Below are 72,089 nucleotides of genomic sequence, written 5' to 3' on the forward strand. Positions count from 1 at the left end.
CAGCAAGCGGGATCCATCCCGCTCACTGCTTTGGCTTCCCCTTTAGCCCCGTGCAGCCTCTCCTTGCCGGAGGGGTTGCGCGCAGCTATGGAAGCAGGCAAGGCAGCGAGCGGGATCCATCCCGCTCGCTGTTTTGGCTTCCCCTTTAGCCCCGTGCAGCCTCTCCTTGCCGGGAGACGCTGCGCAGGGCTAAAGAAGCCATAGCCCCGTGCAGCCTCTCCCTGCCGGAGGGGTTGCGCGCGGCTATGGCACAAGCCTGCATTCGCTCTATAGGACGCACACACATTTCCTCTCAATTTTTGGAGAGGAAAAACTGCGTCCAATAGAGCGAAAAATACGGTAGTATATTTTCAAGTTGTATTATGGTAAATTGCATTTTATTACATTCATTTTATAATCGATGGCATTCTTGCATTGCTAATTTCTGCTGTGCTTGTGTAACATGAAAAAGAGGTGTTGATGCACCATATAGAACAGAATCAGCCGATGTGGTGGCTTCCAGATGTTGTGGATTACAACTTCCATCATTCCTGACCATTGTCCATGATGGCTAGTGCCAATGGGAGTTGTAGTTCAAAGCATATGGGAGAAAGCACAGGCTGGCTATCTATGAAACAAAGTAAGAATGTGCAGCTAAAAACCACTTAATTTCTATCCAACATCATTCTAACATTCATTAATTTTACAATATTTCTGTAAATAGTCTTTAAATTTCTTCCAATCTTCTTCCACCGACTCTTCTCCCTGGTCCCGGATTCTGCCAGTCATTTCCACCAGTTCCATATAGTCAATCACCTTCATCTGCCATTCTTCCAGAGTGAGTGTTGGAAATGTTAGTAAAATGTTAGAATTTAGATAATAGTTGGGAAAATAAAGCCTGCAGCAGTTCTTCTGAACTGTGCCAAACACAGAAATTCCTGAGCTTAGCAAACTAGTGACCTGGAAGCCCAGATGCCAGTCACCCAAGAGGAAGGGGTGGCTGGAGAGATCCAGAATATGGACAGCTAAGCAGCTTGGACTGCAAAGAAATGCAGTCAGTAACTGAAAGCCTTCATGGACAGGAAAAAGTGACTGCATGCAATGTGAGAGCCCTGCTGGATGAGATGCTACAAGGGGCTAGGAGTGACCCAGGGGCCAGGGGTGCCAACTTGAATAAAATATTGGGGGGCAGGTAAGCCCCACCCTGCATAATTGATCACATGACTTGGTGCATGCACACCATTTGAATGGCACTGCCCAACAACTCGGTGGCGGGGGCGGCCTCAATTATTTTATTGGGGAAACCAAAAACCAAAGGGAACTCAGTCCCTAGGAGTTGGCTCTTATGCCAGGGGCCCAAGCTGTTCCCTGTGCACAATGTAAATTATTTCTGCTCTGGAGCCCTAAATGCCAAGTTTTCTATAAATATTAAACAAAAAGTGGAAACAAATTCTGAAATCAGCATCTTCTATATTGTGTGGTCCGTTTTCGCTTAAAGGCAGGCCGGCAGGCCTCAGCATTTGTTAGATAAAGCACAGCTCTGGATCCTAGTGGCAAACCTGCTTTTATATTCCACAATCATGCTAGATATTGACGTGATTTTTATGTCAGCACAAACTGCATTGGTGTGCTTGTTACCTTTATTGTGTGGTTAAAGAACTGGCTACAATTAAAGCAACTGGCTAGAATTAAAGCACTGGCGAGAGCCAGTGTGGTGTAGTGGTTAAGAATGGTAGATTCGTAATCTGGGGAACCGGGTTCGCGTCTCCGCTCCTCCACATGCAGCTGCTGGGTGACCTTGGGCCAGTCACGCTTCTCTGAAGTCTCTCAGCCCCACTCACCTCACAGAGTGTTTGTTGTGGGGGAGAAAGGAAAAGGAGAATGTTAGCCACTTTGAGACTCCTTAGGGTAGTGATAAAGCAGGATATCAAATCCAAACTCTTCTTCTTTTTCCAGCTGAAAGCTTCAAATTTAAATATCTCTCCATAACTTGGAAAATGCATCGCTTTATATTGCAACGTATAAATATGGAGCCTGGCCAGCATACCATGACAAGCAATTTGAATTGGCAGTTGCTGGGAGAGCTAACACGGTGCTCTGCCCACCCGCCCCCCCCCCGACATTGTGGATTACAACTCCCATCACCCCTGACGATTGGCTATGCTGATCAGGGCTGATGGGAGTTGTAATTCAAAACACCAAGAGGGCTATCTCTGAGCTAATGCATTGGAAACCTTACTGCCTTGCTTGTGGGTGTCCCCTCATTGAGTCTTCACATGTTGATGTTCACAATTAATTGCAAACAGAAGCAGAACTATTAGTAGCCAATGCTATTTTTCTAGAAAAAGAGGTGCTGGAACTCACTGTGAACGCCTCCCTTGTTCTCTCATAATGGCAATGGCACCTACCAGAGTGGTGCCGGAATGGAGTTCCAGCTGAAAAAAAGGCCTGTTATTAGCTTTCATGTTTCCAATGCTTTGTAATACGGACTAATATTGACCGCAATGTACTCTTCTGTGTCAAGGGTAGTGGCTGTTCTTCCTAAGGCACTCCATTCATTCTGGTATTCTCCTTATCCTTCTCCCTTGAAAAAGGAACAGTGGACCTGTAAGCATTACAGTACTAAAGTTACTTAACATCTCACAAAAATGAAAAGGGCCTTACCTTTGTTAAAGTAGGGGGGGCGGTTTATGCTGTCACATATGCCGGGGAAATGTTGTGTGGCCTTCTAGACATAAAAAATATGTATTAATGCAAGCCTGCTTTGGGTATTCCTATGGTAATTTATCATTTTCATTCTGAATTAATCCCTAGGGTATTCTTTAAGGCATTTTTAAAATAATCGCAACCATTGTTTTAATTTTATTTTGTTTTTTTGCCTTTATGAAACCACCACAATTGAAAAAGGTAAAAAGAATGTGAAGCTATAACTAAGGCATGCCAAGAGATGGGGGGGACACACTCCTAGTTGTATCGTTAAATTCCATACTTCAAGGACTGTAGCCAGAGATGGTAATCAGATCGCAAGTGAAATCTAGTTTTACTTCAGCTATACGATAGATGGAATCTGCCATACGTAATCAGTACTGCAAGATCAGATGTTGTATCAAAACATCTATTTGTAAAGTAAAATACTTCTGATGATCTAATGGTCTGCTTTTTTTGGCATTTAAAGTTAACAAATGTGTCTTTGGCAGGGATTCTGAGCTCTCGCAGAGGATTCCATGACCAAAATTTAATCTGAAATGATCTCAGCCACTAACTCAAATGGGTTAACACTTTTGGTTTAGAGATTTATTTATTTTAAAAATGTTGTCTATAGAATATTAAATGATAGAATTATGGCTTTGCAACATCAAGCAAAAATGAAGAAATGATATAAAAATGATCCCCCCATCACCTAAAATCGTGCCATTTATTTTTTCTAGTAGTACCCATCATTTTTTGCAGTAAAACATCCCAGCACTGGTTAATAATGATTAACTGCAATGTTGGTGCAAACTGTGGTTCACTTTGAAGAAACCCTGAAAGGGATACATACCTTTCTACATACTCTGCAATATGTTTTTATTGGGGTCAGCAATAGCATTTTTATGGGTATTCATTTTAATTAGTAGGAGAATTTATATTCCTGTAATTAATCTGCTCTACTAATTGAGACGCATATATTTCTAATCACAAGGGGCACAATTCAGTGAGATCTAATAATTTTTAAAGCCATTGCATGGTCACGTGGTCACTCCAGGAAGTCCTGCCGGATGGGAAACCTTCGTGTGAAGGGCCCTGCGGCAGTGTGAGCACAAATATAGCTTTTCTAAAGTTTTGTTCTTTCCAAAGCATAGTCAGGAGTGCTTCCAGGTTGGAAGTCTCAGTATAGAGAGCTTCACATCGTAGTGTGCATGTGTGGAGCTTCAAGGCGGCCATTTTGTAGAGCTGCCATATGTCTGAGTTTTCCGGACACATCCAGAAATCGGGCTGTCAAAATGGCATCTGGGCGGATTTTTGCTGAATTGGCAAAATGTCTGGAAAAACCCAGATGTATGGCAAGAAGGACTTTTTAAAAAATTAAAAAAGCTTTAAAAACCCCAAAAACATAATTGGGGAGGGGGATGTTCCCAAAAAAGCTCAACCCCCCCCCAAAAAACCCTGTTCAGAATATAGCAACCCTACATTCTGGCCATTTTCTTCAGTTCAACAAAGTTATCACAACTAGTGATGTCAGAGAATTCAATTGAAAAGAGAAAGGGGAGCAGAAATTGCCAATGTTTACTTATCCGTCCCATGTCTGGAACTGAATGTAGGGTTCTGAAACACTAACTTTAGGCATTGCAAAAAATAAAATGAAATGACAGAATCCTGAAGACTTTCAAAGAATACAGTACTAGTATTTGGCGCACCTTTTAGTGCCACCTGGCCCTGGCACATGGCACCCATCAGCAGGCTGAGATGGGGATTTAATATCAAGGGAGGACGCCAGTAGTCCAGCAGTCCTGCCTTAATATCTTACACCGGTATACTTTTTGAAAACAGTGCTATGATTGGATGCTAAGTAAGATATCTGTGCATGTAAATAAAGCCTTTCTTCTTCCAATGGAACACTGGCTTTCAGATTTCTGACGTCCTTTTGGAGTTTTAGCTGAACAAGATTTCAAAACCAGCGAGGGGACACATTAGAACTCTTAGCAAGGTCAAAGGTTTGATGGAATAAAACACTGGCGTGCTCATCCGGACTCTTTGAAAGAAGCATTTCAGCCCGCAACATTGCTACTGGTAGGGAAGAAGATACGTAATTGCTGTGGAGACTTTGTTGCTAGTAGCATGTGTGAGAAAAGGTTATACTTCAGGATAAGTGCCCCTGAGGGCAGGATAGAATAATCTGAAGAAATAGCTTTATTGCTACTAAGAGCAAAAGTCACTGGAATTACAGTTGACAGTGTCAGCACTCCCATGATAGATAGAACTAACGCCAAAGACTCTTGTTTTATTGTTCTCTCTCTAATAGAATTAACGTACAGTTATTTCAAAATATATTTGGAGCATGCCAAGGGCGATCAATCACACTTGTACACATGCATGCACACACACACACACACACACACAAGCGCATGACCAGTGCAGAAAGACAGTAAATTAAAGGTTTGCCTTCTGATTTGGCAATGCCTTCTGCAAAGCAAGGAAGCCTGGGGGGTATGAATTATTTAATGTAAAATTTGCATAGATGTTGCCATTTATACTGAAACGCTAACTTTAGGCATTGCAAAAAAATAAAATATATAAATAGGCAAGAGGATTCTGAGGAAGATGCCAGGGACTTTCAAACAACATTAATGCTCGTTGCAGTATAAACTTTCAGATCATAACTTATTTATTGCTAGATTGATGGTCAGTGGATTTTTCTGTTCATCTCCTTCAGCAGAAAGTAATTATGTAATCCAATGAAGCCTGTGGGTGTTGCCCTGATATTACATTTTAATCAGGGCTAACCCAAGGTGCTTTGTTGCCTGTAGTGAAGGACAAAAGGGGCGCCTCTTCCATCTCCACTGCTATAAGCCAACTAGACTGACAACCGAGTCTTACTTTAACATTGGTGATGGAATAACACCATCCACCACATCTGGGCCCTATATAAGAAGGCCCAGAGACCCTGTGGCAGCAGAGGTGAATGTCTGGAGGATCAGGAAGATCCTGAGCATCTGCCACCTGAGGCACTTGCCACACTCTACCTAATGGTAGGGCTTCCCCTGATTTATGTCCTCCATACCCTAAGTGTATAAAGAAAGCATTCATGCATTGTCAAGTTCTAAGTATCTTTACTTGGATGTAAACCCTATTATGTTCACTTACGGGACTTACTCCCAAGGAAGTGCAGGTGGGATAGTTGCCTTAAAACAGTGCAGCAAACGCCATTTTCCTATTGAGCGGCTTCTCCGCAAGGAAGTCCATGTGCTTTCTTGTTCATGCACATAAAAGCTTCTCTAGGTGTTAAGCCATATTGATGCAAATACATTGCCAAACTGTACCAAAGGCTTATAGAGAGGTGTGGTGAGATAACTGGTGCATTCTCAGAGATCGACTCTGCATTGTGAACATATGGAGTCTATGCAGTGCCCATTGAAATGGGCAGGGCCTATGCAAGAGCAGATACATTATTTTGTTTTTGTTTTTTGTTTATAAGATATTTATTGAAATTTTCAAGGTGTTACCAAATAAAATAAAAGCAGTAGAAAATACAAAATAAAAATAATTAACAAAGTAGAAAAAGAAAAAAAAAAAACCCCTTCCAACCGTATGAATACAAATTCAAAGATAAGAAAAAGTGACAAACAAAAAAAAGAAAATACAGAACTACATCACACACAATTAAAAAAACATTTAAAAACAAATTCATTATTCTCAAATCCTCAACTGTCATTACCTTCTTTCTTTGACCTCCTCCTCCTCCCTTTCTTTGTATCCTAGTTATTAATTATCCCAGCAAATCCTTTCCATATTTCATAATATTCTGTCATTACATTACCCTAAACTGTTTTAATCTTATCTTTCTAAAATAAAATAAACCTTAAAGCTTGAAACTTAAATCTTATCCTTACCAACTTCTCATAACCATTAATATTCTTTCATAATTCTTTAAACATCTTTACTAAAGCCAAGTAATTTCATTCCAACATTTTTCTAACATTCATCAATTTTATAAAACAGTTCTAATGGTAGAAAAAAGAAATGCAAACAAATCCAATTTTCATCCAATGTCCCTTCCTCCTGGTTCCGGGTTTTGTCAGTCCTTATTATCCTGTCGATCTAGCCCATTAACCAGGCAGCCTTATATCCGAGGCCCTCAAGTCTCTTCCATGTCCCTTCCGCAGCTCTTCTTCATATTTGTAACTGTATTTTCCCTTATCTCCTGCTCGTGGTAACTCCAGCTTGGCAATATTTTTAACCCTTCTCGACAGGTCAGCCCCTTTTCCATATTCAACACTGAATTCCATATGGTATTTAAAAGCATGTTTCAAAGACCCTCCAAAATTAAGAGCCCCCACAATCCCAAACATCTCACGGCCCATTGCCAGATTTGAAAAGTCCAAACATCCCAGCATAGGGGGGGGTCAATCCAGCCCCCCATTTCCAAGCCAAACCAAACTTTTTCTTTCCAAATCTGGCTTTTTCCAAGTTCATTTGTCAAATCCGAAAACTCATATTCCTGTTGGGCCTGTTCTGTCAAGACACACTCCTGATTTAATTCCTGAGTGGGCTCCACATATTTTCCCACTGTCTGTTCAAAATTTCCCACTGCCTGTTCAAAATTTCTAGTCGAAGTCGCCATCCAATTCACCTTTTCATGTAATTGTTCCAGTAGGGCATTTGTTTTATAGAAAGCACACAACAAAGCTTCTGAATACATTGTCCTGCAAGGTCAAATGCCTGTTCCCAGGATTGTTATCTGTAACAGCTGCCGGCTCCCTGGAGTTGGTTACAGTTACACAGTCTCCCTCTAGGGGGAAAACTTCTATTTGTTCTTGCAACAAAGTTTCCCTTTTTGAGATACTTTGTCAATGTTTGTTGCTTAAAGATGCGAAGGGAAGCAGTGGAATCGCTATGTTTCTCTTCTTTTAGCTATCTGTCAAAAACACTTGTCTCTGGTCAATGAACTTCAAACGTCAGTCCTGACACCCCACTCCAGGATCAGGACGGAGGAAAGTTACTTTACTTTAAACTCACTTTAAACAGTCCGGAAAAGATCCCCCTCCTTCTCCTGCTGTCGAAGGGGGGTCCACAATTTTAAATGATGAAATCCAATCCTTTAAAGGCGATTTTCTAAGCTCTAGTTTACGTTGTCTTTGCTTTATTCTGTCTACAAAAGAACGGAAGGCTGACTTCCTGTTTAAACCTTCCCGTTCCGTACCAAATTTAAATAGGTTTTAAAAATCCAATTCCTTTCTGCTCGCAAGTCCTTATCTAATGTCCAGTTGTTCAAAGTCTAAGTACTCACGGGTGCTTATTTTAGAGTCCGAATTGTCCCAGGAAAAAGGCAGCGCTCTCCGGCAACGGCTGTGCGGCTTCGCTCCACGGAGATAGCAGTTGACTCACAGCACCGCGCCACTTCCCCCTCTTCACTTCGGAGCCCGTTAGTGGGTTCCTTAGTGAGTTGGGGGGGCGCTAAAGGTGCCCGTTGAGTCCCATGTTCACAGGGTTCATCCGCCTGTGATTTTTAAAGGGGTCCCCGCTTCGCCGTAGCGGAAAAGACCCGTTTCGCGCGGAGCTAGTCCCTCCAGTTCAGAGGGAGTCTGCCATTGCCGATGGTGCCACCCCGGAAGTTCCCAGCAGATACATTATTTTGGTTGCTCTATCATCGAGTTCACATGTATGCTTCACACTAATGACCTCTGTACAACTTGCTTTGAACTATCTCCTTGTTTTCTTCATTCTTTCAAAAGTTTCTGCACTTTTGGTTCTCCATATTTCACAAGAGTTCATTACACTTCAAAAGAAACTATGAGCTGACTCACACTAAACCTTAACTATGGCTTGGTGTGATGTCTGAACTGATAAACAATTTTTATTTTATTTTATTTTATCTATTATTATTCATTTCCTTTCTATACCACTTTATATTTTTAAGGGGGTAAACCTCAAAGTGGTTTACATTGAATAACACAATCCAGAATAAACCATTACTGAAGAAGTTTGATATAAAGTATACATTCAAAGCAACATAATTAACAGGAAACTAAAATATTATCTTAAAGATTTCAAAATAAAACATTGCAAAGGAGGTCAACTACAGAATGCACATTTAACGTAGCAAAGTTAACCGAATATATTTTTATCTAAAACATTCAAAAAGAATTACTAAATGAAGTCAAATATCAAATGCACATTTAAAACAGCATAATCAGCAAGAGAATAAAATATTATCATAAGCATAGAACATATCTTAGAATCATAGAATCATAGAATCATAGAGTTGGAAGAGACCACAAGGGCCATCGAGTCCAACCCCCTGCCAAGCAGGAAACACCATCAGAGCACTCCTGACATATGGCTGTCAAGCCTCTGCTTAAAGACCTCCAAAGAAGGAGACTCCACCACACTCCTTGGCAGCAAATTCCACTGTTGAACAGCTCTTACTGTCAGGAAGTTCTTCCTAATGTTTAGGTGGAATCTTCTTTCTTGTAGTTTGGATCCATTGCTCCGTGTCCGCTTCTCTGGAGCAGCAGAAAACAACCTTTCTCCCTCCTCTATGTGACATCCTTTTATATATTTGAACATGGCTATCATATCACCCCTTAACCTCCTCTTCTCCAGGCTAAACATGCCCAGCTCCCTTAGCCGTTCCTCATAAGGCATCGTTTCCAGGCCTTTGACCATTTTGGTTGCCCTCCTCTGGACCCGTTCCAGTTTGTCAGTGTCCTTCTTGAACTGTGGTGCCCAGAACTGGACACAGTACTCCAGGTGAGGTCTGACCAGAGCAGAATACAGGCCAATCCTGCCCATGGTGGTTCATGACAGGTAGCAGCTCTGAAAGCTTAGGCTTGATGACTTGGGTCTGCACTTAGTCCCAAGATGGTCTCTGGCTTCTTCAGCAGTCTCAGGTTTTGTAGCTGGAGTCAGTCAGGACCCCACCTTCCCAGGCCAAGTAGAAAAAAATGGCATACAAGGCAGGGAGAAGCTCTTCTAGGACTAACAGCCAAATCATGGTTTGTGTGCAGGCAGAAAACCAGAATCAGAAACCATGGTTTTGAAGAGGGTTTACAAACCATTATTTGTTTTTGCTAATTATGGTTTGGCATGATATATGAATTGCTCGATTATAGATATGGCCATTGCTGGCCCTCCATCCTGTGCTTCTGCACTATGGAGAAGGAATGAATTTTTGAAGCTGATTACTGAGAGGAAAGAAATGGAATGAAAGCAAATAGTTTTAAAGCATGATATGATTGGTATGCATTTGGAACTTCAAAAATGGTTTGGGATGCAAAATATACGAATCACAAGCCATGATTTGGCATGATTTCTGAACTGAGCCTATGACTTCCTTATATAGAGGTACGGGGTTTGGGTTTTTTCTTGAAAATTTAGTAGAAAACACAGATCCTTTGCATATTGAACAGCTCCCAGATGCCCTATTTCCAAGTGCCCATGAATCAGGCCTCAAACCTGGTGAAGTATAGTTATTAAAAGCATCACCTATGAGCCTAGGATCCATTATTCAAATGTCAGTTCAACCATAATCTCATTTGGTGACCTTATTCAAACCATTATTTCTCAGTCTCACTCCCCACCTATAATATGCGGATCATAAATACTGGACTACCCTATTATTGTGTTCCTGTAATGAACACTGGAGAACTTACCTAAGGAACTTCGAGCACTTAGAAAAAGTGCAAGCATTAACTTTTATGACTGTACAACCTCTGTCATCAGGGGAGATGAAGGGACTGACTGGAGATAGGATATGCTAGGCCCGTGCTGAAGTTTCCTTCACTGCATGTTGTACATATATTGCAGCTTAGCCAGTTGTGATCCTAAGGTCAAACTCTCCTTCAGGAGATGAGCCCAGAGATTCAGGGAATGATCTTGAGGGCCAGTCCCAGAAGTACCCAAGAAAAAGGAAGCACTTCCACAAGAAGAGTTCATGGTGCCAGTATCCTTCTGGCCTGAGGACGCGGTATTGCCCTCCTTAGAGAACACCAGCTCAAAAGCCTGGCACAACCAGATCTTCCACTTCATTAGAATAAATAACTGCTAAAGCTGACTTAGTGGGGTAGGAGAGCTGACAATAATGCCAATGTATTTCACATCTGGCAACCAATGTGCCCCTTGGGTTTCAGATAATACACGAGTAGATGATCCTAAAAAGTCTGGAACACAAATTTTCATGGCCCTCTAGCGGTTGGTGGGTCATTTACCAGAAGTAAAGTATTTAGTGTTAGCTCTGGAAATGTATACTTGATTCTGCCCAAACAAAGCCTCTGGTTGTATATTGTGCTCTAGGAGGCTTAGTTTGGTCAGAATCAAGTATACACTTTCAGAGTTAATGTTAAATACAACTGGCAAATGAGCCACCATAGCCGCTAGAGGACAGAGAAAATGTCTGCTCCAAGCTTTTTAGACTCATCTACCCATGTACTATCTGAAACCAAAGGGGCTCATTGGTTGCCAGATGTGAATTTTTTTCAGCTCTCCTACTCCACTAACTGGGTCCCTTTAAATGAAGAGACTGCTCTCAGTGAAGGTGGAGATACAGTAGCTATTGAGACAGAGCTTTAGCTGACTGTTGCTGAAACAACAACTGAGAGGGTTTACAAACCATGCTCTCATGAAGTAGCCAATCTGAGTTGGGCAGGGAGCTGTCCATGGTACCCTTGTCTTGCCTCAGTACTTGGAACAGAACAGAGTCTCCGTAACCAGCACCACCATTTAACTCACTCTTAGAAACTTTGCTGCCCAGTTCTGCACAAGGAGACCGTCTCCTATGTTTGCTGGATACACATTTTCACAATGCAAAAATGGCTATTTACATGAGACCTTATATGAAATTATACCCAGGGTTGTGTTTTTTTAAAAAAATCTATGCACATTAATATCCGTGGGACCAGAGATATACTCAATAGCAAAGTATTATTGAGTTGTATTGTTCAGCAGTGCATTAACTTGCATGCAGTGTGTATAAGCTCATAGGTGAAATTTCATTATGGAATTACATACCTTCTCCCCCACCCCCTGCTCTGTTAACAGTATATATCTTTCAGTCAATGGCACCCGTGACTGGACGGCAGCTTGTTCTGATTTCCAAAGCCTGGAGACTGGCCTTTGTGGTGGGGGTGATGTCATTGGTTAACCAGCTTCCGCGGCACCCCATGCTGTACAAGGCAGTTCCTCTCTGTATTAGTTCTACCCTAACCTGCCAAGAAAAGAAAACACATAGCTTCCTTTATTCTGCAGTGAAACAAAGTGGTTTGGACACAATTTGGAGAAGCATTGCCAGAAACAACAAAATAGGCTTTAACTTAATAACATTTCCATATATTTAGGTGCTCTTCAAGAATATATGACTCTAATTGATTTTTACCATTTTTTTTATGGAACACAACTGGTGTAGTGGAAATTATCCTTTGGCACACGACCAGAATCTGAGGGAAAGGGGGGAAATATATATAAAAATTTATGGAAACTGATATTATTAAATCAGAGCAGGGTTGCTTTTTTGGCATTCTTTTTGGTGCCCTTCTTCCTGACGATTGCTATTAAAAGAAAAATCACCTTAATTTTCTTTATAAAGCTAATGCGCTAGTCTATTTTATTGGTGACAGTGATTCTAATAGTAAAATCATTCATAAAAGCATATTGTGCAGTGAAATAGCTGAAGTTAGCGCAATCATTTTCACATAAAAAATGTTATTGCGTTTGCAACCTGCCTTTTATGACTGAACATGGATATATATTTTTAAGCAACCTGTTTGCTGAAGCATTGAAATAATGATAATATACAGAAGGGTTTTTGCTTGAAAAAGAAACAGTGGATGCCTTGTTTACAGCCAGAGCTATTTAAAATTGATCTTTTCAGCAATGCTTCCAGACAAAAGCCTTTGGAAGATTTTCAACGATGGCAGCCGTTGTATGGAACCCTCTGTAGGTTTAGGAATACTATTTTGTTTTACTAACTATGAATGTTTTCCCCTCCTCTCTCTGAACAGTATCTTTTAAATTGTGTTGTCCTTTAAAAAAAAAAAGTAATATCACTTTCCTTTACAACTAAATGTCTGTCACAATATCCTCAGTATTCTATCTGGTGAGCTAATTCTAGGAGTGGGATGCAAGACAAGCTGAATTCGGTTACTTGTATTTAAAACAAAATAAAATATGAAGCCATATAAATTGCTTTTGTGCAATCTGTACTTTGCCCATCCTCTGGAGACAACACTCTGCAAATAGATAGTTGTTTTGGAGTGCTTCCATAAACCTACATGGGCCAGACATGGCAAATATGAAACGTAACAATCACAATCTTCATACCAAATACACTATGCAATACACTGAGCCTCTTGGGCTTGCCAATCAGAAGGTTGGCGGTTTGGATCCACGTGACGGGGTGAGCTCCTGTTTCTCAGTCCTAGCTCCTGCTAACCTAGCAGTTTGAAAACACACCAGTATAAGTAGATAAATAGGTACCACTGCGGCGGAAAGGTAAACGGTGTTTCCATGCTCTCTGATTTCCGTCATGGTGTCCTGTTGTGCCAGAAACGGGTTAGTTATGCTGGCCACATGACCCAGAAAGCTGTCTGTGAACAAACGACAGCTCCCTCGGCCTGAAAGCGAGATGAGCGCCGCAACCCCATAGCCGCTTTTGACTGGACTTAACCATCCAGGGGTCCTTTACCTTTACCTACCTACCAAATACACTATGCTGGAAGCTGCCCAGAGTGGCTGGGGCAACCCAGTCAGATGGGTGGGGTACAAATAATAAAGTATTACTACTACTGCTGCTACTAAGTGGCATTCTAGCACACTTATAGAATCATAGAGCTGTAGAGTTGGAAGGGACTCCATGGGTCATCTGGTCCAACCTCCTGCAATCTCAATCTCTCTGCTCAGACTACAACATCTTCTCTCTTATATCTCCTTCTATTATGCACAACCCATATATTATCAGCCCCCACTCTCCCTCCATGCTTTCTCTCGAACTTCTCCCTATGTCTCAAAAAGCATCCCTCTCTCCAATGGTCAAGACATTTCCCTTTTCCCATTTTTCTGATTTGGTTTCCTGTTTCGTCACTGCCACTATTTCCCCCCTTTAGAAAGCTGGATCCTAGTCATAGACTTAATTGAGTCACAGTGTACTGAAATCAAGGACAAGAAGCGTTTATTACTATTGTCATTATTAGTGTATTTAAAATGGATATGCTGCTTTTTAAGGAACTATTTAACACATTCTCAGTTTCCTTTTTAAGGAACTTCCTTCACAAAGAAATTTATAATCTCTAACAAACACAAACCCCACCTGACAATAAAATATAAAATATGGTGCAGCTAAGCAATAAGGCTGCATAAAAGCATAATGCCAATCATAAAAGCCATATTTCTGGACCTTAGCCTCAACTCACAAAGAACACGGCAGGTTTCAAAGAATTTTAATATTTCCTTATCAAACTATTGTAGAATATTTTATCACTAAGTCTAATACTATTTGGGCTGAGCGTACGTTCGTCATTGGCCATCCAATAATAACCTTACCCCTTTAAGGATTTTCTGTAGGCAAAGCTCATTTATTTGCACCAACATATACTCCCAAATTCCAGAAGACCCAATTAATGCTAACAAAGCTTGGCTGATAATACTTTGATTAAATCCCCCCCAGAAATCACAAAGAATTATCTATATTAAATTGGTATTTCAGAGCAAATCCCAGTTTCCAGTGAAGGCCATCTTTGATTTTGATAGTAGCTATTAAACATCCCAGATGTAGATTTGCACTAGAAGATTTACTCCATCTTCCCTTCAACATACCTATTATTTCAGATACCTTCTAAGAAGCATTTTGTCAATTTCTGATTGGTCTTGCAGCTCCTAATCCTAAAGGAATGGTGAAACTAATGAGTTGTGGACCTGATCAGTGACTGGGAGGCCATTGGAAACAGACTCTAAGATGCTCTGAGCTTTATATATTAAGAGTAAGATAGAAACATAATTTCTTTCATTTATTTATTTAACATTCTGTATACTGGAATAAAATACGTCTAAGCACTTTAAAAGTCTAACATATTGATTTAAAATGCTAATAAAACAAACTTTAAAAACTAGTTACATTTTTTTAAAGGTTAAAATATAATATAAAATAAGCCATTTTAAAACACTTATACCTAGTAAAATCAGGCAACACAATTCAAATCAGGCAACAAATGCTTTTTTTTTAGCAGGCACCAAAACAAATGAATACTATTAATGGGCAGGGAGTTCCAAAAGTGTAGGTAATAAATGAAATAACGTCTAGCACAGAAGGGTAGCACAGGGAATAACACTTTTGTTGCTGTTTGTGCACATCTAATTCATTTAAATGGACTTGCGTTGGGAACTTGAGGGGGCCTCTACTGAGATGACAGTGTGCAGCAACCATTGAATGCCTTCCCAGTGGCACAAAAAATGGGTTGTTATACGGGGATGGTGGAAGGGTTTAAATTATTTTGAAGGCTATTTTTTTAATATATACCCCATAAGTACATAGGAAGTTGTCATATACCAAGTCATAACATTGGCCCATTTAGCATAGTAATGCCTACACTGACTCCCCAGAAAGTGATCTTCCCGGCCCATCCTAGAGATAGTGGGGATTGAACCTGGAATGCATGCAAAGAAGATACTCTACCAACTGAGGTATGGCCCATCCCACATAATAGTTTGCTTCATGCATTAACTGACAGACGGAATATGAAGACACAGCAGCAGAGCAAGCCGATCGGGTGCCTGGGACGGTGTACGGGCCCTGCACCCAGGGGCAGGGCCATCCGGGGCAGGATGCTCTGTGGGGCCTCCGAGGAGTCTGCCTGCCTCCTCCCACTCAGCTGCCCTAGAGCTGAGGGGGAGGCAGCAGGTGGACTGTTTGGGGCAGCGTGGAGCCTGCGGGCACTCAAACCACAGTGTCACTCCCAGGAGAGACGTGTGGCTCGGGTGCGCTGCAGACCCCGCAGTGAGTGTCGCCCACCATTTTGTCACCCCCCTCTGTGGTGACATCCGGGGTGATCCGCCCCCACTGCACCCCCTTCCTCCGCCCCTGTGAAGACAAGATGCTAGCTGCAATTTAAAAAAAATCTTACATTTTAAAAGTGCTGCATAGAGTTTGTGACAGAGGTGCCAGCTTGTGGGGGCGATTGGGGAAGCCAATCAGCAGTGCTTTTGGTACTGATATCTTGATGAAAGTGCCATGGCTGCCAGCACAAAGTGGCAGCCATGGCAGCAAAAAAGAAAGAAAGGAGAAATAACATGGCAGTGCTTTGCATTAATGAATACTGTAACAAAAAACCCCACTTATATTAAGCACAAAATTGCATGTAAGTATGTGTAAGTATGTATGGGGACACGGGTGGCGCTGTGGGTTAAACCTCAGAGCCTAGGACTTGCCGGTCAGAAGGTCGGCGTTTCAAATCCCCGCGACAGGGTGAGCTCCGGTTGCTCGGTCCCTGCTCCTGTCAACCTAGCAGTTTGAAAGTGAATCAAAGTGCAAGTAGATAGATAGGTACCGCTCCGGCGGGAAAGTAAACAGCGTTTCCGTGTGCTGCTCTGGTTCGCCAGAAGCGGCTTAGTCATGCTGCCCACATGACCCGGAAGCTGTACGCCGGCTCCCTCGGCCAATAAAGCGAGATGAGCGCTGCAACCACAGAGTCGGTCACGACTGGACCTAATGGTCAGGGGTCCCTTTACCTTTACCTATGTGTACGTTAGGAGAAATTCACACAAAAATGCTACTGACATTCATTAGAAGTTTTTTTTTTAAAAAAAAAATACAAACTGGGATGCAACTGTGAAGAACTGAATTTAAGACTGGGGAGGGGGATGAGAAGCTGAGAGAAATGAAACTGGCAGATTCACCCATTCCCTACCTATGGCTCTCTGTGGCCTTCACCATCAGCAAAATGAGGCACTGTGGGATGCAATGGCTGCCCCATTGGGGATGGAGGAGAAGAAAAAGAAAGAGGAAGAGGAGGAGCAAGCCATAGTCACTGCAGATACAGATACCAGCTGCATCAATGGGGAGGAGACAGCAGTGATGGAGCAAGCAGCAGCCAGGCACCATTATCTGGTCCATCTCAGGCCAAATGTATTGGACTGGCCCTATATATCCATATCCATAGGGAAATCAATGCTCATCAGTGCTTGCCTCATCAATCCTTTAATATTTTCCATTGTGCCTTGCCCCAGAGCTCTTCAGTTTCACAGCCTCATAGAAACAAACATATGTGTTGGATAAAATCTTTGGCAGCATTCGGGAGTCAAGTATTAAGGGAGACTCCCAAGTATTAGTGCTGAGCAAGACAATTCCCATAAATCAGCATCAGTCCATGACCTTTCTTAGAATTCAAATGAAATTGCTCACTGAATTGTTTTTGAATTTTTTGAAAAAGCTTTGGCACCTGCACATTCCGTAAAGGGCCAAAAAGAGAAGTGCAAATGTGTCGTAGAACTACCTTTTCTTTCTGCCTTATAATCAAACGGAGAGGATTCCATGGAAGAGTCTTTTCACTGGATTTCTAGTGCTGTAGCCCCAAGGTATGCTTCCCTGCCCCACACAAACAAAGCCAGGATAATGGGCTAAATGCTGGTTTACTTGAAAATGACTCTTTTGATGTTTTGAGCATTTTTCATTACATGTGCCCTCAGCACACTTCTAGAATAGATTTTTCCCCCTTCTAAAAAGAGAGTGGGAGAGAGAGAGAGAGTTTTAAGCATTATCCACTAACAATTGCAATTCATTAAAAGGAGGAAATGACCATTCTCTCCTGCAAAGAGACGGGAGTTATGGCCTCCACTGGTTGATCCATCTTGAGCCCATAAATCATTGGCTGGGAGAAGGGATATGGATGAGTTGTGCTATAGTCACTTGGCAACATCAGCAATATGAACAGAGGCCTCTGGGAGTTACATACAGTTTAGGCCTGTCAGTCCAGGCCAACGCAGCGAAATCTTTGGGAACGGTCTGGGGATGAGGGAAGGCTGAATGGAAATTAAACTAATAAAGCCCCCCCTCTATGGCTCTCTAACAACATCAGTCTCTTCCCTTAAAGCCCCAAGTTCTTGACGGGACTCCTTTGTCAGAATATGGCTATTTCTTATTCCCTAGCCAAGAGAAGTTATCCCAAGCGAAGTTCTTTTGAGGCAGCTGTAATAGTTTTAAATGTGCCTTGATTAATTCTGACCAGTCTAGTGCTCTCTAGTTAGATATGGGGGAATAGCTATTACTTGTTCCCAGTGAACAAAATCACACAACAAGAGCCTACAGCCATCGCTCCTAATATTAGTGGGTTACTTACCAGAGACATGCCTACTCGCGTGTCCAATTGAGTATCTATCAAAGGTGGTTTTCCTCCTTCACATTTATCACCTCACTAAACAACCAGCAGCCATGAGGAGAGCCAAAATGAGCACATTAGGGACTGTGGGGAAGAGTCATGATTCAAACACATGGCAACTCAGTTTTGTGGAAAAAGCTCTTATGACTGGAGGCAACCCACTGTTCCACACCATTATCTTACAGTTCTTAAGAGGAAAGGAAGGAGGAGAGGAATAGTACAAGTGGATAACAGCTGTTTTTATTCTGCTCCTTACTCCCCCCCCCAACCTGATGTCACTGCTTTCATGTCAAGGCCAGCTACCCCTTTCAGCATACAAGGGATATATTCTTATGGTGTCAATAACAAAAGCATGTTTAATCGAAGGAGTGTGTCCAAGGGGACAGAGACACACTCATCATAAAAACCATCCCAAAATGTAGTCTGGGCCCAATCTTGCTGTGTGTTCAGAAAAGTTAAACCACGTGCAGACAAAATGTGTAGCATGAATACTGGAAGGAAAAGTGGGAAGAGGCAGCCTGGCAACCAGCTAGCAGCTTTCAGTATGGCCATACGTGATCACAGAGTTGCCAGCACATTCTTAGACAAGGCAGGGCTGCAACAGGTAGGAATGCAAAACTGTATCAACTTTGATTTCCCTTTCCCTTTCTGCTGTGCTCTGGTGTCAGCAGATTCTATGCCTATCTTGTTTCTCTGTGACAAGTGTGGCAGTGGCCCAAGACACACACACACACACACACACACACACACACACACACTGCAATAAGGACGATGAATGATTTCCCACACACACCCCGTTATCATGTGTTCGCATCTCACTCCAAAGAAATGTAAACCTGTTATGTTTGCAACTGGCTGTGATTTGTATCTGGTGCATGACATCTTCCTCGTTTCAGCATTGTTTATAACAATTCTGCAGAAACCACACTTGCTATACTGCGGTGGCAACAGGGCCTGTTGGGATACAACCTATAAACCACTGGCAATCACTCAGAAATCTGTTCAGGTAGTAAAAAGAAAAAAACAGCGAAACAAAATGAGTGAAATGATGAAGAGCACATTTGTAATGAGCAAATCTTGGAGCTATCTGTCTTTTTCTTTTTATGAAAATGCATCATGATTATGGAAATCTATTATGAGATTCATCATGTACTAGCAATCAGCAAAATCCCCACCTCTTAATTCAAATAACTTTTAAGCATTCTTTTCTCTGTTGTTTAGTGACCATTTCTTGGTTCCGGGGTAAAAAATATCAGACAATGGGAAAACCCGGAAGGTTTTCAAAAGAATGAGAAATAGCTTTTTAGAAAGCTTATTTTAATATTGCATTAATGTATCAGAGTGTTGCTTGTATCATATAGAAAACTTAATGCGCCAGGGGGGGAAATGTGCCTATAAAAAGGGCATATGGACAACAGATTGCAAACAAGGCTGTACCCTGCAGTACAGTTATTTCATATGTTCAGATTCCTCCCCCCCCCCCAAAGCTGGCATCAGAAGCTGTGGCACTAATGTACCATATTGCTATGAGACTAACTAACCATAGTGTCTTTCCTGTATGGAGCATTTGATAACGTGTTCCCTGTACTGCATGAAGCATGTGATAATATGAATTGGGATGATAGGTGTTGTTTAGAGCTGCATGGCATACCTTTGTCTTCCCTTTGTATTGCAGTAACTGGGCTTTGGCTACATAGAGGAGCGGGGAATAGCTGTGGAAATTGCTATCTTCCAACTTTCCTCCTCACCGCGGCCTCCAGTTCTTCAGCCAAGCGACTACAGTGGCTGCTCTATAATGACAATTCGTTGAAAGGGGCACTAGGGTGCTTCTCTCTTATGGGATTTCCAAGCATGCTCACGCTAGGATGTGCGCACATCAGAGGCTTAGCATGACCAGGAAGAATGCATGCAACATAGACTTATGGATATAATTGCAATGGCAATTACTTGTTCTGTAAAATAACGTTCTCATGCGATAAAAACCCTTATCAGACATTTTCTGGGAACCTGCAGGAATCGGTGAGACAAGCTTTGACCACTTTTGATGGTCCATGCACTGGTCATGCTCCTGAATCAATGCATGATTGGCTGTTTCTGAAGGGGGGCACTTGAGTTTGAAGGGGGGCATCTGAGTCTGAACCAGGAACCCCTTCATGTAGTGAAAATTGCCCCCTTCAGACTCAGCCAAGGAAGCATTGTTGATGTGTGTGGCAGCATCGGGGGCCAAATTTATCCCACAGGCTCCTGAAGAGGGCTTTTATCTCCCACTTGTGGTCTCCAGGGAGATATGACTGAAACAGTGAGACTTTTCCCCCCCCTGGTTTTACCCTGACAGTGAAAATGGGCCCAGGGGTAGCTGCAGAAGGGGATTATGCATGACAAATAACGAAGGAAGCTTCAAAGCCAAAACAAGGCATGACAAGTGAGATGGCTCTGCTAATCTATCCAAAGCCATATTATTGCTGCTTATATCTCAGCTTAGCTGTGATGAATAGCTGAGGAAGGACGTGCCTCAATAAAGCTTAGCTTTGGTCTCCAAACAGAGTCAAAATGAATTGGGCAGAAACATACTTTGAAACCCGTCCTTTTGCCCCCTCCTTTCTCTCCAGAGTACAATAATGATTACAAGATGTGGGGAGCATATCTGAGCAGCAAGCAGACAAATATGGGAATGTGCTCTGAGGAAATCTAACAGCCAACAGGTGCTTAACATTAGAAAGTGCTGTCAGTAACAAGGGACTGAATTACCACACACATACAAAGGCTAGTGCCTAAACTTTTTAGGCCAAACTATAAAGCATCGAATGTGTGATGTGCTGCAAACCATGACTTGTTCACAAACCCTGGTGCTTGCCATTGACACTCCCCTGGAAGAACACTGATCTTCCTATTCCTGCACTGCACACATGACACCAAGCATTGCACTGGCTGCCAACTTCCTACTGGGTCAAGTTCAAAGTAATGTAGTCGATGTATGAAGCCCTGAGCGACTTGGAACTAGGTTCACTAAGAGAATGCCTTTTCATGTAGAGTCCTGCCCACCCACTGAGATGGTGAGGTCTTTTACTCTGGTCTGCAACCAGGGGGCCTTCTCTGCGGTGACACCCAGCTTTCAGAATCAGCTCTTCTAGGGGTCAGGCAAGCACTAACCCTGGCCAGTTTGGGGCACTCTTGCTGAAAATTTTGGGCCGGATTTGGCTACTTAGTTCCAGCGCAAGGACTCCCACTATAGCGCATTCCTTCCCCTGCTTCCCCTGTGCGCTAACCCCACCACCCCACCATGCCTCCAGAAAACCTGCTCTGGAGAAACCTTCTACACAGAATCATAGAATTCTCTGTAGAACTTCTACACAGAATCATAGAATTCTAAAGTTGGAAGGGATTGTGAGTGTCATCTAGTCGAACCTTCTGCAATGAAGGAATCTTTTGGCTTGAGCCCACGACCATGAGATTAAAAGTCGCTGTCGATGGAGGTCAACAGCACAAGGCAAGCCTGGACAAAGGGGGCACCTCCACCCCACTGAGACCTCATCCAGCACAGCAGATTATGGGTTTGAAACACGCTGCTAGTCAGCACTGTTCATTTCTGCAGTTCTCTCAAAGAAAGCACATTTCAAGTTCCTTAATGTAAAAACTGATAAACATGGATTTATGAATTTAAAAGACTGAACCTTTGCCAAAGTTTGTAAACCACTTAGAAGTTCTGTTTGGAATCAAGTGAAAAATAAAATAAAAATGAATCGGGTCCTCCCTTAAAGAGGGCACGTGTTGTGGTGAGACCTGGCAACCAAACCCTGTGTTGTGGGTGGGTTAATTGATTAGCCACAACACCCAATTGATAGGTCCCTTGATTCTGGTTTTAATCAGGCCAATGGGATGCAAGCTAAACGGATCAAGGGACCTATTTATGCCCATGCACGTGACCCAGAGCTTCCTCTTTCGGTGCGTGCATTGGAACACCCGCCCACCTCTCCCTATATTTAGGGCTGTGCACTTGACCTTGGTATGCCGTTGTGTGTTGTCTGTCATTGGGACAGGGGCACGGCAGGAATTTTCCCCACTTGGCTAATTGGCTGTTTCCATTTGGGTTTCGCCTGCCGTGTAGCAAATCGTCACAACTTGTAAGGTTGCGGATAGGCTCTGGTTCAGGTGATAGGGATGGGAGAACGCTCTCGCCATCCCTATGTGAAGGGTATTGCGTTAAAGGAATCCAGGGACTCAAATAGTTTCATCAACCCCTGAGAGAGGGTTGTGCCCGTGCCTGAGTCCAGGGGGGCATTTGGGTGGTGGAGATAGCCTGTTCCCAGCTTTCCACTTATCCAGGTGTTCACACCTATGCTGATGCCCTGGGTCAGTGCTACCTGCAACGGTGCAGGGAGCTAGTCGAACCAGAGCCTATGCAACCAATCACTTGCTGTAATCAATAAAGTTGTGGCCTAAATTCTGCCAAAAACCAAACCAAAATTTGTGTCTTGTCTGAATTTATTTAAGGGGGAGGTTTAAAGGTCTGAACATGCAAATAGTTTTCATAGGGAATAAAAGTAAAAGCATATAAAAGCAGTAAAAGCATGGAGGGAGCCTATTAGAATTACATTTGCTGGCTCCAACTTCTGCATGCTCAAGAGAGATAAAAGATGTACATGTGCAAGTTCTGTCTACGTGAGAAATACCTGCAAGTGTTGAAAGTGTTGATGGCTTTTGCATAGAGGTCATCCTCAGAAGACTAGAATGGGCACCATTGGTTTGGTTTAATTAGCCAACAGCTCATGAGGATGCACCTTAACTATGGACTAGTGATTCAGTTTGTCCTAATAAATGAGAACAGAACTGAGGTATGCTATTGATCCCAAATGACTAAATATAATGGCTTCTTTTGTGAAATGCCACATAATGGAACATTTCTAACATACCTTTTATTGCTTTGAATTCCTAGTCTGTATTTTACTTCCTAGAGACAACAACTCTTTAGACAGAGCACAGAGATTTCTGTCTGCTTCCATAAAGAGTCCCCCCACCTTTCTGTTTAGAAAAAGATAAGAGAAATAGCTCGACAAACAAAGTCATTGAAAGTTTGTATGAAAATAAAGACAATGACTATCATTAGTCCAAAATCTGTCATTACTTTATAGGGAAAAAATTGCCTGCTTGAGTACATGTAAAATGTACTTTCACATTTGCCAAGGACATTTGATAATAGTTGGAAGCCTTTGCTGGCCTTGGTGGAGATATAGAGGCAGCATATCAAAGTCAGCAGTAACTTGCAGTCGTGTGTTCCAGGGTTACCTAATGCAAATCAAGGGATTTAAGTATGTAATATGTCAAGTCACAAAGTATGTTCTCAATCATACATTCCCTTCAGCCAAATAAGATGGAACAATAACAGACTGTGTGGATTTAGACCTGATAATCAAAGCAAAATATGTCTTCTCTTCCCCTCACCACCACACCCCTCAATCTTGCATATTCTCAGATCTGCAAGTTCAAAATTTCCAATCCAAATTAGACAGTCACTTTCCATTTTAATGAATGTGTTGTTTACATGGACAAAACACCTTTTCCTCTTTTTAATTTTTTTTTGTTTCCTTCCTTTAGCAACTAGCATTTTTTGTAAAAAAAAAAAAAAAAAAAGGAAAATATGTTTTTTTCTCTAATCATTCATGCAACACCGCTCCTTTGGTTGTTACCAATCTGCTCTAAATGTCTTTTGCACATTTGGATAATAGAGATAAGGGGTGGGGGAAGGAGCCACAGCTAGAAAGATCTTATGCTAATTAAATATATAAACTAAAGTGTCAGCATAGGTAATCAGACCTGAGTATGTGCATGTAGCCATGAAATCTAGGAATCAGGATTCATTAGGTGTTTATTGGTGCATGTTGAACAGACAGGCTTTTCTTTTAAAGATTGGTGTGTGTATTCATTTTAATGGAAACATTTGCTGCCTTATCTTTTATCTCAAGCCTTCTGTTCATCGTTATCTTTTTTCCTAAGTGGCCATCATTCAGAAATTGTCACGTTGCTGATAAAAGCATTTATGGCAGTGCTTAATCCATTTATTTTTATGTTGTTTAAAAAATGACAATTGTAAATCTTGAACTAGGGTGGGTGGGGTGGCTTTTGATGCAAAATCTGGTCTGCCAGGATCACTTTACACATGGTGAGATTCCTACAGAGAAGGCATTCTGCCCTTCTTTAGAAAAAATAGCAGGTAATCAGTGCATAGATCATCTTAGTGTGTTGTACAAATACAAACTGGGAAAGCAGGTTAGATTCCAGATTCCCAGATACAGCTATAGATATATAGATATAAATCTATATTCTGAGTAAACATGCAGTGCCATACCATTGACATATGTGGTGTAGGTTATATGCTATTTTCTATATGTATTAAATGCAGGTGTATAATCATAAATGAAGTGACTCAATCAATCACCAAAAGAAGAGTGATAAAAATTTGCTTACCCTGAACCTGTTCTACACCTTATCTGTTAGCCAAAGATTTATGCATTATGTTTAACAATCTGACTAGCATGTATATAGTCAGGCATCTTAAGTTAAATATCATTGCCTCTTATCACCAAAAAATTACTTACCATTATCAGTTGCCAAATGAGCTCAGTCAATGGCCTGTGCTCACACCCACTTCAGTACTGCCATCAGAGTCAATAAAAAGTTGTTTTATGCCAGGTCTGACCACTGATCCATCTACTCTGATGACTAGCAGCTCTCCAGAGTTTCCAGAAGACATTTTCTCATTATGGAAGCCTGTTAGAATTCCTGCTTCCTGATTGCAGTCATGGGATTTTTGTCTATCACATGACGGTATATATTTTGACTCCACAGAGTGGGAAGTGACGGAGACAGGATGTTTGTGTTACTGTGTTCCATGAAGTGGGACTATTGTCCTTTGTTCTTTTTCTCTTTGCTGTCTGATGCTAGAGAGAGAGGGAGCCACGTTGCAGTGTTCCGTGTGTTTTATATGTAAATAAAGTAGATTAGCCAAAATGCTGAATTGCTGAGGTCTGTTACGCGAACTGCGCAGACTCCCTAAGTGTGCCGGTGTCTGTTGGCATCGGTCGCTGTGATCTTCAGGCAGAAGAAAGCTTTTGAAGCTCCCGAATGAATGACCAGGAGGGAGGGAACATGCCAGTCAGGCATGTGTCTCTGCCAGGGTCCTACTCGAGTGTAGGACAAGCTCCTGACACTTATTACCTAGAGATGTTCAGGACTGAACCTTGCATGCCCAAGGTCTTGAATTGCATAATATTAGAATTCAGTGCCATTCAGTGAAGCTGAATGTTGGAAGATTTGACACAGGAAAAAGGAATCACTTCTTCACACAGGGCATACTATGGAATTCACTCCCACAAAATGTAGTGATGGTTACAGACTTGGATGGATTGAAAGAGGATTAGACAAATTCATGGAAGATAAGGCTATCAGTGACTGCATAGTGCCCCTATTTTCCAGGGACAGTTCCAGAATTACAGAAGTTGTCCCGGTTTCTGATTTGATCCCAGAATGTCCCTGTTTTCCTTTTTCCTCCCCGTCACATCTCAGAGAACAATTAAAAGTTGTGTGTGTGTAGGTACAAAAGCAGAGTCCTGTTTAGGGTTGCCATATTTTGAAGAGCAAAAATGAGGACACATTTGCCGACTTCTACTTTTAACTATGGATTGCTGTGATGACTCTCATTTTACATACCCATGAAAAAGAGGCTGTGTCCTGGAAAAAGAGGACATATGGCAACCGTTATCCTGAAAATAAAATACCTGCACCAAATGAAGGAAATGGTGACACTGGCATATGAAGCCCTTCCTATAATTTTGAAGGAAAGGGTCACCAATCCACTTTAAATTCTTTAATTGCAATGCTTCAGCAGCCAACCGTTTCTTAGGAAATACAGGGAGTGGTGATTATTGGAAATGGACCCTTACACTGGCTGCTCAGAATCCCACTGTATTCAATGCAGCTTACTCCCAGGTAACTGGGTAAAGACTGGGCAGCCTTACACTGCACTCCTAAGCATTTTTACTCAGAGGTCCCACTGAGTTCAATAGGATTTACTCTCTGGTATGTTCCTGAGCATTCTCAGAGTTTCCATTATTATTTCTACTGCTACAATATCCCACCTTTTTCCCGGACAAGGGACTCAAGGCAGCTTAGAGCTAAAAATTTATTTCATTCTATTTATTTGTGGAAGGCATTGTACACAATCCCTTCCCTTGTGCATTTTTCTTTGCAACAATCCTCTGACATAGGTTCGGTGGTGAGGTTGCAATTGGTACCAGGTTACTGATGTAGATGCGTATGTGATGCCTGTGTGTTCAGTGAGATCAAACACGGTGGAAGCTTCCTGGTGTAGAAACGATGCCCCTATTTGCATTGGAGAAATGTTGGGGGGGATGTGACTGCAAGCCACAATGGCTGCTATTCTACCTCCTCTGTGAGAGGCAGTAAGCTTCTCTATACCAAATGAGGGGAATCACAAGGCATCTGGTTGGCTACTGTGAGAACAAGTTGCTGAGCCAGATGAGCCAGTGGCGTGATCCAGCCGGGCTCTTTTGTATGCTCTTTTGTTCAAAGCACTTACTCTACCATGTGTCCTAACAAGACAGCCTCCCTTCTCCTGCTGGCAAAGTTCCATCCTGAATTGAACCAGCAACCACAGGACTAGAAAGTATGAAGGACCCGGCTGCATGGCACCAAAGATACTACTTGCCTAAGTGATGTTTCTTCAAGTGCTATGGAATAAGAGGGGGGAAAACCTTTTTTAAAAGGGAGATTAGATGAGCCTCTTTTAGGAGCGATCCCTAATCCATAGTCTGCCTTGCCTAGCGAGGAGGATTAGCCTCCCTCCTTTGTCTTGGGTTTATTCTATTCATGCCCCTGTGTGCTGCCAAGCAGAGTGTGTGCACATCCATCTCTCTTGCACAAGAGAAGTTAACTGTTTCAATTGGCAAGGAACTCGCAGCTTTCTGGGTGGTAAAGACACCATGCCCTGCTGCACACTGTTTATGTTCAGAATCCCTTTTTTATTTGTCTAGATTCTGTTAACCATTGCCCAGTTCACTATAAAAATGTTGGCAGGCAGTCTGCACCAGGACCCTTGCCATTGCTAGAGCTGCAGCATGTTAATGCGAAGAAGGTTGGGGAGGTGGTGGTGGTGGGAAAAGACATTCCCATGCCCGTGAAAGGGAGCAAGGAATGAATGAATTAGCAGCGCCAGTGGCAACCACATCCAGGATGGCCAAGGAATCGCAATGGCAGGCTGACTTTGAGCTCTGTTGTTATTTCTCTACTGTAAACAGGTTTTAGATATGGGAGATAGCTAGATAATCTTGGTGAGATGAAAAGAACCCCCGAGACCCGAGTTTGACTAATGCTATACTGTATTTTAAATGCATGTGGAATTTAAATCCGGCTGCAGTCCTGCCTTAAGGGGCCTGCGTCATCCACATGTTTTTGACCTTGTACTCGATTACGGGACGCAAAATGAAGCATATGAGGTAGGAGGAAAGAGTGTGGCAGATAATTATGTGCTGTCCTGCACCTGCAGGTGCCAAGGAAAAGACTGTAGCTTAGTGGCAGAACATATGTCTTATATGGAGAATGCCCCAGGTTCAAAGCCTGGCATCTCCACGTAAGGTTGGGAGAGACCTCCTCTCTGAAAAGCCTGAAGAACTACTAAGTACAATATTGAGCTACATGGTTAAGCAAAATGGACCAGTGGTCTGGTTCAGTATTAGGCAGCTTCCTTTGCTTGCTGTCTCCCTGCCACATGGTATACTGCAATCCAAGAAGACTGGATTCTCATCATGAAGGGAACGCATGGCTTGATAGCCACTGTACAAGAAGTCTCTTGCTTAATGAGGTTAACGCTACCAAAATTTCTTTCTTGGCATTGGCAGGTTTCATAATGACAAATCGCTAAATCACTCCACTGTGATATGTTAATTTAGAGGAACATTAATTTCCATATCATGTAATATCACTCAGAAAGTATAACGTAAAATATGCAGAGTGCCAGAACCCTTTCTGGTTTATAAATAGCATGATTCTGCCTTTCAGTGAAAATCTCTAGCAAAGTTGGGACATGCTAAAGGAAGACTTGGTCCAATATTTCCCTTGTGGCATACTTAAGTGGATCGCTTCTGTGTGGCCATTTTCCTGGCACAGACTCTGGAACGTGTAGTCCTCCTTCACCAGGGAAATGGAGCACCCATGTCTGTCTCTTTTGCTGCCAGATGTAAGGTTAAATGGCCGAGGGGCAGCATGGAAAGAGAGAGGGAGTGTTGGATATTGCAGAGCATTCATGAAAGATCACACCCCTTTCAGAACAACAAAGAGATACTCCTGCATCCTTAGACTATGTCGCTTCAGAAACCATGTAGGCCTCCACTTGTGAGGCCCCTCCCCATCCCCCAACCCTCAAAGCTAGAAGAAAATGGAAGAGTGTTATAAACAAAATTGAGTGAAGGCAAGGATGATGACAGGTATTTAAAATTCTGCAATTCACAATTTCTCCTCTAAAGGACATAAGATATTATTGTTAAATACCATGGTGATTTTTAAAAATGCATTAAATTAACACTGAAAGACTTTTGCAGTAACTGAACTGGCAGGCCGAAGGGGCCTCTTATATACTTGCTGGGGTTGACAAGGCATCTGACCCTCACCTGAATCTCATAGCTCTCCTGACGAGTGCTTTGGTTTGCCCACCAGATGCCAGGCAGTCTACTATTCAAATTAGGCCCCAGTGTTTTTGTTACAATCCCCTTCTCAATTAAGTAATCAATTTTAATCCAGAATTTAAATTCTCAAAACTTTCTTATTTGTTAATTTGAGCAAGTAAGCTACTGCTCTCACTCCATTACAAACAGTATTTCTACCTGGAACATACTTGAGCAAACCTGCTCTTCCTTTCACAGATATTTTGTTGCCATTTGCAACTGTAGCTGCCTCTGATTAGTTAGCATTTAACTCTTGGGAGAAATAATTAGCATCACACGTCGTGTGCATGGAAGTTGCCGAGCCAATTAACCAACTAGAAGGATTACTGTTAATAGCACCAGTTTTCCTATAACTTGATATTACTGGATAGTTTTGAAGAACTGCAAAAGGATTTTTAGTTTGCTTTCTGTTGCCACCCTGGAACTTTTCTTTATTAGTGCCACTTTGTTTTGTACAATTCTTTGCAAATGAAGGAAAACAACTTATCTCCTTGTATAAGTTGATAATATAATTTTGGTTATTGAGGACAAACAAGATTGTACAAAAACAAGATTGGGTGCAGGCCTGGCCAGGACATAGGCATCCTGAGTGTGACAAAGGTGACCTGTGTGCTTGCTTGCTTGATTAAAAGCTGTTGGGAACTTCAAGGTCCCTGCTCTCCCTTCTTATGGTCTTTGTACTGGACCTGGAAATGCCAATAGAGAGTATTCCATGTCAAGAAGGAGGGCAAGTGGGCACCCTATCAAATGACAGGGCAGGAGCTACACGGAACAAGGCCTTTTCACTGGTGGTCCCCATTGTATGCCTTGCTCTTCCCAGACCTGCTCTCTTTTGGCCTGTATTTTGGAGCTTTATAATTTAGGAATACTTTGAAAGAACTGGTTGACAAGTCTTATCAGTCACTGACGTATGAGCAGATTTTATTTGCTGTTATTCTGGGCTTCTGGTGTACCAGGGTTTACACCAGCATAACAGAGTTGGCCAGGATGCCAGAAGGGATACAATTTACGAACTTTCTCCATTATCTGCACAGCAGGGGATGTTCAGTCAACAGTGCAAAGGCTGAGCTGAAGCATTCCCTGCTGGTTACCTGCTTTCAGCAGTAGGGGTCACTGTTTGGTAGTACCCAATTGGTTAGCTCTCAGATTCTAGAGCTCCCTATTGATGGCTCTTAGGTAATTCACAAAATACAGAGTCCATTCATAAAACACAGTGTTCATTTATAAAGCAGTAACATAAATCTCCATTGCTGTAGTGGTAATGTGACTGTGAATAAACGGTGGCTGGGCTCATTGTCTTGGGGTTTGGGGGGGAAGAGGTGACAAAACTGATTTCCAATAAGTGTCCCATGCTAGTTATTATACCTGGGGACGTTATTGTTTTTGACCTTAAGTGGCTTCAAATGTAGTTTCCCAACCTGGTTTCCAAAATAGTCCTTTCTCAGGAGCTACATGCCATGTCATATTTGTGAATGTACAGTTTAGCTCTTACCTAATTCTAAACATCATTGTATAGTTACAGTCAAAGTGATTAAAGACCATAAATTATATCACACACACACCTCTTATTTCAGTAGAGTTATATTCACATGCTACATTTAATGAGCATACAATGTATATAACCTGTTTATGCAAATAATATTGAGCTGCCTGCAACATTCACTGAAAGTAACAGTGTAGTCGATAGATGAGCTGTGCAAATCAACAAGCAGGCACCAGCTCCTGGGAACCGAGCCTTTTGGACCCCCAAATATTTTTCAGATGGGGCCACCCCCCAATGTCCAAAAAGTGCAGAGGCAAAGTGCAGAGTCAAGCACGGTTCAGCTCTAGTGGCTGGCTCCTCCTCCTCCTCTTGCCATGGAGGGGAAGGTGGATTGAAGCAGCCTCTGGCTGGTGGTGATACCAGAAGGAGGTGAAGGAAGAGCCGCCAGCCATTGAAGTCAAGCAGCTGCCACATTCGACTCCACCCCCAGCTACTCCCGACGTCCTGACATCACACACACAACGTCATGAAGTCACACGCATGACATTCTTCCCCATCGCCCTCACAAGTTTTCACTCTTTCACACAACACATGTGTAGAAACAGCTTGTGCCTGTGTTTAATGTAATATGTGAACATGTTTCATGTGTGGAGTGATTAATCTAATCCATGTGGGTGAGACTGTGCAATAGGAGGGAGAAGGAAGAGGTTGGTTGGTTAATATGGAATAATGGGAAGGCCTTTTGCATATACATCCTAACAGAGCGTTCCCCAGCTGTCTCACAAAATGACATTTCAAAGTCCCATAATGTGATGGGAGCCAAGACACTCAAACCAGTTTGAAATCAGTTTCAGTTTGTCACCCAAACCCTGGTAACTGACTTATTTGTATTCTGCACATGGGCTTTCTGCTGTCTATTCACATCACCTTTTGCTACATCTTCTGGCACCAAGCGTGTGAAAGAACAGCTGGCTATGCATGCTGCCTGTTTGCTGCAATAAGGGACGATTTCGAGATTCGTGGGATGATAGTTACATTTTTCTACCCCATCTCTTTGTACATGGGCAGGGCAGGCAACTCTGAAATTCCTGTCAAGGAAAGAGCACAGAAAACCAAATTATTCAGGCTGCTCTAGGAAATGCACAGAGTCCTGGAGCCTTGCCACCTTTTCATTTATGCATGCAAATTAGGAATTATGCAGAAGAGCTATTTGATTCTTGTTTTATTTTTGCTTAATCAGTTGTCTGCATGTTTGTACAGTTCAGTCACTGTCACTTGTGATTGTTTCTGCCATGACACGGCAGTGTTTATCAAGAGGCAGGGCGTGAAAAGGAAGCAATCTCCGCTTGAGAGGCAGCAGGGTGAAGCGTTCAGCTATGCCCTGTGGGGCAGGAGAGGTAAGCACGCCTTTGCAAGTGTTTCCAAAAGTTAAGGGGGAAGCGCTCTGGGTCTAAGCTCTTTTAATATAATTACAAGAGGCTCATCCCAAATTTGCATTCACTCCAAGGTGTGAAGATTCAGATATTATTATTGTCACTTGATGGCCCTTCACCAGGTTCAACACAGTTATTACAAGATAATGAAGTCCTTTTTGTATGTTTGTGTATGGGGGGGGGATGTTTTCTGTTTTTAGGACTGTTAGAAATGCCGTGTGTAGAAAAGAATGTGTGGTCCTTGAGATATCATTGGTCTCCAATTTCCATCAGCCCCAGCCACATGACCAATCACTGAGGGTGATGGGAGTTCTAGTCCAATAACACCTGGTAAGGCCACTAGTTCCCCATCCCTGGCTTAAAACCTGGGCATTGCAGTAACCTTGAAAGATTCCTGTTGAAGAAGTCTAAGTCAAAGAATTCCAAGGTTGGTGCTGAAGACTGCCTTCAGTGCATCATGTACTGTGCTTGGAACCACATGCTCAGAACTTTACTATTTTCCATAAATGTGTGGATAGAAAAAAGTAAAGGGATGTCTTCAGCTACTTCATTGGAGTTGAAAGCCAAGTCCTCTCACTGCACTGATGATCAAGTAACTTGTATCAGGACATTCTTGCTCCTTCATCTATATAATAACCAAGTTTGATTTCTGATTGAGCCAACTCTGCTACAGCTTCTGAATCATCATCCATTAAGCTGGCTAGTCATTGGTTGATATAACCTGAATGGGAGTTAATGACTGGAAATTTGTCTCGCCTGACTTTGAGACATGACACCCTTCAGCTAATGGCACTTGGCAGACAAACAGCACTGTTGAAATGTACAGGTGATTTCTTTTTCTTTTAGTAGACAGCATGGTGTGGCTCTGTCACTCACCTCACCTTTCTCACATTGTGTTGTTGCTGTGTCCTGGGACGAAGAGGGACAGGGACAATGTGGTGGTGAGGCTGACATGATGCAGACATGATGGCAGGAGAGCCAGATTGGCTCCGCTGGTGCATTTGCACTCCACTGACCTCACAGATGACTCCCCTCTTCCTCTCCATGCAACAGTGATGGACCCAAGGGAGATCAGGTGGTCAGTGTAGTTTCACCTCATGGTTCCTCAGACGGCACTCTTTCTTTCACCTGCAGTCTTCCTGTGTTCTCAGTTCATGCAAACCATCCCACCTCCCATTGCATATAACCTCAAGGTGCCTCATCCCCCCCCCCACAACCCCCACCATGTGCTTTCCATGTTCTCTGGTCACACAAACTCATGGAGACTTCTTAGTGCCTCTTTACTTCTTGCATTTGCCTGGTTTTCTTTCAGGCCACAGAGAAGCAGTATAGGCAGAGCAAGTAGATCTTGCTTATACTGGGTTAGGCTGGGCAGGGCAGTTGTTATGTATCAAGGGAGGGAAGGAAGAACAGCCAGCTTCTTGTTTGCTTTGTGTGGCCAGCAGAGGGCATTCAGGTGTCAGTTGTTAGGTCCTGTCAGCAGATGTGGCATCTGGAAGTATCACCCAGTTGGCTGGCTTTGTGCAGTGCAAAAGCATGTGAAGACCATTTGGAAACTTGGAAGTTGTAGAATATATTCCCCGGTTCCAAGAAATAGTTGGGATCAATTAAATCAGTATTATGACTTGGATATCAATTCTCCATTCAAACTGGTTTAGAACTTAAATGTTCTGAAAAACTTGTGTCTGACATACTATATGATAGATTCTTCTCTCATGTCCCAGTATTATCTCAGAGAACAAGCAATGGTGTTTTCTTAAATAAAACTTCCTTTGTACCAGGTTCAGACAGAAGCAGTCCACAGAAATGTCTTCTCAGTGACTTCCAGCCCCCAATTATGGAATTCCATTCCCTTGGAGACCCACCAAAGTGTAAAACTAAGCATTATTCAAAAGTGTTATGAGGTCGCTTTAAGTAGACTTTGGGGGTTAGAGTTGAGCTGGCAAGGACCTTTAATGATATTTTAATCTGATTGAATTGTATTCAGCTTTAAATGGGATTTTCATCTTTAGGGGGTGACGCAGCCCATGAATAAATGCCTTTTTTTGTGTGTGTGTGCTAGGGAATTGCATATTGAAAAATTCAGGAGACTGAACAAACAACTTCTTCATTGCAGTCCACTTATGGATCAGAACATTATAGTGATCAGCTGATTACATAGGATTGCAGTCAAACCTACTTCTCTGCCAAGCTAAATATTTTGACACCTTGGTGTCCAAGCCAAATTCTTTAGGTACTTAAACTCGCTCTATCCCCAGTCCTCCAAAGCACTTCCAAATGGATGGCTGCTTTCCCTTTATAAATTGGGTGTAGCGTAACTACCACTTATAGGGGGCTGCTGAATTTCAAATACTGAATGTTGCTCTTTGGTACTAGTGGAGAGATCTTTAGATAGATTTTGCTAAGTGATTTGGATCTTGCAAGATAAAAGGCATTCTAGTAAGTGAAGAATTGTAATTGTTGCCCACACTTGACATAAAAAGGATGCATGCCTTAGATTTATGCTTGATGCGCATACAGAGGATATACTGTTACATACAAACACAGAGAGCCATTTTAGAACATCAGGCTGGCAATCTCATCCTCTTTATTCTTATTCCACTGTCCAGTGATCCATTTACTGCATTGCAATATCTCCAAGGCAACCCCATGCCATCTATGAATGGAAAATTATATAGCTGACTTTCTCCTACTCAAATACCATCTCTGTTTTAGAAGATATAACTCAGACTATAGCACTTCAGGCTCCTGCGATCATTAGTGCTGCATATATAAAGGAAAGCACTATCAAGGGGACATTGATCCATAATATTTTGTGATTGATCATTAAGAGACAATTCCAGGTATTTCTGTTTGCCATAGAACACTAGTGAACCTAACAGGCCACACAGCAGGCTTAGGTTAACCTAAATAGTTAACCACCATTTGTTCAGTCTCGTTGCTTAACTATCCACTGCTTCCAGTGAAATTCCTGTATCCACCTGTTGCATCTGTAATTATGCAGTCCGACATTCGCACATTTTTCAATTAGCTGCTCACTCAACTTGTTCTATAATGTTTTCGTCCTTTCAGCTGAAGGTGTGGCCTATTAGCTGGGCAGAAGAAATTAATGGCTAATGTATAGACCTCATTACAAAACAAGCGTTTCACAGACCTAATTGTACAATACTTTTATTTTTTATTTTTGAAACCGATAAGAAACAGGCAGCTCCTAGAAATACTTAGAAGAAATAGTAATTAAGAGGACTGTTGTTGTTACATTACATCTTCAAGAGTAATTAAGGGGATATATTTTGTTGCATTTGATCCTCATATGATGAAGTTATATACAACTCTCTGTGATAGGGATCAGCTCTGTGATAGGGGCAACTGTAGGTCAAACTGAACCTGCTGATGAGTATCACCTGCCTTTGAAGTTGTCAACCCAGAAATAAGAAGAAAATATAGAAGCATCTGTGACTGTTGCCAGCAGCACCAACACCATGGAATTACACTTGCCACTTATGCTTGCTAAAAGTTAGTATACAGTACACTTGGCGACTGGCTGGTCCAGCTGTGGGTATCCTATGGCCCTCCAGACATTGCTAAACTGTACAGTGGTACCTCGGGTTAAGAACTTAATTCGTTCTGGAGGTTCGTTCTTAACCTGAAACTGTTCTTAACCTGAAGCACCACTTTAGCTAATGGGGCCTCCTGCTGCTGCCGCACTGCCGGAGCACGATTTCTGTTCTCACCCTGAAGCAAAGTTCTTAACCCGAGGTACTATTTCTGGGTTAGCGGAGTCTGTAACCTGAAGCGTCTGTAACCCAAGGTACCACTGTAACTCCTATCAGCCCCAGAAAGCACAGCCAGTGACCAGGGCTGATGGCAGATGTAGTTCAGCAACATATGGAGGGTCAAAGGTTCTCTACACCTTGAGCAGTACCATGCTCATAGAGGTCATCTGAAAACAGATGAGTCTCCCACAGTGTCCATGGCATGATTCAAATATATATTGAGAAAAGACTCTGAGATCCATAATATATATCTAGATGAGCATGCAACATGCTATTATCACAGCCAACACAGTTTACATCACAGGAGGAGATTTATTGTGCTGTGTGCATCCTTGACGCAACTACATTGTGAATATTGTTATCGGTTCTAGACACCCTATTGCTAGACACATCTATTGGCACATCGCAGGGAGTTCAAAGAAGATGAAGATCAATTGTTAGGGACCTGGAGACTGACTGTCTAGGTGATAAGCCTAAACATGAGAGTACTTGTCAGATATCCAAAGAAGGCGAACATGGAAGGATTAGCAAGGGGGTAGGGATAGGAATATAAACAATATTAACCAGTTAAAATTTAAGGGGAATTGCTTTAAAAACTCTATGGAAGTAAATAAATCAAGGAGAATAAAGCCTGCTGTTATTCAGAATGCTGTTACATGTTTGAATGGAAGATTTAGAAGGGGGCCAATAGGTCATTTAGTCCTAAGGCAGAGTATCTTATACCTATAGTAACCCCAAGAGAGCCTGTCAATCTCTTTCTTTGGAAACCTCAGAGGAATGGCATTCTATAACGGCTTCAGGCACTTTTAAACTTCAAGACCTTTTTTTGTAATGGAACAGAGTCTTTCCTTGCTTCACTTTCCCCCTATCTTTTCTTCTCTAATATATTTTTAATTTTTTTTTTTAAAATGACACAAAAGATATATTGAATTCTTTCCACTCCCCCATCACATTCCATTTCCAGGAATTTTATGAATGCCATACTGCTGAGGCACAGAACTCGGTGTGTAAACATAAAGCTAGGAGTGTTGAACCTAAGGCTGAGGGCCTTATCAGGCTCTGTACAGAGGCCTGGTATCAACATGCAGCAACCTCAGGCAATGGGTGGGCCCCTAAGGCCCACTGCTGTTGCTTACCATGGGTTTGGAAACTTCTCTTGGGAAGGACGTCATTTTACTCACCCACAATGCCCTGAGGCATTGGGGACATGCGGAAAATTTAATAATGTTGGGTCAAAGTTGCACAACTCTGCTGCTGTTGCTGCCACCTGGTGAACTCACCAGAACCCAGTAATATAAGAGAGGCCTGCTATAGGGCACTGGGGGAGGGACTCCTCAGACCTGGAGCTGGCATTTACAGACTCCACAACCTGAACCTGTGCATTCCACACAAATGACCAAATCCTCCTGAAAATTAGGAATCCGATGCATTCAACCGATATGAAACCCTTGACTTTCTGAAATGTTCCTTCAAGAGGCAGGCTGGCATTAGACATCTGCCTTTCTGGAATGTGCATGAGCTTTGGTAAGACAGAGTGCCATTGCTATTTTCCCTATGAGTGAAATTGAGTTGGAACTGGCATTCTGAGGATGCAAAAGTACAAGTACACCCTAGGCTGGCTGAGTGAGGAATTTTGTCCTTCAGTCCATTTGGGTTTGATCCACCTATGATATATTGACAACCCTGGGCATATATATATAGAAAGCTACACCCTGCAATCTATAAAATTAATACGCCCTAGTTAATTCTGCTTTCAAAATCATGGACTTTGCTGTGTCACAGGGGCCTCTTGTCTCCAGAATGTAGCTGTTCTGTCTTAATTCCATCATTCTGCTGCTGCACAAACAGGTGCCTCCCATCTAGCTAATGAACAAACCAGCTAACCCACTTCCTTGCGGTGCTCTGTAGGATTAACCAATTCATTTTCAAATACAGAGCCTCGAGGGGTCTGTGGGTTGCATCCTTTGGTGGAGACATGCATGCCCTGTTGGCTAAGAGCACCAACATGAGCGCCAGTAGCTTCGTGGTAGGGTTTCAATCCCTGCCTTTTGATTGCTCCTTTCCTCTGGCATGCAAACTTCATAATCCTTCTAGTGAGTTCTACCACCCACACATAGAAACCAGACCAAGTAGCAGCAGAAACAATAGGAAGCGTAATACTGCATGATGAAAACGAAGGCAGTGTTGATCAACATCCTTGCAATAACTGTTTCCTATCTCTGACCTGCCATCTTAGGTAGCTGCATTTTAATTTAACTGGTAGCTCAACATACAATCAAGTATGATGAAGTAGGAGCCATGGAGCCTTCTTACATTTTTAAAGATATGTGAAATATGGTTACATAAGATACCTCCTCCCAAACTGTCTAACTCATTTTCTTCAGGCTACAAGGTTCATTTCTCTGCCTTAAACCTGTAGTGAGCATCACAGACATGGGTTAACCATTTAAACCCCAGACTTTGTCTGCCCAGTATGTAACAGTCAGATCTCCTCAAAGTCCATTTGAAATACAAAAATTATGTTTTCATTAGAACAAGAAAAAGCCATGAAGGAAGCTGTAACTTATTTGGTCTGTTGGATGTCTATAAGCCCAATCAGAGTTACTACAGTGGTACCTCGGGTTGCATACGCTTCAGGTTACATACGCTTCAGGTTACAGACTCTGCTAACCCAGAAATAGTGCTTCAGGTTAAGAACTCTGCTTCAGGATAAGAACAGAAATTGTGCTTTGGCGGCGCAGCAGCAGCAGAAGGCCCCATTAGCTAAAGTGGTGCTTCAGGTTAAGAATAGTTTCAGGTTAAGAACGGATCTCCGGAATGAATTAAGTACTTAACCCGAGGTACCACTGTATAGTGGTTCATACACTCAATGGAAACAGCTATACCAAAAGTGTCCCTTGAAGGAGGATTACAATGTATCAGACCTGAAATAAAACTTTCTTCAAGCACCTGTAATTCCTTGTTCCCCCCGCCCCACACTTGTCAGTGGTGTTCTTTCCAGTTTTGCGGTCACTTCTTTGCTTGATCTCATGTGTATCAGTTTTCACTTCTAGAATGCAAAATGTGAATATTTGCAAGTGATTTGTAGGCAACTGGCTTTGCGGGGATATGGATGGCAGCTGGTGAGGTGGTTCGTTAGGTGAAATTGCCCACAGCCACAGGGTAGCAACAGAGGAGGAGAGTGCTCCTGTCTTTACTTCTCATTGCTGAGACCTTTTATTGTGATAGAGGTTGGGCTGCCACATGCGACACCATGTGAGTGAAAGTTGCAGAGTGGAGAGCTAACCCAGCATGGATGGAAAGTGGAGAGCTGACCAAGGATGGATGCAGGCAGCTTTCTATTGCGAAAGGTAAGTGTGAAGAACCCTTTCCCCTCCTCTATTGCCATACCATGGCTACCCACATTTTCACCTATCCAAACACCTCACTGGCTAGGGCTGCAGTGGAAACAGTCCAAAGCGAAGGGAGAACATTCATACTAGGAATAGAATCATTGTTTTTGCATGTATCAAAGAGTTTCAGGTTTTGTCCTTATACCCCTGCATTTCACTTACAGGGCTAATAGTTTCTGGGGGAAGGTGATAACAGAGAAATGATTGTGTGGCAGTAGCCACCACATCTGGGCTTGCACACATGTTGTGCTCCTATTTAGACACTGTGTATAATGTGTAGGCGTAAAAGGAGCAAGGCCACAAGGGCATGCAATGAATGGCAGAGGCGTGGCTAGGCAGTACAATCCCACACTACCTGGAATTAATCTGTCATGGAACCAAAGTAGGTGAAATAGAATACCCTAAGGGGAAAGTATTCCACTAGCACATTGGTCAATCCAGAAGCTCTTATAAATGACCTGTTTATTGACCAACCATCCTGATTTGCTGGCACAAAGTTTACAGGGATGCAAGATTATATCTGGTCTTTCTTGAGCATTCATCCTGACTTGTTCATGGGGAAGAATATATGAAAATGAGCATTCAGCTTGTTTTGCTTATGGGGTGTTCATATGTCTTCTCCTTAATTGTTTGTTCATGCCACACTTTTAAGTGCCACACTTTTCACATTTTGTTGCACTAAGGCAACAGATTGCTTTAATCCACGATTTTAATTGGGCAAATCTAAATTTCCTAATATGAACTTGAGATCTTTCCACAAAATACTAACAGTCTGGAGGTGCCTCAGAAATGGTGGTTTCAGTGGGATATGTCCATTTTTAAAAATAGAACTTCTGAAATATCTTTAGATTCTCCTCTTAAGGCATGCCATTTCTTCATTGGATTTGATCAAATAGTGTGTTGAGTCTCTTTTTCCACTGGAGACTCAACTGAACATGCATGTCTTCTGCTCTTTTTTATGAATAAGACATTATAAACCTAAAATCTCTGCTAGAGTGTCCAGGGATTAGCCATAATCATAGCTAGGCAACAGTTGTTCTGTGGCATTGTAATTGTAATGAAAGTTCATATAATCTGCTTCTTTTTCTTTCAAATCCTAATTTACAGATGTTGTTAGAAACTGAGGTAGATGCACTCTTGCTATATAATCTACTTTCTGCCAGAGTTCCACTAGCACAAAATGAAAACAGAAGATTATTGCATTAAGGAAGGCTTTTGGGTGGTGGTTGTGATGTGGGGGTGGGGGTGGTGAGGGAGCAGAGTTTAAAAGCAACCAATTTGATGATAGGTCGAACAGCAGAAATATTAACTTACTGTTTCTGTGCTCAGACTTGATGAAAAGTAACTATGAAGAAAAACTTTGGACATTGTTATAGGAGGTCAAGCAGATTTTTAAGGTGGCCCTTCTCTCTTCAGCTGGAGGACCATAAGAGGCCTTTAAATTGTGAATTCAATATAAGGAAAAATAGTTCTGTATATCACAATGCTATCAGTGTTTATGTCCCATGGCATCCAGTGAAGCTTACTCTCAAGTGAGTGTGTTTCAGACTGCAGCCATGGCCTAGATCTCCATTTGAGTGTCTCAGAAACATCTCTGCTTCACACCACAAATGGGGGGTGGGTGTCATATGAACATTAACAATTTCTAATGCAACAAAGACAAAAACCCACCCAAAACAGCGACAGGAAGCATTAACAGCACCCTAAAAATAAAAACAAAATCAACTCCATCCGCGAAAGGCCTGGAAACAAGGTAGAACTTTACCAGATGCCAAAATAATGTGGGTGAAGGTGCCAGTTGGACCTCACTGAGGACAGTGTTCCACAGGTAGGGAACCACAGCTGAAAAGGTCCTCTCCCTTATCGTCAACCTCTCAGAGGAGGGACCCAGAGTAGGGCCTTGGATGATGATCCAGGGGTCCAGGTAGGTTAATGCTGGGAGAAGCATTTCTGAAGATAGTAGCCTGGAACCATTCTTTGTTGAAGTGAGGCATTAATTACTTTGCTGACCTATCCTGCCGACCCCTCCCCCTGTTAGAACCCATGAGGGGCAATGGTTAGCCACAAGTGGCTGTATGAACTTGGCCAAGTTTCTTGTCCATGGCCTTGTCTATGTTCCCAGGCAATATGGGACAAGAAAGCACTGAGCAGTTTCATCAGCACCAATGATGTAATCTAAATCCCAGGAGAGGGAAACAGTTTTCTCCTCAAAATGCTTAGCAAACGTATCAAAGTGGGCTTTAGGTGGCTCTATCACCTCCCTAGAGCCAGTATGCAATAAGCGTTTAGCCACTCTTAAACAACTCCACGGGACAGCCAACTGAGGACACAGTGGAGAAGTAAGCTTTCTTCAACACTTTCATTACCACTGAGTAGGCTCAAATGTAAGTGCATGCCAGTGTTTGGTGACATTCACTAGGAAGTTTTCTCACCTGTACTCAAGCCATCTTACTCCTTGCTCCTAGTTTTGAGGTATACCACAGAGATTTCTGAACTCTGCCAGTCAGGAGAGGATGCTCAGTGCACTTAAGTCAACTTCCTGGCTCATCTTTGCGTTCCAAAGATTGACCAGTGCTTTAACTGATGAGCCAGATGGAAAACAGCTCAGAGCTCTCTGAAAACTAGTTGGATCCATTAGTCTCTGGGGTGAACCATCTTAATAGATTGCCCACTTCTGCAGTGGGCAGAGGCCACCGTTAAGTCAAAAGCTCACCAGAAGGTGATCTGGCCATGACACCTTCAGGAAATTGATTCCCAATCAGCATGGTTTGCCATATGCTCTGGCTAATTCTGAAAGTGGTCTGGATAATTGGATAGCATGGATTGCTTTCCACAGTTTGAGAAGGAGGCTGAGTTTCTAATGAAAATTAATTGTATCAAAATCAGAGTTACAGTTTTTCTTTGGGAAGAACTCATTGACGAGAAGTTAATTGTTTCATTTTTTAGTACTGTAGTCTCCTTCACCTTCACCTTCAGAGCACAGCTGAGGGGTCCTATGGTTCCAGGGGCAAAGACAATGAAAGAAGCCATGTTTTGCCCTTGGCTGGGAGGTCAGTATTGTTGCATCCTCAGTAGCAGCTGTGTCTCTCTGAACTCTGCATTATGAAAGATGAACTGCATTAAATGCTAAATCATTAAGGATCAGCTGAGTAAAAGCGCTGTGGTGGGTTGCCCTGCTTAAATCGCCAGCATCTGCCTTCTGCCATGCGTAGGGTTGCTCTTTACAATCGCGCAGCAAAATGCTGACAGAAGGGCTAGGGCTAAAGCCACAGCAGCAACTTGAACAAATGTAATCTGGGCTTTCATCAGACAGTAAGTGATGATGAGCATATACCCAGCTCAAGAACTGGCAATTCGTTATGTGATGCTCATACCCTCCAATATTTCTCCAATGAAAATTGTGACGTCCTAAGGAAAAGCGGGACATTCCCGGATCAAATCAGAAACAGGGACAGCTTCAGTAAATCCAGGACTGTACCTGGAAAATAGGGACACTTGGAGGGTCTGGATGCTTTTTGTGCTATTGCCTCCCCTAGCAGCAGCTCTGAAATTATTTTGTACAGTTGCACAGAACAAAAAAGGAAATTATATTCCGATGTCACACTAAACCACCTGGGAGATCAGGGTTTGAATCACGACTCAGCCATGATGTTCACTGGGTGACCTTAGGTCAGTCACTGTCTCTCAGCCTAACCTACCTCACAAGGCAGGGAGAACCATGTACACCACCTTGAGTTCACTGGAGGCTAATAATAATAATAATAATAATAATAATAATAATAATAATAATATAGTTTAATGTAGCATGAGCAAACCTAGGCAAACATCAGGCTCACATTCTCTCCTCCCCTTCCTGGCTTCCAGTGTGGCCATGAGGAGTTCAGGAACTGTCTTCTCATTTCTCATTTTGCTAATAATTTCATCCAACTTGAAAAATGTTGGTTTGCTTGAAACAAGCCAACTTGAGAGTGGTGTTCAACTAAGTTTTACTTTCAGTAAAGTAAAATTATTGAAATTAGTAGATGGTCATTACTTTCAAAGGGTCTGCAGAGTAAAAATTAGTTGAATACTACCCTGTGATTTAGTGTGATAACCAAACATGGCCTGAATATTCTTTGTCTAACATGCTGGTCTTCTGCTGAGTATAAAGTTCGCAGAAGTAAACATTACATTTTTATTCCAGTCTGAAGACTGGTAGAGCTACGGTTGGTGAGGTATTGTCATGAAACATGCAGGTTTCTAACCTTAGTTACTGACCCTACATTATACATCAGGATGTATATGCTTCATGAAGTAATACTTTTGTCTAGTGTATATAGTTTTCTGATCACACTAGAAAATGGTGCTAACAATCAGAATCTGACTGTGATCAAAGCAATAGACCTTGTAGGGAGACAGTGAGAAATATGGGTATGCAGTGCACAACATTGTCATTTTAAAAGATAAACTGTATGATTCCCCTTCCCCGCCCCCAAAAACACAACAAAACAAAAGAACCACATACAGTGTAAAAGAGAAAACCATATGCATCTATGTGTTTATGTGAATTACGTTGCATCAAATGCCTGGTACAAATACATTAATACATGGCTCCATATCTAAAAACACTTCCTAGGGTGCAAATCCCATTGAACATGCTGCAGCTTATTCCAAGCAAACAGTATTGGGTGGTTCTTTAAGCATTTATTTAGTGATTTTGGAATTCAGCAAGTGTTTCCTGTAATTATCTTTACAACTGCCTTGTAAGGTAGGACCAATATTGTAGAATGGAGGAGAGCTGAGATGAAAATAGTGGCTTGCCTATTCATTCCTAATGAACTTGTGGTGGGGTGTGTGTGTGTGATTAGAACTAGTGTTATCGTGGTTCACAGCTCAGCCTCATAACCCTGCGCCAAACAAACATTCTAACAGACAAAAAGTGACCTGGAATTAATCTACATTTGAACACTTGGGGTGCCATTTCCCTGAAGCAACTGGAAGCCACTTAATCATTTACCAAAGTGGAAAGTAGGCGTTGTGGTTGAAGGTTCCCATGACCTTAAGACGAGGCTGTTGGGAAATGGGCATGTCTATGAAGGAAGCAGCTTATGGGAACTTCTTATGGGAAAGAATTTATTAAATAACTAGCTGGCTTTAATTAGCTATACTTGCTGCTTGTGGTCACTCAAAAAAATGTAGTTGTGCAAATAAACAAACAGTGATGTCATTTTGACTCACCGCTTGTCCATGTTTCTGAAAGTGATACTTTTGGAGCAAGCTCTTCAGGACAGGGCAGGAAGAGGATTACCACAGAACAACTAGCCTCTGAAAGCACTTCTTTTTAGATCAGGTTCTTCTGGAAACAGCAGGAGGGAAATGCAGAACCACCCACTGGAGAAACCAAATACCTGCTCTACCTTTTTTTTGGGAGCAGATTTAGCAGCAGCAGCAGTAGCACCATCAGGGCAGGAGTTTGGGGCAGAAGCAATACTCGGGCAGAATAAAGAGGAAGGAGATGCCTTAAGGCTTTTTCATTCAGTTCAAAGCTATCAAATTAGAGCCTTGTTTCTGAACAAAACAACATGTATGAACACTTGATGATGATGATTATATCCCACCCTTCCTCCTGAAGGAAGGAATTTTAAGAACACATGTGTAAAAGGAAGTGGTTATTGTCTAGGTGTGAAATGAAAGGTGTGTGTGTGGGGGGGGGGAGATATTCCTTTGATTTCATCCATGCCCTGAGACTGCAAATGGGTGTCTCATCTATTACACAGTGGAGGCCACAAGATATTGTACTTGGTGCAGGATACACTTTGTGTATAATACAGGGCATAAGCCTTTGGCATTGGTGTGTCTTATGCATGCCAGGACAGGTGTGCGGTAACTATGTCAACCAGATAAATTGGCATGGGAAGAAAGCATTTGCCAATCACACAAATAATGTCATATCAATATAGGATGCAGTTCTCATCCACTCAGTCCTTCTCCGTTGAACTTAAAGGGGCTGACTTTTGAGTAGACATTTATAACATTGCACTGGCATTTTCATGAGTTTCTGTACATTTATTTATTTTTACATTTAAGGTAAAATAAGGTAAATGACACCTGGACGGTTGAGTCCTGTCAAAGACGACAATGGGGTGTGGCGCTTATCTCACTTTCAGGCCGTTTGTCCACAGACAGCTTTTCAGGTCATGTGGCCAGGATGACTAAACCGCTTCTAGCACTATGGGACACCATGATGGAAGCCAGAGTGGACAGAAACGCCATTTACCTTCACGTGGCTGTGGTACCTATTTATCTACTTGCACTATCATGCTTTTGAAGTGCTAGGTTGGCAGGAGCTGGGACAGAGCAACAGGAGCTCATCCCGTCACAGGGATTTGAACCACTGACCTTCTGATTGGCAATCTCAAGAGGCTTAGTGGTTTAGGCCACAGAGCCACCTGTGTCCCTATTACATTTATATCCCACCTTTCCTAGTTCAAGGTGCCTTATGTGGTTCTTCGCTTCCTCATTTTATCCTCACAACAACCCCTGTGAGGTAGGTTAGGTTGAGAGACAGTGACTGACCTGAGATTGGCAAGTGAATTTCATGGTTGAGTGGGAATTTGAACACAGCTCTCCCACGCTCTAGTCCAACACAGGCAGAGGGTTTTCCTGAAAGAAACAAGAGAGGCATTTTAAAACAGCACAATTCTATTGCTTGATACAAGGCATCTGTTTGAGCAGCATCCAGACTCCAATATGAATTAACTTTAAAACTTAATTTAAAATAAAGCCACTAGGTAGGTTTACAGTGCATGAAAAGCCCCAAGAAACTCTGTCTTATTTTGGCTGCTTTAAGTTTCTTTGTAAAGGAATTGATCAGTACGATTGCCTTCCAAAGCTCTCTACTTCCTCACAGTTTCCTGCATCAGGAGAGAAATTGCTGCTCTTTGTGAGTTAAACCAATCTTTAAAGAACCTTTTAAGGCTAAAATACGAATTTACCACTGTTTTTCATCTCTGTAAAAAAGGGATCCATCTCCCAATTTGTCAGCCTCTCCATTTTTCCAGCCACCTCTCTCCATAACAGTTAAAAGTTTTAAAGGACAATAAATTTGAGCATTTTATGCAGTGCTTTTTCATAAGGGCAGTTCAATTTATCTCTATTCCTGGGAAAGATGAATGTTGCCATTCTGCATTGCAAAGCCTTCCGTTGCATTGCAAAGGCTGCATGAGAGCATTTATGGAACACACAGGCTCTCAGATGTCACCCGAGCGCCCAAATATGGATGAGCCTTCACCCAGCAACTGCCATCTGTTGAGTGCTTTGTGACAGCTGTATCTCTTGACCAGAACTGGTTTGCACATAATCAGGCGAGGAGGCAGCGTGCTGCAGACCCACCTCCCACTCGGGTGGGGAAAAAAAAATTCCATGTTTGCTAGGCCTGCGACTCCGACTTTAATGGCACTGTAATGATTTTCTAACAGACACAGTGGTATTCGGCTTTGATTTACAGCAAACAATAAACTACAGCACAGTTTAAAAGCAGTGGCTAGGAATTCCTAATGCAGGGATGGTTAGTCTTGGATGAGTGCTTATGGCTGCTTATGCATTGCCCAGAGAGAGATATTTTTTCCCCTAAATGAAAATTATTTCACAATAATACCTTGCATGGGTGTTTTCTCAACAACCCCCCTCCCTCCTTCTGTCAAGACTTCGAAAACAAGACTTGACAAAAGGTTTCTGTGAATAAGACCATTGTTATCTCTGTGAGTGGCAAGGGTTATTTCCATGTCGGACATCTGCACTCAACAAAAAAACGATTTAGTGTACGCAAACCAGTTCTGTTTGAAATGTGTGGACAAAAAAACAAAAACAAAAGAGTACCTTGATATATTTTTCGTTCCAGCCGATTTTTTTGGGCAGATCACTCTCCGTTCACCCTAGTGCCCTACCCCCACCCCACCCCCTACCCCAAATCTATAAAGCTGCCATCTGTCTCTCCTGCTTGCGAAGCAGCATCTCATAAGCTGGAGGCCTCCCAAAAGAGACGCAGCATGGCAAGGTCATAAAATGAGAAGCATAGGTGGTGGAGTGATGCAGGGGTCAAAGTCAAATCTGCTTTGAAGCATTGTGAAAGCTTCCTCGCTACCTCTCTCTCTCCCTCTAACCCATAATCACTCATCAGCTTCTCCACGCATATGCTTGAGAGCTACATGCTGTCGTGCCATTGTACCAATGCCCCCTCCATCCGAAGGTCTCAGAAAGAATCGAAGAGAGAATCTCTAGGGCACCAATTCACACTTTCCTTTCCATTTACGCACAGGAACAAGCCCTAGACTGAGCGTATTCAATATATGTGCAGGCCTTATGTCAGAGTTTGGCCTTCCACAGATGAGGCAGATGATGAGGTACCATTAAGGGGCAACACATGTATTGGTGGTTTAATTGTTCCCTGAATTTTTATGGGACAACAGTGAAGTTTTCTACCTCAGGCACCACAAAAATCTCTCAGACATTTCCACACACAACGCAAAAAAGTTAAAATGGTGCCTTGTTCATGAAACACTGATGTGGAGAAAACAAAATAGTGTCGCTCTAGATCCATCGGCAGTGATGGCTGCTTCACTTTGTTTCGTGGTAAGACCAAACTTGTTCAAAACCAGGATTCTCTATTGCAGTAGCTTGATTATTATTACACTGCATTTCTAAAGTGAGATGCGCTGAAATTCAAGCTTGCCTGGCAATCACATTCTATAATTTATGCATATTGCATTTACATGTTCTTTTTTCTTGCTGAGCTTTGTGAATGACCTCCAGTGTTCTGTTGAATGGAAAGGGAAGGTACAAATTCCCTACATGTAAAAATGAATTAGTATATACAGATTGTATATGGGCTATCGCTCAGAATGCCCAGGCAGTGTTTGCTTGTCCATTCTGTCTCAGAAATCAGCTTGTAAGAAAGATCTGGTAATAGCTGCTGCCCAGTTATAAACAATCACAAATCAAGAACAGACTAGACTAGAGAGGTCATAAAGAGTTCTCCAGCTCTGCTAAAAAGCAGTGGTTTTGCAATGACATGAAGGCTACAGTTGTAAAACCATTTACCTGGGAGTAAGCCCTATTGAACTTGATGCAAGTTACTTTTGAGTGTGCATGTATACGATTGCACTGTAAGGCTATGCACTTCACAATAGTTTTTTTCTTCTTCAAATATTTGGAAGTATAGCAAAGCCACAATATCCATAATATGCGCTCTCTCTCTCTCTCTCTCTCTCTCTCTGCATCACAGTATCTGGTTTTGCAGGCTATTTGATCACCTCAAATATAAATAAAATAATAACTAATTAAAAACAGGTATTCAGGAAATTCATACGGACAAAAAAGGGCCTGGTCTTATGAGTCAGGCTTTGCCTGACCAATGGGTCAGGGAAAGTCCGACTCATAAGATCAGACTCTGTTTCTGTCTATGTGAATTCCCATTTTTTATTTGGTTTTATATGCTTTTACATAACAGCTTTTCTGGTTTTATGTTATATTTTTGTTTTAATGATACTGTTAACTGTTTTTAAGTTGTATGCCACATAGGGATTTTTTAAAAATATTAAATTTTGTTTTAATGTTCTAGGGTTCCAAGCTGCATGTGATCGAGTGTCCCAGCACATCCCCCCTAGTGGAACCTGCCTCAGCCATTCTGTGGGCTAGGGACCACTCCCGGGGCAGTCCTGAACTTAAAAACAACTTTACTTATACAAAAGAATGTTTTGAAACACATTAGACACTTGGAGCAGGGAAACAATAGCAAGCGCGCACCCCCCCCCCAAGCACTGCCCCAAGAGTTCGTTCCAGTGAGTCCAGCCTCGCCCCCCAGGCTAGATGGTAGAGGCCTTGCAGAGGGAGCAGGCCCTGCAGTCCTCACCACAACAGAAGATTCCTTCGTTGCAGTGGGTTGGACTTGATGATCCTTGTTGTCCCTTTCAGCTCTACAGTTCTATGATTTCTAGAGACTGTCTCTTCTTGGCCAAGCCAGCCGCAAATGCACCCCACAACCTGAGCAGATCAGGGTGGCAGAATGGGGCCCTATTTGTGACTGTCCTCCCTCATGTCTGAGTAGGTCTGCATAGGATCACACCTCAAGTTAAGTAGCCTGTATTGTATTTCTCTCCCCCCTCCCCCCACCACCCCAGTAGGACTAATAGCAGGCTGTTGAGAGGAGAGGTGGTTTAAATTGTGATGTAACACTTGGGAAAGGCTGCTAAATCGCCCCTGCTCCAGTTTCTAGGGTCCAATCCAATTCAGGATGTGCCATGGCTGAATTTAAACTCTCTTAACTATCCTCCTTTCACAGATCTGCATCTTGTGTATTTTGGTCTTTAAGAAGTGTGCCAGTAATTAGTAAAACTCTACCCTTCTGCTTCCTTAATTCTGCTTCGCAAATCCATTTTTGGCATGCTGATCTGTTTTTATGTGGCAGTGTGGTTGTGAATAAGCCTCTTGATTTCCTAAATAAAACAGCCTGCTCAAAGGGCAGGTAGAGAAGGCTGTTTATAGAAGCAGCTGGCTGAGGTGGTATAAGGGGGGCCCACGTCCTCACAAATCACAACCAACCCTCTCCTTCCAATCCCCAGTGTTTAAATATAACCTGTCCATTTTTTAATACTCGAGGTTGCATCGGGTGGCCTTTAACCAGCATATTTAGCAAGGGTGGAGCAGAAAGGAGGGAGTTCCTATGTCCAAGCAAAAATGACGTGGTGAAAAATCAGTAAGGCTTGTAAGTAAACCAGCACTTTATTGCGGCTGCATGCTGACAGGGAATTTTCAACGAGAAGTGCTGCTTGGTGGCAGAAGTTACGTGAGATGGACTGAAGTTTTGTAGCCCGTGTTGTCTTGAAGCAGGCTGAGGGAACTGGAAGTGGCTGGTGAATTACAGCACGCTAGGCATATGGTAAAACATATGCTCATGACAGCAAGCATGGAGAAGGTCTGCCTGCATCTTTCAGGCAACGGATAACAGAGATGTGCCTTACCCATTCGTATTTCAAAAGACAATTGTGCTGGCTGGCCAATGGCTTGTTTTATTCGTTTTGTTTTTGTAGCCTTCCCTCATCACAGTTTTCCAGAAGCTTCTATGGGAGTAGTACACTGGACCACTGGAAGAAATGTCAGAATTCTAGTTCAGAGGCAGATAAAGTTTGAGGAATGGTGTTGTATTCTTCCTTCGTCTCTCAAGATAGGTGTGATGGGACGATGAGCTGCTTGTGTGTAAAATCCTAGTCCCTCAGAGTTTGGTCAAGTTTGCAAACCTCTGTCTGTAACGGAGCCCCTTAAACATGGCTCCGTCAGTCGCTGGCAGATTCCGACAGTGGTTGCTTTCGGAATCGCTTCCAACATAAAAGCTCCTTAACGGAAACACGTCTTCTGGACTCTCTGCGTGACAGTTTCCGGCGAGGAGTGGGTGTCCCTACAGGAGGTCCTGAAACCTCCCCACTGTTTTCGCTGGAAGTGTCTCTGAGCCATCCCTCCAGCTCCCTTTCCCTCAGCTCAGCTCCTCTCCCCCTACTGGTTCCCTCTTCAGCTGCTGAGTCTCTCCCAACCTGTGTGAGCCCTTTCACTTCCCTTCCTTCCGATGGCAGTTCCCTGACATCCACCTCCCCTCCAGGGCCCCCTTCATCCCCTCTCGCCCCCTCCTCTACGGGCGGTGAGGAGGCAAAACCCCGGAATGAACTTCCTTCATCTTCCGATGTCCCGAACACTTCTCTCCACCTGTTGCGGTTCCTGGTCTCGAAGTACTCCTCCTCCTCAGAGTCCATCTCCCCTTCCCCTTCCGATTCCGAGAATCCTTCCAACTCCTCCTCCTCCTCGGTGGTCCCAAAGTATTCCCTCCGGAACCTCTCCACAGGCTGAGGTTTCCTTGGGAACCTTTGATGGAACGTTTCTATCAATACCTCGTCATTGATATCTTCTGCCATTACCCAAGTGTTTTCTGACTCCGGTTCTCCTTCCCACGCTACCAAATACTCCACCTGATCCCCCTTCCACCTGGCGTCGAGGATTTCTGCCACATGGCTGCTGCATTCCCTTTCTTCTATGACCGGTCCCCGAGTGGCCATCCCTTCTCGTCCCCCCTCATACGGTGACAGTAACGACCTGTGAAATACTGGGTGCAGTTTCATGTGGTTGGGTAACCGGAGCCTGAAAGCCACTGGGTTGACCTGTTGAATGACCTCAAAGGGACCCAATCTCCTGGGTCTTAATTTCTTACAACCTCCTTTGAACGGCAACCCTTGGGTGGACAGCCACACCCTATCTCCCACCCTTATGGTTTCACCTTCCCTTCGGTTCTTGTCTGCCTGCCTCTTGTATTCTTCCTTCGCCCTTTCTAAGTTGAGTTGGAGCTGACGATGGATTGCTTCCATTTCTTCTACAAAATGCTCGGCTGCCGGGACACCCCATCTCTCCCCTTCTCCCCCTGGGAAAGCCCTGGGATGACACCCATAATTAGCCAAGAAGGGGCTCATCCCTGTGGACACATTCTCGGCATTGTTGTAGGCAAATTCCGCCAGCGCCAACTTTTCTACCCAGTCATTCTCTCTGTCATTGACATAACACCTCAGGTATTGCTGGAGGACCCCGTTTGCTCTTTCCGCCTGCCCGTTGGTTTCAGGGTGCCGGGCAGTCGAAAAGTTGACCTCCACCTGCAGTAAGCTCATGAGCTTCCTCCAGAACCTGGAAGTAAATTGTTTTCCTCGGTCTGAGACCACCCTCAATGGCACCCCGTGCAACCTAAAAATGTGTTCTACAAATAACTTCGCTGTCTCTTCCGCCGTGACTGCATGCGAGCAGGCTACAAAGTGGCACATCTTTGTTAGTAGGTCTACCACCACCATGATGGCTGTTTTCCCCTTGGACTTCGGCAGATCAGTCATAAAATCTATCGACACTGCCTCCCAAGGTCGTTCTGGGGTTGGTAAGGGTTCTAATAGCCCCACCGGTGCCCGCCTCTCCCCTTTGGCTCGCTGGCATTGCTCACACCCTCTTACATACTCCCGTACATCTTCCCTCACCTTAGGCCACCAAAATTCCCTGGTGACCAACCACATGGTTTTGTGTTGTCCAAAATGCCCCGCCGTGGGGCTGTCGTGCAACTGCTTGAGTACCCTCCCCCTTAAGTCTCCTTCAGGGATATACAGTGCCCCTTTGTAATACAAAGCTCCATTTCTTTCCTCGAAACCCCCTGGTTCCTCTCCCTCACCCCTAAGACCTCTGAGCTTATTCTGGGCGTATTCATCATTCTCTGTTTCCTCTACCAGTTCTCTTTGTCCCACCAATGCCGCCCCACACACCCAGCGGTCCTCTGGAATGACATGTCTCTCTTCGGGTGCTCCCTCCCCCTCCAAATATTCAGGTTTGCGTGAGAGAGCGTCCGCCCTAATGTTCTCTGGGCCTGGCACGTAACAAATCTCAAAGTTAAATTTGGAGAACTCCTGGGCCCATCTCACTTGCCGTTGGTTGAGCACTCGTGCCGTCCTCCAATACTCTAGGTTCTTGTGGTCAGTGCACACTTGCACCTTATGTTGTGCGCCAATTAGCAGGTGCCTCCATCTCCGGAACGCCTCATGAATGGCTAGTAGTTCTCGGTCATACACCGTGTAGTTCCTCTCGGATTTGTTCAGCTTTCGCGAAAAAAAGGCACACGGTCTCCACTCTGACTCCTCCTTCCCTGGCTGCAGAAGCACCGCCCCAATCGCTCTGTCTGATGCGTCAGTTTCCACTCTCATCGGTTTTTGTAAATCCACATGCAGGAGTTGTTGTTCCGAGGCGAAGGCCCTTTTTAGTTCCTCAAATGCTCGCTCCGCCTCCTCAGTCCAAACGAACTTCTTCTTACTGCTGAGACAGTCCGTAATGGGCGCCGTCAGGTGGGCAAAGTTTCGGATGAACTTACGATAGAAGTTCCCAAATCCTAGGAACCTCTGCACATCCTTCCTTGTTTTGGGTGTTTTCCATTCCAGCACCGCCTGGACCTTGCCGGGATCCATGGCCAATCCCTTGTCTGACAGGCGATACCCCAGGAATTCCACCTCCTTGGTATGAAACTGACACTTCTCCAGTTTCACCCACAGCTGGTTGGCTTGCAGCCTGCTCAACACTTCTCTGACGTCTCTCACATGCTGCTCCTCATTCTCAGAATACACCAACACGTCGTCTAAGAAGGCCACACAATTCTTGTAAAGCAAAGGCCCCAGGACGTGGTTCATAAACGATTGAAAGCACACGGAGCCTCCTTGTAGGCCGAAGGGCATAACTAAATATTCAAATGCCCCCAAAGGGGTGAACATGGTGGTTTTCCATTCATCCCCCTTCCTTATTCGTATCAGGTTGTACGCCCCCCTTAGGTCTAGTTTAGTAAAAATCTTTCCCTTCCTGACCCTTGTCAAAATGTCGTCAATCCTGGGCATAGGGAAAGCCACTGGTTCTGACACTGCATTTAAGGCCCTGAAGTCACACACAAGCCTCGGCTTGTTCGTGTTTTTTTTATCCACAAAAAACACTGGGCTGCCCCCCACCGCCCTGGACTCTCTGATGAACCCTCTCTTCAGGTTCTTGTCAATGAACTCTCTTAGCTCCTGCATCTCTCTGTCTGACATGGCGTACAGCTTGCCTACAGGGAGCTGTGCCCCAGGGAGTAAATTGATTTGACAGTCAAAGGGTCTATGCGGGGGTAGTTGGTCAGCTTCCCTTTCGCTGAAGACGTCGCGGAGATCTGCGTATTGTCGTGGTACCTTCACGTTCTCCGTTACTTCAGTCCCTGCTAGGGTGGCTTGGGCCCCTGCCAAACCCTTTCCCTCTTTGCAGTGTTCTAAGCAATGTGCTGAACCAAAAGAAACCACTCTCTGATGCCAGCCCACCAGCGGATCATGTAACGCTAGCCAGCTCATCCCCAATATAATGGGAGCTCCTCCCAAGGTGGCCACATTAAACGCTATCAGTTCGGTGTGCCTTGCCACCTTCATTATCATTGGGACGGTCTGCAAGCTGACTTCTCCTCCCAACAGCTCCCTGCCATCGATCGTGGTCACCTGCAGGGGGTTGCTTAAAGGGATCGTCTGTATCTGGTGTTCAGCTGCAAACTCTTTGCTCATGAAATTGCAGGAGCTGCCTGAGTCCAACAGCGCCTTTATCTTTAGAGGGTGTCCGTTTGGCAGCTCTAGCGCCACTTCTATCACTAGGGCGGGTTTAGGAGGTTCTGGCGTGGGCACTTTCACTGCTCTTTGGCCTGGCTGCTGTGCCCTGACGGTGGCAGCCAGGCGTTGGCTTTTACTTGCTTCGGTATTTCTTCCTCTCTTCCCTCCACAGCTCCTACCATCCCTTGCCATTCCTTCCTCTGGGGGCAGACTCTGGCAAAGTGACCTGGCTGTTGGCAGAGATAGCATTTCCGGGCGCCTTTTCCCTCCTTCTTTCCCCCCTCACTGGGCTTTGAAACTGCGCGCGCGCGCGCTGTTCCGATTTCCATCGGCTCTGCCGGCGGGAAAGTTGGCTCTGGAATGTCTGGAATGCGGAACTCCTTCCAACGTTCCCCCTTCCCTTCCCGCCTCTCCAATGCTCTCACCTCCTGGCGCGCTCCTATGGTCAGCGCTGATTTGGTCAGCTGGTCCATAGACTCCGCCCTGGGCGCCCGGGAAAGTTCGTCTTTCACAGCCGAAGAAAGCCCTTCTTCAAAGAGCATTTGAATGGGTTCCGCCGATAGATCCCACCCCAATTTATGGATCAACATGGTGAACTCAGTCCAGTACTCACGGACAGATCGGCTCCCCTGTTTGCAAGCCATTAACTGTCTGCGGACCACTCCCTGTTCAATATCGCTGGAAAACATCAGATCCATGGCGCGAAAGAACTTCATCGTGTCCTTTAGGACGTCACTATTCGCTGCCATCAGGGGTCTAACCCAGTCTCTCGCCCCCTTTTCAAGATGCCCAATCACGAAAGCCACTCGTGATTCCTCGTCAGGGAATTCATCAAACTGCAGATTGAGGGCATATTGCATCTCTGTCCGAAAGCCATGATAGTCTTTGGGCTCCCCCCCAAACTTCTGCACCAATCCTGGTACCTTTCTGACGAGCTGGGTGTCTTTCCCCTTTTTGTCTGCATCCTGAGCCCTCCTCTCCTCAAGCCTCGCCGTCTGCAGCGCTAGCTGGACCTCCAACACCCGGTACCTTTCTTCCAGGCTTGGACCCGGTCCAGCTCCTGCTTCTCCGGTTCCGGCTGGGTTGCTCATGATGCCTTCTCCTGCACAAGCTGCTCACGGAGACTGTCGGAATGCTGTGATGGGACGATGAGCTGCTTGTGTGTAAAATCCTAGTCCCTCAGAGTTTGGTCAAGTTTGCAAACCTCTGTCTGTAACGGAGCCCCTTAAACATGGCTCCGTCAGTCGCTGGCAGATTCCGACAGTGGTTGCTTTCGGAATCGCTTCCAACATAAAAGCTCCTTAACGGAAACACGTCTTCTGGACTCTCTGCGTGACAGTTTCCGGCGAGGAGTGGGTGTCCCTACAGGAGGTCCTGAAACCTCCCCACTGTTTTCGCTGGAAGTGTCTCTGAGCCATCCCTCCAGCTCCCTTTCCCTCAGCTCAGCTCCTCTCCCCCTACTGGTTCCCTCTTCAGCTGCTGAGTCTCTCCCAACCTGTGTGAGCCCTTTCACTTCCCTTCCTTCCGATGGCAGTTCCCTGACAATAGGCATCCTTAACGGTGTATAATTTTGCGGCAAAGACTGAACTTTCCCCAAGCATCAGTTTTCCATGATCTAGAGGGATGCTAGGCATCTTATCACTCTGACTTTCAGTAGGTTCACATCTTCCCCGCAGTTAATTTATACAAGAGGCCTACTTCTGGATGTCCTGCTAATTCCTAGCAAGCTTTGGCCTATCATTAGGCAGAGCGAGGTAGATGCCTCAGGCGTGTGTGTGTGTGTGTGTGTGTGTGTCAGCCATGGCAAGGCACGGAAGACAGTGCTTGGTGTGCAAAATAGCCTGCCTTGTTCTCCCTAAGCTAACTTGCTGCTGTTTGGCGTCATGGAGGGTGCTGCCCCATCATCCAGTGTTGAAGTAAGACACAAATGCCAGTCCAGTTGGCTTGTATACATGGAACTGGGGGGGAGGCACCATCTTGTCCTCCTCAGGCAGCAAAATGTCTTGGGCTCATTCCATCATTAAACTGGATCCATAAGATTCAGCACCGGTGAGCTTTGTCTTCAGTCGAGCCCTGCGTTGTCCCATTGTTCCATGTGAAGTCTTGTTTCTCAGTTAGGAGCACAAATCTGTAACTATTTTGAAACTGGAGTTGTTGGAAGGCCAAACCACCCCACGTTCCCATTTGATTTTGTTTATGCTGGGGAATCCACCGTGTTGGGTTACAGCTGTGTCATACATTCCCCCCATCTCTGCCCCACGCTTACCTCTAGTGCTTAGGTTACAGCCCTATAACATTTAAAATACCAGCTCTGCTTTTAGCTCAGTGGGAGGCTCTGGTTTGTTGCTACATTAGATTTTACCAAATTGGATGGCATTCAGATTTTTTTTTATTTTTACAAGTATATGCTAAAAGAAGCTAGTGAAACAAGCAATAAGCTTTCCTTCCCCTTGAAAGTCACTTTTATGTTGTAAAAGTTTGGTTTTTATACGGCAAAGTGGTTGTGAAATAGACTCTTGATTTCTTAAATAAAACAGCATGTAAGGAGGGCCAGGTAGGGGGAACGGGCCCCTCTCAAGCCTTTTTATAGACTGCACAGGCATCAAATGAGAGCTGCCTCCTCAGTCTGAGCACAGATTTTGAAAGTGCTTCGTTTTAAGACCACGTATGTAGCGTGGTTTTTCTTTCTCTTTTTAACAGTTTAATTGCTTATTTGGAGAGGGGGAGCACCAAGACCGACTCACATTCAAATGAAACTTGGGGGATTCCTTTGCAGCTTTTTGGATCACAGCAGCGAGGGGGAGGGGGGGAATTAACAATGAACTTCACTGCCACACAGAAACATCCCACCACCACCCCACACAATAAGACAGAGCCTATAATTTGACATCTGGGTTCCAGGAAGGGCCCCGTGCGCCGTGTACTATTCAAATTCAAAGCCAATGAGAAACTGCAGTTGGGGGTGGGGGACGGGGCGAGGGAAGTCATGCAGCAATTGGGGTCATTGTTTGCTTTATGCGTATGGCTGATTAAAAATGCAAACGCCACTGTGCGGAGTAAAACGCCAGGGCAAACTCGAGAACAGTCGAAAAGGCCATGAGGTTGAGGATTATTTTATTCTTCTTTGTAAATTGCAGGCAGTAATTCCAGGGATGGGTGGGGAGAAAGGAGGGGTGGTGGTGGTGGAAAGTGGCTGGGTCTGCTGGGTGCTTGCCTATGCAGTTGTCTGCCCTTTTTTACCTCCAAGATAAGGACATGCTAAGTCGATGGAGATACTATTACTCCGTGGTTCCATGCTAATAAGGCATGCTTCCCACAGTGTGTGACAGAAAAGATGAATACCGTGCAGTGCTAATGGTTAATTTGTAGTGGCATGTCTGTTCCTTGAATGTTTGTGAAGTCTCCTGATTCACCCATATACAATTGAGCTTCTAACTCTCTCTCTCTCTTTCTTTCTTTCTCTCCTCTTTTCTCTTCTTAATCAAAAAAAGGGGGCATGGTGACACATAAAGAGATGAGGCGCGGCTGACAGACCAATTCTGAATGGGATCCTGTCCCATCGACAATCACTCCCCCCCCCCTTACTATTCTAATAATTGACCCACTAAAAATGTATTTATCGGGAGCAAATCATTTTAAAGCCTTGGCCACATTTTATTTTATTTTTTAAAATGTTAATGGTGTTAGAAACCTGTCACAGATAGCATCAGACCTCAGCAATGTTAATCTACATAGCCTGGCTTTGAAAGTCCTCTGGGAAGCATATATTTAGGCTTACTGCTGAGCGAACATGACTGTTAGGATTATGGAGGCCCTACAGAGTGAGGGAAAGCATAACGCTTCATCTGACTAGCAAGTAAACAATGGGGCGATTGTCTGAGGACGCTTTGGGACTAAAGAGCCCTACTGCTGAGGAACTCTAGGTATAAAGCTGCTATCAGGAAGGAGCCTTAATGTTTTCTTCATGGAGCTCGAAGGCTGTCAGAGATTCAGATGAGCTACCCTAGGGAGCGTACAGGAATCCAAACAGGATATTCTTGTTTTCAGGCCTGCTTTGGGTAATTATGCAACACTTGAACTTCTCCAAGTTCTCCGGCATGAGCAAAGCGTGTCTCTAAAAAGAACAGCAAGGTGTCCCGGTAGTGTGGGAAGTGTTGTTAAAGAAGTCAGCTTGCTTAATTTCATCGCTACCCATCAGCAAAAGACACAAAAGCTAGTTTTACCCACAGCTGAGTGCCATTTCCAAGCCACACACAGAATGAGCCAATGTTAGCGCGCTGAATATGTATAGAATTGCTTTTGGGTGTGTGTGCATGTCCTATAACAAAGCATTTTCTTTTTGGTCAGCACAGAGTGGGGGGATTTAATTGGACTGATCTAGTTACAGGTACTCTGTGCTTTGTTTACAGCCCAGTTCCAAGATAGTGCAGCAACAACATTGTAGTGCAGCAACAACATGGGGGGATGCACTAAGGTTCCCCATCCCTGCCTTAACAGAGTGTTTCTAACCTCAGCCAGACTGTAGCAGGATGTCACTTTGCAGGCAGAAGCCAGCATAGATGTTTTGGGCTGGTTGGAGGAACACCTCTGCAAGTGCAGTGTGTGTGAGAATTGTAGTGAATCAGGATGTGGGCCATTGGCACAACTTCCCTCTCAGTGGACACTTTGGCTTATTTATCTTAAGAGCGGGATCTGAAAGGCAATGTACACGGGACAGTTATGCATTAACACACATCTGATGACAAATCAAGTAATAATGCTCTAGTGTAGAAGAAGCAGCTTGTTTACACTTCAGCATGCATGTGTTGTAAAACTGATGCTTCCGTTGCAGCCTTTTTGGCACCAAGGTTTGGCCTTTATAAGATTCTCCCAGGAACCTTTTGTAAAGAAATATTTTCCCAGGCGTTTGAAGATTATTTTAGGATCTTCAGTGTTTTTAGCTTTGCCGTGCTAATGTATGCTTAACTGTTGCTGTTTTTATATGTTTGTTTTGCTTCGGTTTTGTTTGTGTGCTGCGGTTGGTTTTATTATGTTTATTTTTGAGAGCTCATGTAAATTGCATTGTACTGTTTTTAACTTTTAGCATTAATTGCCCAGGAGGCATTGTTAATTGAGCAGCATACAAATGGCGATGTATGTATATAAGTAAATGTGTATATAAATATATAAAAAATACAAATCTGAGCACAGTTTTGCACTAGCACAGATAAAGTCCTGTGTTGTGGAAGCCTCAAGCAGAGGACTCAATACTTTCTGGTTTACCGTGCCTTATTTTATTTATTTTATTTTTCAAGGCCACATATGACCAGACTAGACGAGTCTTTCCGTGTTTTGATTTGGTGGCGATGGTGGCATGCCATAGAGTAAAGATGACTTTATTCTATGGCATGCCATGGGAAACACAGACATAGGAAGCTGCCTTATATTATAAAGTAAGATCGCTAGTCTATCTAACCCAGTATTATCAATTCCATTTGCCACCAGCCTTAGAAAATTTCAGATGGAGAACGTTCCCAGATCTACCTGAAGATTTGAGGGATTGAACCTGAGACATACAACAAGTACTGTTACATACATACATACATACATACATGGCAGCATTTTGTGTTCACTATCAAGCACTGATAGTACAGCACTACACCAAACATTGCATCCTCAGCCTTTAAACCATGTGCAAAGAAAGCCCACTAAAGCAGTGTGAGCACACACTGCTACTAGTTGTGTCATCTGTCAGCATCGCTCCATAGGAATCAAAGGGTTGTGAGAGTGCACGTGAACCAGCTGTGCTGAGCATTCCCTACAGTTCTTTGCTTCTGCAGAGCATATGCTGCCTGACACACTATCCCTCTCTGTGACTCTAGCAGTATGCAGCCCTCCTCAATGTGGTTGTACTTGGGGAAAAGGCTTGGCTTTTTTGTTAATGGCACTTTCTCTGGCCAGCTACCCTAACCCAAAAGCAACCTGACACAAACTACATTGCACCTATCTGCTAGGAAATAGAGAATGGCACGCTATCTCACTTACTGTCAATTAATTCTAATTGAGTTGCAGCAGTACATGAATCCATATGGGGGATTTGCACAAAATGCTGAGAGTGGGGTGCATTTGAAACGTAAGGTTTCTCCAAACCCTATTTTGCAAAACGGAACGTCACTCCTCCCTGTTCCCTGTAAGCCTTGGCTGTTCCTGTTTGTCAGCTCTGGTTGCCAAACCTCCCTCCGTCTCCCTTTCATTAGGCCACTTTCTACCTGGAATGGCAACTTTTGTTATAGCAACATAAATAGTGCCCTAGATTGGTGGCTTCCTTCCTGTAGGTGAGGCAGATGAAACATTCTCAGAGTTAATCAGTGGTGTTCATAATTATCAAGGTAACAGTGGTATGCACATAATAACTGAGTTATTAGTTATTGCGAGTCAGTCTCATGATGCAAAGCTTGTAACTTTATTAACTGGCGATGTTGCTGCCGTGTATCCTGTTGTGGGTGGATTCTTGGAGACTCTTGATTGTGTAATGGAGCTTAATTCTTAAGAGATGGCCAACTATTTAGAGCTGTGGAAGGAAGGTGTTGCCACATCTTTGGGGAGAGGGTTGGGATTGGACACAAACAGTGTTTAACGTCTCTTAACACGTTACAATTTGCTTCCCCATCTGCTGTGACAAATAAATAAGATTTGCTTGTTAGAACTAGCAAGCTGTGAAGCTTTTACCTCAGGTTCCCCCCCCCCCAAAAAAATAAAGACTTTTGCTGAGGAGAGTGTAAAAATGCCACTCAGCCTTCTGCCCTCGTTTGCAGAAGTAAACATTGATCAAACTCTTAAAGGTAAAAAGTGTATGGTCTTATACAACAGCTGTTTCACAGTTTGTCTCAACTGAATTCATACTAGGGTTCTTTGTTGTTGTTTATATGACAATGGAATCCTAGCAGGATGACAATAACAGGTTTTGACATCGGAGAGTTGTATCCAGTGTTGTTCATACTCAAATGAGACCCACTGAAATTAATAGACCTAAATTAGTTGTTGTATATTAATTTCAGTCAGCTCATTGTGCAAGAGACCAAACCAACTTTAGTTGCACAACCTGAAAGTGACCATAAGCATGCTGCTGTTAGCTGAGCCCCATCATACAGCAATCCAAGGCAGTGCCTTTTCTGTGGTAGCACCTGCTCTCTGAAAGCTGCTTCCCTCTGAAATAAAGCAGGCATCGACTGAGATGGGCTTTCAAAGCCTGCTTAAGACATACCTGTTTACTCAAGCTGGCTCCTACTTCGCAGCTTGAAGTAAGATATCATGCTGGCTGCAGTGGGTGGGGTTTTGCAGTGGCTTAACATTTTAATGTCTGTTGCATCTTACTGTATTTTATTTGTGTTTTCTGAACCATTCTATTATTACTCAGATAAACAGCAGTATATCAAAATTTTAAGGTAAAAATCTTATTGAATACATCTAGACCTGATTCTACCTGAACTTTCCTAAGAGGCTCGATCCAGCAGTCAAGGTCTGACCTTAGCCAATCCAAATCTGTGTGCCACTAATGTGAAAACAGTACATATTGGCAACACATCAACAAAGAGTTGGCAACTCAATCCCATTTATTACAATGGACAAGCATATTTAACTCAGTGCTGGAGTTTGGCCAGCAACTTAGGCGAATCCAACTTGTGGATTTACACCATTGCACAAGAGTCGTAGTCCTCCACCCCAAGCCACAGCTAAAAAGGACAATGGATTTGTATGTGCATTTAGGACAGGTAAAGGACTATTGTTGTGATCTGGAAATGTGGAGCAGTCATTGCATAAAGACATAGTGTCTAAACTGTGTATAATAGCCTTGTTCTCTCTCTCCAAATTAAAAAAAAGCAAACAAGAGAATTCCTGATAAATCTGCAATAGGTTTTGAGGGATAAAATGGCTAAATTACCATCAATTCAAAGGTGGAAAGAATTGCATATTTTGTATTTAAGAGAATACTTTTCCACTTTTCTTCAGAATGGCTCAGCAACTACAGGAAATTTATTTGCACCACAAACCAAAACTGAAACAATTTATCTTGCATTATAGACTGCTCAGCTGAATTTTGGGTGCAGTGGTGCAAATCAACACAACCGGCTACGTGGCGATTCTGAACTTGTATAATGCCCAAAATATTGCTTGAGAGAGACAGCTAGAGGCAGCGGCAGAGCTGCAACATGGCAACATATGGCTGATTCTAGTAGCTGCGATTGCTGCCTAGGGCCACAACAAGCCAAGAACAACCTTCAAGCTTTGATCAGTGAACAAAGTAGTCCCTGGACTTTACAAATACTCTTGTTCTTTTTCTCTCTGATACAGCCCAGTTCTACTCTCAACCAATCATTGCTCATTCATTCCAGGGAATGTGCAGATGTGTATGACACTGTCCCTTTAAATCCTATTATTTCCCTCAAATAATTCGGGACACTGTAGTTTGCCCCTCGCAGAGTGATGATTCCCAGCAACCCTTAACAAACTACAGTGCCCAGAATTATTTGAGGATGACAATTTGCTTTGATTTTGCTGCATCTCTCACACCATACTAGTTTGGGGACCGGTAATAATTCCCCATCAAGAGTTGAGGTCGCCCTAACTTCAATGAGATGTGAAGCCAATGTGACTCAGCATCTCACAGGTTCAGTTGGTTGCCTCTTTGCAATACAGAGAACCGGTTTCTGGGAAGGAAGGCTGCCATTGGGGGTTTCACAGTAGACCATAATCAGCCCTGACAGCTGTCAAGTATTTAGTTCTCTTCAGGCCTGATCTAGCTCCCATTGAGCTCGGTAGAAAGACAAGCGCTGAACAAAACCCATGTGACTACATTGAACCACACTCGCTGCACATACAAACACACAGTGGCATCTTAGGGATGCCTCTCAATCTCCTGCCTTTGAATGGTCGTATTCCTTTAACATCTGTCCCCCTGGGCTTAGAGTTAATTCTCTTTCTCTCACACACACCCAACAGGAATGCTCAAATTAGCCTTTTGGGGGTGTAACCGAAGATGGTGGACAAAAAGAATCAATCTACCCTGTCAGGCAGAGGCTGGTCTGATGCCAATTCCCCATTTCACACTTTAAAGTGACGTATAATTGTAGCTGCCCAAACTCTGGATTCAGGGAGCACCAACTCCTTGGTCTAATGAGTAGGTGTCTGCTTTGGTAAAGGAAAGGCTAACAAGCTCGCCCCCTTTTTTATTTTTACTGGCCTTCTCTTTATGCCTTTAAGCAGCAGCTAGCACCCATAATTTAAATAAGTGAAGTTTTCTTGACCCAGAGATAAACTGGTGAGAAGAAAAGCTCCACTTCATTTGCTTAATTTCTATGTGTCAGACTGTTTGCTGTTAAATGCACAAGAAAGAGCAGCAACATTTTTTTAAGGGCAACACTAAAAAGGAACCACTCTGAGGTATATTTTAAATTGGTAAGGAAGAACGGCAAAAGAGGCTTGAGACCAGGAGTCAGTCTCTTTTCTTTTGGCCTTAGGCCCACCCCCGGCCATCCGTCCATTGTCCTCCCTGGCCGAGGGCGGGTCAAAGGCCAGCTCAAGCAGGTGGGTGGCACCCGCCCAGGTGAGCCTCGCTCGGTGCCACAAACCCCGCCCACCTGTGGGGAAGGGAGGGTGGATATTAAGGGCATCACTAAAAAGGAACCACTCTGAGGTATATTTTAAATTGGTAAATTAAATAGCCCAATGTTACCATGCTCCAGTTCTGTAATTTAGCTGAGTCTCTCAAACAGCACCTCCGAAATGTTGGTTGTGTACACAACATACATTTTAGAAACATAAAGCACATGGCTTCGCTCCAAAAATATTGGGGACTGTAGCAATTTACCCCTCTCAGAGCTATGATTCCCAGCACCCGTAGCAAACTACAGGTCTTAGGATTCTCTGGGGAGGTGGGGTGAATGTGCTTTAAATGTAGGGGGTATTCTACTACATGTGCAGTCAACACAAGGATTTCCACTTCCACAACAGGACTTTGGTCTGTTTTACTCAGAAGGGAGTCTTGGAAATAAATGAGGCTTGCTTCCTACTGGCAAAAAAATTGTGATAATGTAGTGCCGTCCCTCCCCCTTGTCACCGTTTTTCATATCTCCCACACAGCCACTCCTTTTAAGCCTCTGCAAGATACATGCAAAGCCCTGAATAACTCTGGACCAGGTTACCTGAAAAGATATCTTAATCTCCACTGCCTGGTAAGGGCACTGCAATAAAGTAATTAGTTTTACCATGGCCTGATGGCTATCAGCTTGTGCTAACATGGAGGTGGGCTTTTTCAGTTGTAGCATCAGTATTGTGGAATGCCCTCCCTGCTGAAATATGAGAGCTGCCATCAATGTTGGCATTCTACCAGCTCCTGAAGGCACGCCTGTTTAGGCAAGCATTCTCCTGAACTGAATTTGTGCTTTTATTGTTTTAATTGCTTATTAATAGTACTTAGTATTATGCTTGTCTTCACTGGGCTGTTATTTATTTACTATACAATAGCTACAAAACAAACATATAAAATACAACATTAACTAGCAGATACAACCATAGCATCATCATGCAGCTGTGGAGCAAATTAAAATTCCTATAGACTTTAGCACAAGGATACTTTTTTGGTTGTCAAATTTGGCAAGGATATCTTTGTATAGTGGTACCTCGCGTTAAGAACTTAATTCGTTCTGGAGGTCTGTTCTTAACCTGAAGCACCACTTTAGCTAATGGGGCCTCCTGCCGCTGCTCCACGATTTCTGTTCTCATCCTGAAGCAAAGTTCTTAACCCGAGGTACTATTTCTGGGTTAGCGGAGTCTGTAACCTGAAGCGTATGTAACCTGAAGCGTATGTAACCCGAGGTACCACTGCATGTGTGTAAGTGAGTTTTGCTCAGAGTTGTGAAACTGCACGTGTGTGAATATTTTGTTACTTCTTGTTGTTTATTTTTAACTTGCTTTACCTCCCAGGAGTTCAAGGCTGAGTACATTGTCCCCCATTTCATCTTTGCAGCAGCCCCATCTGGTAGGCTAGGCTACGTAGTTTAGTCGTTCATCGTTCAGACACCAAATTTGTGAAATACTTGCTTATTCTTCTTTATCAGTGTTGGCAAACCTATTGGTGGGTTCTGTAAACAGCAGGACTATGAAATGTTGCCTTTAAAGCAAGGTATATGTTTTTCCCCTCTTGAATAATCTGTGATATATATTTATATCTAGCATTTATACCCAGGAACTCAAGGTTGTGTACATCACCCACTATTTATCTTTATAACAGCCCTGTGAGGTAGTCTAGGCTTAGTTGATATATGTACATCCACATATAGTGTACTGGGCCAACAGAAAATCCTGTTGTCATACCTAGAGTCAGTTACTGAGGGAAGAGACTGGGAGTTTTTAGGTTGTTGCTGTTCCCTGACAGAGGCTGTCTGCTTGCAATATCAAAAAGATGGGCCATGGGCAGAAATTCAACAGGTGCAGCTTGTGTTCGGCATCATGATGCCAGGATAGGAGAAGATGAACCTACTAAATTTCTATCCTGCAGCTGTTAAAGGCACACTACAGCTGTCAGGAAATAGTGCAGATGTCAGAAAAAGTGGCATCCTTTGGAAATGTTGAGGCTAGGAGAGCGAGCCAAAATCCTCCCTTTTAAAATCGAAATCTGGCACAAATCCAGAGAGGCACTATAGCCCAAACAAACTTTTGCTCTTTGTCCCTGGCTGTTCCATCCCAATGAAGAAAGTGAAGGAAGGAGCTGTAATGTGCCATGTGACTCCTTCCCTCCGAACTGAAAGGAATTAAATAATCACGTAAGTCATAAATGGTTGCTTACAGCACAGTCCTATACATTTCTATTCATAAATAATTCTCAATGAGTTCAATGGGGGCTTACTTCCAGATAAGCGGGTATAGGATTGCAGCATTAGTTGTCAAGTGGATTCATCATATTTACCTAAATGAGCTATCTAATTCCTGACCGGAAGCCTTTGAGTGACATAAGATGGTTTCTTAATTCCGGCTAATTTCTGCTTAGATATCACAACATGCGCCATTTAGTTTTGAGAATTCCCTGGTATAGGCGCGCACACACAAATGGTTTGAAGCCATTTGGCAGCTGCTTCACAGCAAGAGCTAAGCAGGTTTCTGCCTGGTTGATGCCTGTGTGGGGGGTTGCCAACTGACCAGAAAGCAATATGGCGTGACTTTGCCTTGTGCTCTTAAGAAACTCTGTGAGCATATATCAGTAGGTAAAGATTTCACAGCATGGAAACATTATCACCTGCTGATATTGAAAACACCGTCTCATAGTGACCAGTGATCAAAAAAACTAGCAACTTGATCACATAGTGATCAAAAAAACTAGCAACTTCACTACTGCACTTCCCAAAGTTAAAGCGGGATATAGTTGCAATAAATAAATGTTGAGAAAAAGCTTCCCCAAAGAACCTGTGGTTTTCCTGGAAAGCCTTATCCCTAATTCTAAATCAATGGAGATTGCTTGGAGTTATTTGCTGGAGAGAGCAGGGCACTTTGCACATGGTCAGAGTCACTCTCTTATAGTTTCAAGGTGCCAGGCTTGCATCCTGATACTGAGAGATGGTTGTAGAGCTAAGCCCAGTTGAGCCTCTGATCAAACTAAGCTCTGTTCAAACTGCAAGTGCAAATTACAACATTAGGGGGTTTCACACACTGTTTCACTTCACAGCTCTTTGGAATGTATCCTCTCAAGTCCATCGAACCTATGTATTTTCTTCAAAGCCTCTAAAATCCTTCCTTTGAACTTCTTGGTTGGGTTTCCTTGTTCTTTTCTACTGCTGAAGTTGCTGGGTTTTCTAATTACTATTATATCAGTGTGTAGGATCAGTGAACTAAATGCCCTATCAATTACTTCTTCCTATTTACAGTTTAATAGAGATGGTTGTTCTTAATTTGATGGTTGTTCTTTGTTCAAAAAGTCAACTGGAATCTTCTATTCAGTTCCTGTGGGAAGGGGGAAAAGCATGTTGCCCTTTTATACGAATGCAGTACATTCCTGGGAGATTTCCCCCACCCCTCATGATTACTGCATTACATTTCATCATTTTAGAATGAAAATGCCAGCATTTTGCCTTCCGCTTTCTATTATCAGATAGTGGCCCAAATTATGTAAACGGAACAGACAGCTTTTTCATTGCCATGCAGATTAATGCGGGTGTGTTCATATTACCATTTACTGCAGGTCCAGCCTGCTCCCACGGGTGGTTTCTTGAGCCGGGTTCATATGACATGAGGCACAACTCATCTGTATCCTGCTGCTTTTAGAGAAATACTGTACTCCTTTCCTCGTTCATGAACTTTCCCTCAAATCAGATTCAATGTGATTCAAAAATGCAAACTGTCATTTCATTGTGGTGTGAACAATTCGGGCAGCTTTTGCACATGTGCAGATGGTGGTGAAAGTGTCATCAGCTTGGAGTTTGGCACAGAGGAAGAAATAATCAGGCAAAAGACCTTTCCGCTCTTGCTCTGTTGAGAACACAGAAAGAGACTTGGAAATCCAGCAGAGAGGAAATGACCTTGCAGCATCTCAAGTGAACATAGCCTGTGCTGGAAGTGTACATAGCACACATCCTCATAGTAGCATCCTACGGTTGATGCTTTCTTACAATCTTCACAATAGCCTTGCCACACAGGCCAGTAATATCCACTTACTACAGGGTTGGGAAGCCTGTGAGCCTCCAGTGTTGAAGTGCAGCTCCCATCAACCCTAGCCAACATCACCAGTGTTCAGAGATCATGGTAACCTGTAGGCCAATAGAATATGGAGAGCAATGTGCTGTGCTTCCCTTCCTTCCCATGTTTCTTACCTACGCCTCAGAAAGACCTAGGCAAGCTGTTGTCCTTGGCTTGCCTATTGAGCTAAGGGCTTCACATCTTACTTCTTAGCTGCACCAACTGAGTGTGTGTGTTGTGTGACAGTGCATCTAAATTATCTGTAGGAGAAGAGCTGTTATCCTTTCCAAGAATATAAAACAGGACACTATCATTTTCTTTCCCTTTCCATAGAGGCCATCATGCTGCTTACCTAAATAATCCAAAAAGGGCTGCAGACAGCGATTTCTTGAGCAGAATAATGACAGTTTAATCTTTACATATCTGAAAAGCAGCTATTTGTAAGCTGCAGATGTCCAAGCTTTTGGCAGAAGTAGCTTTCTGCGTGATGTGTGCTACAAACTAAATCATCTCTCTTTTGAAATGAAGTGCATATTGTAACTTTGTTCTTTCCTGTTATCTCTTGTCTATCCCTGCAGAATTATATGCAGAATGTTGATGCCCTTTTCAAAGATTTTTTTAAAAAAATACAATAAGCTAAGCTACCTGTTAGGTCAACAGTGACCTAAGTCTTTCATGTATCCAATTCAAAATTGGGCCTCATTTAAAGACATCATTCTGTTTTTGTAATTGAACAAAGTGGTTTCCACAGGCTCTCCCATTCTGAATTGCCCTGTGCCCTGTTCTCTAGACATCTCTTCTTTGAGGTCGTAGAGTGGAAAAAAATAAAATGATCTCCAGAAAAAGAATATCCAATTTTTCCTTTTAGTCCTTTTTTTCTATCCATATGCTTTTCTTACCCAGAGTGATTAAAACACACATCATAGTGGCAAAATAGACACACTCATAGAATCAAAGAATTGTGGAGTTGGGAGGGAACCCAAGGTCATTTAGTCCAAACCCCTGCAATATAGGAATCACAATTAAAGTATCCATGATAGATGGCTGTCCAATATCTGCTTTAAAACTTCCAAGGAAGGAGAGTCTGCCACATCCTGTAGGGGTCCCTTCCTCTGTTGATGACCCTTTGGAACCCTTCCAACACTACAGTTTTGTGATTTTGTGGTTCTATTTTATACCACTTTGGATTCCCGCAGAAATCTCTTAAGCTTTTTACATATGTCAACAAAAAGGAAGCAATGTAAGAAATGCAATTTTTAATATCCACATTTAAACCAAACAGTACTATTACTAATCACCATCGTTCCACATTTTGAGCAACATAATTAACTTTCTTTTCTTTATTGTTATTATGATCACAGATCGGCCACATAATTAACTAAATATTTCCAAACAATGTACTTAAGCAAATAGCTAAGAACTGCAAAAACAGATACAAAGCATCAAATATATCTTTCCTATACCAAAATTCCCTCCAGCTCCACTGCACCATCAGAGAAGACCTTCTCATATGGAAGCAGCAGGTGCTAATGAAAACTCTAGGAATCATCTCAACATTTAAAATAAATACATAAATAAATTTGAAGATGCATACAGATGGTGGTGTTTTTTTCTCCCAGGGATTCTCTGTTTCCACCCAGTCAATGTAAACAGGTGCCAACAACGGTCTCTCTAAAGAAAGGCAGAAGATTGAAAATTGATTATCTGATTAGCCCCCTCCCTCTTCTGGGAGGGGTATCAGCAGCCTTCCACCTGCTCTCGGCTATCCTATTCCATAGAGGCAGCCAGGCAGCCATCCACCTTTCCTTTCTCATTTGCAAAATCCGTCTGGCTTTTCTCAGTCTTGACTAATCAAGGAAGAAGCATTCTCCCATGCCTTTCCTCAGTCAGATAAATATAGACTCAAAGATTAACACTAGCAAAAGATTTAATTGATCTTGATTTGTTTATTTGAGAGCATTATATGTTTGTTTAGCAGTTGTTGTTAATGGCTGCTTTAAAACATGTATTCCCCCCTTTTTTCCACCTAGGTATATAGCTTTTAGGACATCCCATCATCTGGTGTGGGGAACTATGGAACTGAAGCTAGGGTAAGTGATCCGTAACTGCCTTTTAAGTAATATGCAAGAAGTGTGCACAGAATTCTCGATCAGGTTGTTCTTGTTTGCCAGGGCCAATTCACACTGTACCTGTTAAAAATAGAGGGCAGGTTCAAACTCAGTGATGGAGAGTGCTATTGTTCAGAATAAGTGATAAACTGTGGTTTGTTGTTTTGAGAAAACACATGAAATGGGGTTGTGCTGGCTGGTCCTGTCATTGATAACAGCTGTCTCCACCCATGCCTCCTGATGGTTGTGCATTTGGTGTCTATTTGAAGGGAATAGACACCAACATATAAAAGTAGTGCTTCTCTGCTCAAGAGGAGTGTGTTGACCCTGCTTGGGCCAAGGTTCTCCCTGTGTCTGGAACAGATCAGTTGCTGGGGGAAGGAAGCAAGTTTAACCAAGGGTGGGGCACCGGTGGCCCTCCAGCTGTTGCTGGACTCATGGGTGATGGTCAAGGATGATGGGAATTGTAGTCCAGCGACTATTTCCTCTTCCCTGCTATATGGTATATCCCTCTACAAAGGGTTTTGGGTAGCAGGAGGGAGGGCTTTTTACTTTTACAAGGCTGTGATTGAATCACCTTGAGCAAATGTGGGAAGACAAAATGTACATGTTTGTAATAAATAAAGGGTGAGCACCTATGACCTTTTCAGACATGGAAACTCAGATTTATATTTTTCTTGCCCTTATATCTAAAATATGCAAAGGAAGTACATTAATCCATGCTATGCACTATAGCTCAGAGGTTTCGGTGAAGCTCACGTCACCCTAACATGACAATGTTAAATCAGATTTGTGAATTAAAAGAATGTAAACAGAGTTTAAATAAATGAGAAAGCAAAGTGTCTGCCTCCTGAACAGAATCATTCCAGGCAAAGGGCAGTCTGCATTCTTCTGGTCTTTGTATCTTTTTCTATACCTTTATGTATTTGTGTATAAATGATGTGGAAAAAGCAGCTGAGGCTCTCGATCCTTCAATCCAAGTGTACATGTGTCTATATTTCATGGAATTCTTGTGGTTGAATCCCATAAGCATCTGCACTGTGCAAATATCATTTTCTCTGTTTACTATGAAGCTTTTTTCACATTTCAGCAGTGTCGGATGACTATAATAAAGCTTTAAGATATGTGATATAAAGTAGAATGAGCAAATGGGAAAGGTCAAGTGTTTAGTAATTTCTGAACACTAGCATAACTTCCCACTGTGGCAGAGTTTTCATTTCAAATAATTGGTTCTTATATAATAATGTCCCATACCTCAGCATAGCGGATGGTCCAGCCTCTATTGGGTCTTTTGGGTTTCAAGAGGTAGCATCCTTTTCAGACAGTGCTAAGCAAGGGTTGTTTAGATGTTGCTCAGTGCCTGTGGTTTAGACTAAAAATCTTACAGTGGAAAATAAGGTTTGATTGTCAATTCTTTTTCCATGTGTGGTGCTCTAAACACACATAACATGTGCATGTCTGGGATATATTATGGCTTGTCTGATGCCTACAGGGTATTCAAGCCTTTACTGAGAGTTAAACTGAGGACTACCAACTCAAAACTCATGCTCTTAACCAATATACCACATCAGACCAATGTTCACACATAATGTGTTTTGTTATATTTTTTTATAGCGACATCATCAAATGTTCCAATTTCCTCTCAACCAAATTCAAAGGTTGTGGATCCTTCCCTGAAAAAAAACTTGCAATTCTAGATCTGAGGTAAAGATGCAATTATATTTGCCTTCTTGGGAAGGGAATGAAACATATTATTAAAATTTATACACAACACCATCAACCAGAGATGTCCCTAGACTTATAAATGCTGCAAACTGGTTTGGGAGGAAATGCTCCTCCAGTGATCAGCTTCACCACCTTCCCAGATCTTCAGAAGAAGAATACCGCCCCCCCCAAAAAAGTCTGTTATTGTGGTCTGTGGAGAGCCACTGTCATATGCAATTATGCTTGCTGGTAAAACAAGATACAATAATAAAACCCGATGGTGCTGCCACAGAGATAAAACACTTGATAACTTATTATTTTAGTAGATCAGCAGGGTGGCCCATCGCAATGAGCTCCTCTCCCACAGCTTTGATTCTGTTCATCTTCTGGATGTTGAGAGACACAACAAAAGGAGAAGAAAACAACAAGCCCTTAGATGCTAAGGCTGCTGCTTCTCATGTAACTGGAGTGAGTTATTAAAGCACCGAGCATGGCAGGGACTTACCTGGATTCCAGATCAAGCTCTTTGTCCCATGTAGAGATTTCGCTTCGTAAAAAAACAACTT

At 43.1% G+C, this 72,089-nt stretch overlaps 1 long non-coding RNA gene across 1 annotated transcript; it reads right to left on the minus strand.

Moving 5' to 3' along the window:
• Positions 1 to 2,629: 2,629 nt before the first annotated feature.
• Positions 2,630 to 46,017, minus strand: LOC308478807. The gene is made up of 3 exons (XR_013987296.1): positions 45,830 to 46,017; positions 45,411 to 45,497; positions 2,630 to 2,707 (listed from the first exon to the last, which is right to left on the minus strand). It is a non-coding gene; the product is annotated as an uncharacterized lncRNA (long non-coding RNA).
• Between the last annotated feature and the right edge of the window lie 26,072 nt (positions 46,018 to 72,089).

This window comes from Podarcis pityusensis (genome assembly GCF_964106645.2).
Source record: "Podarcis pityusensis genome assembly, chromosome: 6".
NCBI lineage: Eukaryota > Metazoa > Chordata > Lepidosauria > Squamata > Lacertidae > Podarcis > Podarcis pityusensis.